The sequence below is a fragment of the Aedes aegypti genome, chromosome 2 (assembly GCF_002204515.2).
Source record: "Aedes aegypti strain LVP_AGWG chromosome 2, AaegL5.0 Primary Assembly, whole genome shotgun sequence".
In the NCBI taxonomy this organism is placed as follows: Eukaryota; Metazoa; Arthropoda; class Insecta; order Diptera; family Culicidae; genus Aedes; species Aedes aegypti.
Window position 1 is genome coordinate 200030722 of NC_035108.1, and position 55487 is coordinate 200086208.

At 37.6% G+C, this 55487-nt stretch overlaps 1 protein-coding gene across 1 annotated transcript; it reads left to right on the forward strand.

The window, feature by feature from the left end:
• The first annotated feature begins 6714 nt into the window (after positions 1–6714).
• On the forward strand, positions 6715–41715 carry LOC5579431. The gene is made up of 6 exons (XM_021843698.1): positions 6715–7103; positions 28797–29157; positions 29268–29353; positions 29425–29731; positions 40184–40473; positions 40538–41715. Exons 2-6 carry the CDS (start codon positions 28908–28910, stop codon positions 40628–40630), a joined length of 1026 nt encoding a protein of 341 aa, XP_021699390.1. The 5' UTR covers positions 6715–7103; positions 28797–28907; the 3' UTR covers positions 40631–41715.
• Positions 41716–55487: the final 13772 nt, after the last annotated feature.

Sequence of the window (55487 nt, forward strand, 5' to 3'; positions counted from 1 at the left end):
AAGAAGTTGAATATTCCAAAAATTTTGACCTCATAGTTCTGCAAAATAACCAATTTTCTGATTCCTTTTGTAGATGTTATTCAATCGGTTCTCTAGAACATTTCGCCAGAAACTTTTCAAAAAAGCTTCACGCCAAAAGATCCGTAAGAAAACTTTATGACATGTTTTAAGCCCAACATCTGACAGACTTGCTAAATAAATAACTAGTGAACTTTTTGAAGTAATCTGCTGCTATAGAAAGAATCCTCAGGTATACCAGAGATAATAACTGAAAAAAAAGAGTTAGCACACAACTTGACCAGTACTTAAAAAGCAAGTTTGCTATTAATCATTTCAGAAATTCTATTAGAAATTCCAACAAATAAGCTTTACACTTTTTCCCACTGATTAACCCTTATTACTATTTTTACACGGCTTTAATCAACTATTTCTATACAAAAAACACGTTCCTGTAATGAATGGAGAGATCGCAGTAGGCAGCGCGCGCGAACGGATGTGTTGGAAATTGATCTGTCACGTTTTCATCGTTTCCTCAAAATATTAGATTCGATTGGTAAAACGGCTGGTGCAGTTTTTGAAAAATGTATCTATAGCGGAATTAAAACGATTTATTCTGCACGCGTTCTACTGGGCAGTGCTAAGTTAAAACCCAAGCAGCAAGTGCAGCATCGAAGCCAAACCTCAAATTTTCAGGAGCGCGGCTTGATCGATTGGTCACTCGCTGGTGGTAACCAACCGATCAGGTTTTCAGCTTGAGCCGCTATCTGGTTCTCAAGATGCCGGAGTTTTTATTCTCGTTTTACACACGTTCTGAGTGCAATCGAGTTCAAGTTTTCGCGTCGCTGGTGTGATGTTTTGCTGTTGTGAAAATGAGCATGCTGATTAAAGTAGCTACAGTTGTTCAATCAAGGATGGATGATCAATTTTGTAAGCTCATTTCATGCTTTTTTAAATGTACAATATCACACTCATTCTTGTTTACGGCGAATCCAACTTTCGATCAAATCTTATTCATTCGAATCCACGACCCATTTGATTTTGTGGCGTAAACGGGAATGCAAAACGGTTTACGCCCGAAAGAGCATTCAAACGTGAACAAGAATAGGGGTGTATATTATGAAACGGATTTTTGTCATGACAACGGTAGGATTATTACTTGATGATTTGATTAAAAAAAATGAACTGTTCGTCACTGTAAATGTCGACATACACTCTTGTACATTAACATTGAAAACCTTATACCTTTCCTTTTACCTGATTTTTATCATTATAAAAAATAACTTTTAAAAAATTCGAAGCAAAAAGTGTCGACTTACCGTATATTCACGTTATCTTTAGAGTACTGATAGGTGATTTTTTAAACTGAGGTTGCGTGAATCGCATCACTTCCCAAGGTGAATCCTGACCATGCAGCTATGATCCCTCCCCACTTACAAAACTCCTTCCCATGACAACCATGGAGATGCAGAGGTGATCTAGGTCTCTAGTAGCAATGGATGTCACACTAACATTCCTTCCCTTCGCCGATAACCGTAAGGACGTGGCCGGCGCCGTTATTGACTTTTTATGTTTGGAGTTCTTGAAAGTGTACATTGATGATGGCAATAAGCATGATTTGAATAATAATGATAAGCAATCAAAAAAAGAGGAGATATTATGTCATTCTCGGCTATACACATGTTGGCAAAAATGCTGAGGACGGTAAAACTCGAAAAAGAACCGCCAATTACCTAAATAAAAAGGGTGCATGTTAGATGGCCAGTTCGTTCACCACTCTGTCGCATAAATACAATTTCATAATACATAGCTTTCTTGCCATTACTAAAAATAACCTTTGAATGGTTCGACATTTTGAATGTCGATGTATTTTCTTAATATTAAATCTCTTATCACCTCGGCTGCTGGAAAAGACGAGCTCCCGGCCGAACTTTTCAAGCACGGTAGTGAGCAGCTGTACGAAATACTGCACCGTACTCTGTTAAGGATATGGGAGGAGGAAGAATTGCCTGCTAGCTGGCTGTAGGGCCTCATCTGCCCTCTGTATAAGAAGGGCCACAGGTTGGAGTGCGCCAATTACCGAGGAATAACGCTCTTCAATTCGGCGTACAAAATAATGTCGCGTGTTCTGTTCAACAGATTGAGACCGCTGGAGGAGTCCTTCGTCGGCGAATACCAAGCTGGTTTTCGTGAGGGCCGATCAACGATGGATCAAATGTTTACCTTGCGACAAATCCTTGATAAGTTCCGGGAATACAACTTGCAGACTCATCATCTGTTCATTGATTTCAAGGCGGCGCACAGTGCTTCGTCCTTTGGAAAAAAGTCAAAAAATCAACTTTCATATTCGAAAGAATCAAGTAGGCCATGATGTTGACATATGTTTTGAGCGTGTAATACAGATACTAGAAAGTTCGTGCGCTTATCAAAACAAACCAAAACACCATTTGTTGACAAGTTATTTCATCGTTATATATAATTCATTGTTTTTGTGTCAATCAAATCCCTTTTTAATTCGCTTTATTCCCATACCAATCACATTTTCAAAGTGAAAGCCGTTAATGATCGTGTTGAAACTAGTAAGTAGGAGTCATTCCGTTTAATTTTCGGTGATATATTTTAAAAATTGTAGAAAAAGATGCTTCTGAACAATAAGCTCTTTGATACAGAAAGAATTAAAACTCCTATCTTCTTCTAGCCCATACTAAAAAGTACTTCAAAGTACCTTTCTGAAATCCAATTTAAGATAAAATTTAAAGTATTTTTCAAATTCTGAAAGTGATTCCAGCTGCATATGTTTGCCGATTGTATGTAATTTTATGATTTTTAGGTTATGCTGCCACAATCATCAATAAAGATTGTTTCAAGCAATGGTATTCTGCCAATCCACGTATTCGAAAAAATCATGTTGTGGATTTCATGTACGGTTGTTATAGCACTGATTCTTTCTCCCAGATATTTGAAAACAAGCTAAATACGTTTAGCAAATTTTATTGCTGCAAAATACACCAAAAATGGGCTAAATATAGAAGATCATACGATTTTTTGTGAAGCAAAACTCCGACTGATTAGCAAAGCCAGTTTTGCTTCCACGCAAACAGAAAATTGACGATGCAGAGTTTTCCAATTCGGCTGTAAAGGCTGGCATGGGAAGGCCATTCATACCGTTCCATGAATGTTCATGAAAAACCTATATATATCTTATCAACAATAATGAACCTGAAGAGCTCACGTTCGTAGCCTATGTATCAAATTGTTTCTAATAATCATCAAACAGAAACCCATGACATTTCAACTTTCTTTGTAGAAAAGAAGATAATGATTCGATTGATATGTTTTTGGATGATTAATAGCTGGTAAATGAATTGTATTGCTAATAAAAATAAATTTTATATAACCTTTTTTATTGGGTTTGATTTTAGTCGTTGGAATAATCCGTGCTTTAATATGTTTGTAAAAATTTGGTTATTGAGACACTTTTACATTTACGCATACCACATACATCGTTTATGCAAACGACTCAAGTACTTTTTCATGCGTTTTTAATTTAAACATTTATTCAAAATCGAGCACTGTTCTATGGTGTCAAATGTAAAACGTGGCGTATAAGCCACTTATGCCATTACTGATGTAATATGTGTCATTCATGGCAATAATGAGATTTTTTGTGTATAACGACTTTCTCCTCAACTTCGTAGGACAAAACCGCATAAAACATCCAGTTCAGGACTTTTGTCCCCAAGCGCCATACGTTCGAAGCACTGTGCGGCGTACGATTCAGTAAAGAGAAATGAGTTATGGCAGATAATGGTAGAACACGGTTTTACGGCGAAACTGATTAGACTGATCCGTGCAACGTTGAAATCAAGTGTGCGGGTTGCGGATGAGACTTCAACCTCCTTCGTAACCTTAGATGGATTGAAGCAAGGAGATGCGCTTTCGAACCTTTTGTTCAACATTGATCTCGAAGGAGCTATAAGGAGAGCGGGCGTGCAAAGAAGCGGTACCATCGTCACCCGGTCGCATATGCTCCTGGGTTTTGCGGACGATATCGATATAATCGGAATTGATCGTCGAGCCGTAGAAGAGGCATTCGTGCCTTTTCAAAGGGAGACAGCGAGGATTGGACTTACCGTCAACACTCGCAAAACTAAGTACATGATCGCTGGTAGACAGCGTGGTTCCAATCGTGACGTTGGTAGTGAAGCGGTGCTAGGTGGTGAAAAATTTGAAGTAGTGGAAGAATTTGTGAATCTTGATACTTTAGTGACTTGCGATAATGATGTTACCCGCGAGGTGAAAAGGCATCTTGCAGCTGCAAATAGGGCTTTTTACGGGCTCCGTAACCAGCTTAAGTCCCGTAGCCTGCAGACGAAAACAAAATTCGCGCTATATAAGACTCTTATCCTTCCGGTTGCTCTATACGGCCATGAATCCTGGGCGTTAAAAGAGGTCGACCGGAAAGCGTTTGGAGTTTTTGAGCGTAAAGTGCTGCGAACAATACTCGGCGGTAAACAAGAAAATGACATCTGGCGGCGTCGCATGAATCATGAGTTGTACCAAGTATATAAAGAAGTGGATATTATCAAGCTCATAAAACACGGCAGGCTGCGTTGGGCTGGTCACGTGGTACGAATGCCGGAAGAACGACAAGCAAAAATAATATTCAGTAGAGAACCCGGACGAGGCCGTCGGCTTCGTGGTAGGCCGCGCACACGTTGGCTTTTTGCAGTTGAAGAGGACTTAAGGGCATTTAACGTTCAGGGCGACTGGAAGGGATTGGCTCAGGACCGAGCCCAGTGGAGGCGTAGATTCAACGTAGCGGATTGTAGCCAGTGGTGGAAAGAATCATGCCGTTTACGCAAAATGAACCAATATTAAGCAGGATCCACGCTCACACGCTCACGAACCAACAGCGACCGATTTGGTCACAGATTCTTGCATCGGAGAACCAGAACAAAACAAATGTAAAAAGAGCGTGATTGCTGGATGAGCAGAGTCTGCTCACAGCTGTTCTATTTTTCCGTTCATAGTTATTTTTGTGAATAATTGGATGGATTATGATTATAATAGATACATTACAAACTAATGTACGACAGTATTGAGAAAATTGATCGATATGTGGTGTTATTGTAGAAATATCACAGGGAATCGGACGCGTGATTGCATGTCAAAATAAAATGATGCGATGCCCTTTACAGTATATGTGTTCGGGCGATCGTGAGCAAAGAAAGCAAGAACGCAATCTCACAAAATGAGCCACCGATGCGGTGGCATTTTTCTGGTGTGCATGAACAGACTCTGTTCACCGTTTTACAGCACTGATTGTAGCCCATCAAGTATCAAGTAAGTATCACCTCGCGACAAAATGCAAAAATAGTTTTGAGTAAAAGTCGTATTTTTCCTACTTATCCATGTATCGCATCACCGACCAAAGGTTACTCCTAGATCTTTTTCCTTCCTCACTAATAAACACCCTTCCCGTGGTAATTGTGGAGATGCAGAGGTATTCTCGGTCTCTATAAGCAACATGTGGGTGGGTGTGATGATACCCTAACATTCCTTCGCCATCCAAACTGACTGTTAGGACTCGGCCGGCGCCGTTATTGATGCATAATATGAGAACTGCTAAAATTTCACTTCAAGAATAAGTGGGAAATCCCAACCCTTATTCATTTGGATCGAAGTGCAATTCTTACCAGTTCCGAACAATTACGAAGTAGCAATCATTGACATGTACAGTCAGTCTATGCTGCTATGCTATGCTAAGTCAATTTGACGACATATAATTCGTAGCAGTTTCAATTTTTTTAGTGCAATTTCAATCAAAAATCATATAAGGTATATTTCAAAATTGGTTGAATAAAGCTATTGAGTGTCTACTCTGTACGCCCTTAGCTGTCCATGCTCGCATGATCGACGTAACCACTAGCACTATCATTGTTGGGAAAATGCGTTTTTGTGTTCCCGGCTATATTATTGCATCTGTTTCAATTTCAATCAAGTAATCTGTCCATTTATGCAAGAGAATGAAAGTTGTGGGCTTCGTGGCCGTGCGGTTAATGTTACCAAGCATTTAGCCGCATCAAGTCAAGGAGGGTGGGTGCGATTCCGAAAAACTTTTCGTCAGGAACGTACTCCGTTGTCAAGTGTGGTGCTTCCTTCAAAGGGCAAATCGTCCAAAGCAAAAGCAAAACGGGCTTTTGATTCGCTATTGGACTGCATCGCCGAAAATACCACTCTGCTATAATATTTTCATTACTGCAAAAAAACACGTTTCATGTTTAACGCCATCAATACAAAACACTATACACCATACAATATCAAAGTTATTTTATTAGCGAACATGTGTGCTTTCAGAGATCAAACTCATGGAGGAGCTTGTTGACTGCCATATCGCTTTCCATGAATAAAAGTAGAATTAATTGTACCACATCATAGAGAGTAGCCGGTATCTCGCGTCATGCTTTCAGATAGTATTTAATAGTTAACACTTGCAAAATTATGTGTCAAAATTATTGGTCTGCATGACATATATACATAAACCAAAAAATACATAAATACAAATTCAAAGTTCAACATTCAAACTATTTCGTCCTTTGAATTTTCCCGCCCAAATGAAAGTTCCCCCCATTGCGCATGTCCCACCAAGCCATCTGAATGTGAACAAGTGGAAACCAGGATCCTGTCAGAGAGTCCTGTCATCAGCGATTCTTCTTCTCTTTGAAGGACACTATTGTGAAAAATATCCTGCGATACTAGTTAAGTCGTATGCTGCTGATATCATTTTATATCGGAGCGAGAACGGAATCACCCATATTTTCCTCATCCCGTTTGAGAAATTGAATTAAATTTGTGGTGCAAAAATCCAAGTGATTTGTCACAACGTGCATAAAAGAATGCAAATCAAGTGATTGGTACTGTTACAATTAGAAGGAAATAGATTTCAATCAGCATCAAAAAGTGTGAAAAACTATGATCCACCGTGCTTATCATAATATTGGAATAAATTTGGAGACTACATGTTTAGGAAAATTTCCCCATCTGTTTTGTGCCACCGATAGCGAAGTTAAGAAAACAAGGTCAAACATTTAAATATCGAAAAGGTAGGTAAACTCCTATGCGAATAATGTGAATAATTTATAAACTTGTTTTGCTTTTTCTAAATGGTGGTGACGAAGTTTGATAGAATAATTTTCCTTGCGTAGATAGTTTTGGTATCGAACCTGTGCCCTAATAAAAAAAATAAAACAGGTGTATCATTTCCTCTTCCTTCCGCACGCTTCTTTTACCCGGCCTTGCTAGATACAACGAAGTGAATTTCTTTCGTTCACAGAATTGACTCTTCATGTTTTGCGATGCAACCTGATGGGGCTAGCAAGTGTTTGCTTCATGTTTTAATCAGGATATGAAATTTATCATTCCCACTTCACCGTGTGTGGAAAATATTTGTTCTGTACTAGGTGTGCATTACTACATGAATCGTATTTGTAAAATGGTATCAAATTATGAGAATGTAATTCTTCTGAACCAACAAATAACGGCATGTGAATTATCGGAGAAAACTCGATATCTAATAAAGATTAATGAAAAATACATGTGAGCTTTAAAATTAAAGACTTATTCGTAAATAAAACAAAACAACAACATCGGACATGTCTTAGTAAAAATATCACTTTAATAATGCACCATAAATCCAACAAATCTGTTCAAAAATTCCACCAGGTTTTTTTTATGATTCCTCATGATTTCCTAGAGAACTTTCTAAGGATACCTCCGGACATTATTCATCTATGACACTCAGAAATTTTATTCCCGGATTTTCTTCAAGTATTGCTGTATGAATTCTGCGATTCTTTCAGAAACTCTTTCAATTATTTCAGGTAAACTCTTAGAATTCCTTAGAAAATTGGGAATATATTTTGCATTCGTTCTTGAATTTTCAAGACATCGCTTCTTGATTTTTTCCAGAACATACTCCAGACATTACTGTAAATAGTTCTTCCGGTAATACGTGTAAAAAATATAAAGAAATGTTTAAGTGAGACTCTTAGATTGTTTTTCGAGGAATTCCTATTTTAAACAGTTTTTTAGGCATAACAAGAACCCAACAAAACATTAACTTATTTAACAAACACCGTTATGGCAGTTTTATTCAGCATAGTTTAATAACATTTTAATAATTTTCATGGCTAACCTTTGTTCAGGCGCTGTTCACTCAAATTTGGAGAAACTATAAAGCATGTCGTTGAATACCAACTTTATTCTTCAGCTTTGATAACGTTCTACAAGCATTTTGGTCAGCTTCTATTCGGTTGGAGAAAAAATAATTAAAAACAAATAGAAAGCAAAATTTTACTTCTTACCGCAATTTAAGCTCTTCAAGTAATTCAGAATATCTAATTTCCCGACCAGTGGTTTACAACAGAGTTGTAATAGATTTTCTAACTTAGTGAGAATGTTTTTTCTAACATTTTTTTTTGATAATTTTGGTTGGTTAGTAGTTTAAATAACAAAAATTAGAACGAAATTTCCTCTACATTAAACAAAATAAATACAAAATATATTATAATTTAAACAAAATATGATGTAATTCAAACAAGCATGTAACTCTTTATGTTATTTCTCATACCTGAATTGTAACAAAATATATTATTTTAACTTAATTTCAATTTGCTTTTTGATAACTTATAACAAACTGTGTTACAATTGCATTTTTAACTTCACACATCTCTCTCTTGTTCGATATTCTGTATCTCAATATCGAGTAAGAGAACCAAAGTGAAAATAGGTTTTCATTTCCACCTTGATGTTCCCTTGGATCGCATTTGCACTGGTTTTGTGTTTATGACGACAAAACTGAACGTTTGTTCAAAGTTGTCTTGAAAGGTCTCTCAAGTGACTATAAGTCACTTGAAGAGATCAAAAATGGAATAAATGATTTACTTGGATTTTCCCCAGTCCAAGTAATCATTATGAAAAAGAGAACCCAATCTGGCGTTGTTCGGAAAGAGCTTTTTTAAGAATATTATTTAGTTCACTTTAACAAAAAAGAACTAAATAATATTAGAGATTTAGAAAAAGCAAAACTTTTGTTCGATGTCCGTGTGACATGGGAACATTTTCAGAAACCTGGAGGAAATTACCAGAACCCCACTCAGTGCCGTCGGTGCCAAAAGTGGGGTCATGGTACAAAAAATAGTCGCATGGATGCTACATGCATGATTTGCGGAGGTTCTTCTCACGCTAAGGACGTCTACCCAGTGAAGGAAGATACCACCAAGTTTATATGCTCTAATTGCAGGGCCAATCATAAGTCAAATTTTTGGAATTGCCCTTCACGCAAGAGATTCATTGAGGCTCGTGCCAGGCAGATGAAAGATAATATCCGTTACGATAACGGTCGTTTCCGGAATTTCCCTGGTAGAGTATCAAACAATACTCATTTATCAGTTAACGATCGCTTGATTAGGAATCATACCCATCAGGAAGATCATAATCATGCTCATTCACAAACTAATTTTAATCCGTCGGGTAGCCGTTCAAATCTTTCAATTTCGAATGTATCTACCCACGGAAAATCCTTTGCCGATATCGTAGCAGGTAATTTGAACTCCTCCCCTGTTCGTACTATGAGTACCCATTCTACTTGTTTCAAATCAAATGGAAAAAAACCCTACCGCCACAGGTAACTCCTACTCCGCCGAAAATTCTAATGGGAAATCATCAAATAATGTACCCACTTCAAGTGATATGTCTGCCTCTGATTTTAATTTTCTAACTGAACAATTGAATCTAATGATTGATGCAATGTTCAAATCCACCACTATGACTGAAGCAGTCCAATCATTATATTATTAATTATTAATTTTTATTGGATTATATTCTTCTAATGGATCCAAATAATAATTTAAATATTTTAAATTGGAATGCTCGTTCTCTGAATGGTAAAGAGGACGAGCTGTTTATTTTTCTTTCAGCTAATAACGTGCATATAGCAGTTATTACTGAAACGTATTAGAAACCTGAATCTAAACTCAAAAGAGATCCTAACTTTTTTGTTTATCGTCATGATCGACTTAATGGGGCATGTGCGGAGTTGCAATCATCATTCATAGGAGTATAAAACATCAATTGTTTTCCTCATTTGAAACGAAAGTTTTTGAAACTTTAGGTGTTTCAGTTGAAACACAACTTGGTAAATATACTTTCATAGCTGCATATTTGCCTTTTCAATGCTCTGAACAGCAAGTTAATTTGCAGACTTGCAAAAAATGACTCGCAATAAGTCGAAATTTTTTGTCATTGGTGACTTTAATGCCAAACATCGGTCATGGAATAATTCTCAAAGTAATTCCAACGGCAGAATTTTATTTGATGAGTGTTCTTCAGGATATTTCTCAATTCAATACCCTGATGGCCCTACATGTTTTTCCTCTTCTAGAAATCCATCTACGATTGATTTGGTCTTAACCGACTCTAGTCTTCTTTGTAGTCAATTAGTTACTCATGCTGATTTCGATTCTGATCATGTCATTGTTACATTTCAAATATCCCATGAAGCGATTCTCAATCCTATCAGTGCCACTTTCAATTATTTTCGAGCTGACTGAAATATATATGAAACGTATGTTGACTCTAATCTTGATGTTAATATTCCTTTCCAAACAAAACTTGATGTTGACAATGCTCTTGAAACTTTAACAAATTCTATTGTTGAAGCCAGGAGCATTGCAATTCCAAAATGTGAAGTAAAATATGAATCCGTGATTAAAGATGATGATCTTAAACTCTTGATCCGTCATAAAAACGTGAGGAGAAGGCAATTTCAACGCACTCGTGATCCTGCTAAAAACGTTTTGCACAATTAATGAACAATTTTGAAAATAAGATTTCTCAATTGGATCCTGGCTCTAAGCCCTTTTGGAAATTATCTAAAATCTTGAAAAAACCTCAGAAGCCAATACCGGCATTGGAAGAGGAAAACAAATTATTACTAACTAATTGCAAAAATGCTCAAAAACTTGCTTCTTCTTCTTGGCATTTACGTCCTCATTGGGACAGAGCCTGCTTCTCAGCGTAGTGTTCTTATGAGCACTTCCACAGTTATTAACTGAGAGCTTTCTTTGCCAAAGTTGCCATTTTTGCATTTGTATATCGTGTGGCAGGTACGATGATACTCTATGCCCTGGGAAGTCAAGGAAATTTCCTTTACGAAAAGATCCTGGACCAACCGGGATTCGAACCCAGACACCTTCAGCATGGCTTTGCTTTGTAGCCGCGGACTCTAACCACTCGGCTAAGGAAGGCCCCAAACTTGCTATGCAGTTTGAAAGCGCGCAAAATTTTAATTTAGGAATTACTACTCCAATTGAAATCCGACTACTCCAATTGAAAATCAAATTATTCAGGACTTCGAAAATATTCTCAATCAAGAGAACGTTTTTGAAAATGCCTGGGAGACTGATTTGGAAGAAATGAGAACTATTATTCAAAAATCAAAAATATGAAAGCTACTGGCGATGTTGGAATTTTCTACATCCTCATCAAGAAACTTCCAGAAAGAAGCTTATCATTTTTAGTTGATATATTCAACAAATGTTTTCAATTAGCATATTTTCCTGACGAATGGAAAAATGCTAAGGTTGTTCCAATTTTAAAACCAGATAAAAATCCAGCAGAAGCTTCTAGCTATCGTCCAATCAGTTTGCTTTCCTCCATCAGTAAACTTTTTGAAAAGATTATTTTGAACAGAATGATGGTCCACATCAACGAAAATTCAATTTTTGCCAATGAACAGTTCGGATTCCGCCATGGACATTCGACCACTCATCAACTTTTACGTGTAACAAATTTGATCCGTTCCAACAAATCTGAAGGCTTTTCTACTGGTCTTGCTCTTCTAGACATAGAAAAAGCATTCGAAAGTGTTTGGCATGAAGGTTTGATAGTAAAATTGAAAAACCTTAATTTCCAACATACATTGTTAGAATAATTCAAAGTTATCTGTCAAATCGTACACTTCAGGTTAATTATCAGAACTCCAGGTCTGAAAGACTTCCTGTAAGAGCTGGTGTTCCCCAAGGCAGCATTTTGGGACCAATATTATACAATATTTTCACATCTGGCTTACCTGAGTTACCTCAGGGATATAAAAAATCCTTGTTTGCGGATGACACAGGCCTCTCCGCCAAAGGACAAAGCCTGCGTGTCATCTGTAGTCGATTGCAAAAAAGTTATTTTTTCTTCATACTTGCAGAAATGGAAGATTTTTCCTAATGCTTCCAAAACTCCACTAATAATATTCCCACATAAATCAAAAGCTCTTTATTTGAAACCTTCAAGTAGACATGTTGTCACGATGAGAGGGGTTCCAATAAATTGGTCAGATGAAGTTAAGTATCTAGGGCTCATGCTAGATAAGAATTTAACTTTTAAAAATCACATTGAGGGCATTTAAGCTAAATGTAACATATATGTAAAATGTCTCTATCCCCTTATTAATAGAAAATCAAAACTTTGTCTTAAGAACAAGCTTTTGATATTCAAACAAATTTTCAGGCCAGCCATGTTGTATGCTGTACCAATATGGAATATGTTGTATGCTGTACCGGGAAGAAAGCACTGCAGAGGATGCAAAATAGAATTTTGGAAATTAATCTGAAGCTCCCTTCCTGGTATAGTACCAATGAGTTACATAAAATTTCCAATGTTGAAACATTGGAACAAATGGCAAATAAAATAATGAATAATTTTAGACAAAAAATGTTGCAATCTTCTATTGCCACGATTAATGCGTTATATATTTAGGTTAAGTAAATTGAAAGCGTTTTTTGCTGTTATGCAGGTGAAATCAACTCACCTGAAAAAATTCTGAACTTCTACGACAAATGAATTGTAATATGTTGTTAACATAAAGTTAATAAATGCTTTAATAAGTTTTACCGAATTTGGATGATAGTGTTTTGTAACATAGAACACCTAGATATAAAAAATGAATGAAATGTTTGGAATGATACTAATAAAGAATAAGAAACAAAGTCCTGAATCATTTGAATGTGAAATGAATCAGACCTTAATCACTTGAACATAAGTAAATCAAACTTGAAACACTTGAATATGAAGTTAGTCAGACATGAATCACTTGAACATTAAGGTGAAACATCTCGGAATCCAAAGATGGCCGGCACAATGGCCGATTTGTGCCCCTCCTCACGTTTTCAAAGGCACTAAACTGGCGAAATAGTTGGCAAACGTTTCTGATCTTCTTATTTTCAGCTTTCTGCTAGTGCACAAAGCCAAAATAAAAAGTGCACTGCTGTTGGATGCTTTCTTCGCGAGATTTGTGCCTTTGAAGTTCTAGTGCAATCTTAGAAGTTGATTCCAAACTGTTTCACCTTAAGTAAATCAGATGTTTATGAAGTGAATCAGATATGAATAGCACAAATCACTTGTGTATAAAGTGAATAAATGATCTATGGAACGAACCAAACTTGAATTGAACTTTCTGGATGTCCTAGACTTTCTGAACAACTTTGCCGAAGGCTCGAAATTTCTATCTTATCTGGTTCATATAGAATTTGTTTTATATGTTTGATTAAATATGCTTACTAGTGCCACCTAGCGGCAAAATATAATAAGAGTAAGGTGGGGCAAAAGTTCGTCCTAAGTGGTATCATCAAAGTTTCCAGACAAACAATAGCAGTTGAAACAAAATAAATACCATACAGTGAACCTTCAACATCTTGACTATATTTTTGCTGAACAAACTAGTGTCAAAATATTTACCCATTTTTAGTTATAACAGTTTCAAAATTGATTGACTGAATCGAACTTTTGCCCCACCGATGTTGAACAAAAGGTTCGAAATCGCATCTCCTTGCTTCAATCCATCTAAGGTTACGAAGGAGGTTGAAGTCTCATCCGCAACCCGCACACTTGATTTCGATCCATCCAACGTTGCACGAATCAGTCTGATCAGTTTTGCCGGAAAACCGTATGTTGTCAAGCATCAGGCGCATTATGCTATGGGGTGTGCGTTCAATCCCTACTCCATACTTTAAAGCTTTTCGATTGGGAGGAGAGTCCGTCGTTTTGAGTGACGCTTTCTTTACAAGGAAAATTTCAAATATTTAAACGAAAAATTCCTTGAAATACACTTTATTCACAAGGAAGCACTACACAGCCATTCCATGAAAAACCGATCTGGTGGGTCACCAAATTTCGTGAAAATTTGCTATTTTGTTCCTTATCCGAAATAAGGATGCATGTGTTTTTGGAGTTTTTGATTAGGGTGACCATTTCCGAAATATAGTGACCAAAAAAATCGCAACTTTGCAAAACTTTTATTATTTATTTAAATTATAACTTTTGAACCGCTGAATCGATATTCAAATTCAATTTAAAATCAAACATCACTGAAAATTTGACAGTATGTTCCTGGCCACCCGGCAATCGAAAACCTACATGAAGTTGGCATACGCCATGATACGACAAACGGGCAACCATGAAATACCAACCCTGTTATCCAATCCCAACCAAGCCCTTCTTAAAAATATTTGTGTCCACTATTGTAAACGAGTACAAAAAATTCGGCTCCGTAGAACGTTAAACGCGAATGAACCTTAAGCAAATGATTTGGTGAAAAAAAAAGAAAATTTGACAGTAAACGTAAATTTTTCTGAACATTCAAGAAAAAATTAGAACAGCAATAGCCCCTTTGGTCCCAAGGCCTTCGAAACACGATGAACCGAAATTTGTGTTTTTTTTTATGTAAAAACATTTTTTTTGTGAAATTTTATATTTTTCTTGAAAAGTCGAAATCTTTAGCTTTCATTTCGTCCAAGAAAATTGAAAATCGGTCAATTACGCCTATATGCCCCCAAGATATCAGAAGCATACAACATGGCCGATTTGAAAACTTGTTTGATGATACTACAATTAATATATTTGTTACATTTGGCTTGAGCGCCCTCAATGTGATTTTGGAAAGTTTAATTTTCATCTAGCATGAGACCTTTTAGGTGAAGATGAATCGAAGCCAAATCTCAAACTTTCAAGAGCACAAATCTGGAGAACCAAGCATCCGTTTAAGCTAAAAACATAAAACTAAATAACTGATGGTGAACAATTGATTAAGTTTTCAGCTCATTCTGATGTTCCGTTCTCTAGATTTGTGCTTTTGAATATTTGAAGTTTGGCTTTGTTCTATCACCTTAACTTCAACTGTACATTTTATTGGAAACTCTCTCAGCGTAACAACATGTCTGCATGAAAGTTTTAAATAAATAGGTTCTGGTGAATGTTATAAGCTGTGTTTTTGGAAGTATTGGAGTAACTTTTGCTGAAACCAGGCCGCTATCGTCACACTTAAAAGACACTACACGTTAAATGCTCCCAGTGGGCTATTTGCCCTTTGAAGGAAGCACCACACTAGACAACGGACTAGCATGCAACGCCCAGTGGCACAGTCGGAAAACATTCCTGTCGAAAAGTTTTACGGCCTGAGGTGGGAATCGAACCCACACTCCTTAGCACGATGCGGCTAATTGCCTTGGTGACACTAACCGCACGGCTACGAAGCCCACGAATCAAAATTCCAATTTTATATCACTGATCACTAGTATAAGCTAAAACTGGAGGAGGTTTACTCAAATTGGAGGACCCTTGTACGCCAGCTAACTAAAAAGTTTGCAAAATGTCTCAATGATTTAGCTTTTATTTGAAGCTGAAACAAATTCAACGACCTTCTTAAATTAGACCGCTTTCTTGAATTTTGTCAGAAAAATCTTTTTTTCCCATTAGAGCACCGCTCGTTTTGAATTCTAAAGTCACTATAAGAAAGTTGAGAAAAACGAAGTAAGAATAGCTAATAAAAACTAGGTTAGCAAAGGTATTTACCTCATGTTCTACAATTTTGACGTATATTGATTATATTTCATTCAATTCATAGATATTATCTTCATCCATTTTGATGGCACGGTTCAAGCCAAATCTATCAATTGCTAGACCAATTTTTTAGCTGCCGAGAGATGAATTTTGTACTTTTAGAAGATTTGTGGCAAGCAGTACATTGTTTTTTTGCTGTCAGTATTTTATGCATAAAAATATCGACACAACGTAGGAATATCAAATTGTTTGGAAGCCAACGGCGTCCGAAATAACTCCTCTTGCTTTCCTACCCTAGTATTTCATCGTTTTCCACCAATATTTCCTCAAAATGAAAAACGTTAATAGTTGGAAGTTAGCGGTGAACGGTTCTTCGGAAGAATCTGTACTCACTACGCAAGTTTGAGTAGTATTATGCGGCTATATGCAATGCTGGATTGAACTTGAATGAATGACATGCTTCAATCGAAGTGGAAATGCAGCAAAGAACAGTTGAAAAACCACTTGGCCTATAACGTTTCATGATGACTGCAGCCTCTATAGTGAAAACTTTAAACAAACGATGACTGCAGTGTTCTGTCGTTAAAAGCACTTTCAACTGCTTATGAAAATCTTAACGATTCAAGATAATTCAACTAATTTTCTCAATATATTTCAAAATATTCATTCATTCAGTGAGATATCTGTTGTGTATTTAGACATAACCAAACAGCGACAGGTACACGTTTCTGTCCATGGAGTAGAACGCAAGAAAGATAGTTCCCAGAGCTATTTTTACGTCGGCAAAATAAATAAAAGTTTAATCCTAGTTAGAACCTGGCAATCATGTGGCAGTTTCATTGCATCGACACCGTGGAAAATCGATTTCTCCAATAGACGAAACCATGACGGTGAGCTCGGATTCTTCGCTGGAAATGGGACACACTGCCGCTGGTTGGTATCTTTGACTGTTGGTCATCTGATTTCAACCTACAGCACAGAATGAGAAAGTGGGTGGATTGGATGGATGGATGAGTATGGGTTGCAACCCCGGATGTTGGGTCGGGAAATTGGATCATATCACAGTGCCAACAATAGCAACTAGAAGCGACACTGGAAGTATAATGCGAAGAATTTCCCACCCCAGCACTATGGGCTGGAAATCAAAGTTTCGCGACAAAATTCCACTTATAAATAACCAATATTTCTCGAAACAGCCAGTCATATAAGTATCGATATGTTATAGTAGTCTCTTACTTGTCCAGTATTCGAACCACTGACATTTATAACATTTGTTTTGAATTGAGCTAGAAATCTGTAATATAAACTTTTGCTCCACTCGAAGTTTCGCCCAACTTTGCTCTAATTATGCTTACAATTTTTAAGTATAAAGTATTTTACTGAAAAATGCTGAAAATGAAGCAGTTTTGTTTAAACTTAATTGAACTCCATAGAGTGCAATTAATAAATGGAATTTAATCGTCGGTATACAAACACACATGATCCTTATAATATTAAATTCTCATAAATTTATTTCATTGGAAAAGTTGTTTCGACTTTTGTCGCGAAATTGTAACATCTGGCCCATAGTTCCCAGCAAACGCGGCCGCTATCAGAGTCGCATTCGTGACGGTTCATCCATCACATGGTGAAATTTTGGTGTATATGTATTCTATTTTCTGCTCCGTACCCAATCTGATCTATTTGTTTGATGAGATTCACGTTTCGTGCCGAAATCGAACCGCAATTACAAATAGTTTTAGTGAGTTCCGTTTCTGGCAATGAAGCACGCAGAATCATTCATATTAGATGAGTTTTTGGAGCAAGGACAGGTTCAATTTTCTGTTGCCCTCCCGGGTAGATGATAATTGCAAGAGAATATCAAATTCTACCACGAAAACAAAATTTTCGAATGTCAAGATTTGTTATGCGTTTGTTTGAAGTGAAAGTCCCAATTTATTTAAATTATATGGCAAAAAAACTTGAAACTACCATAGGAAATTTAAGTAATAACTAATAAGCACATATAGCATTAAAAATCTTTAAGTGTTTGCATACAACTATATTCTAGAAAAAAAGATTCTAATCCTCAACATCGATTTAAATATTATTTGAGTATTGTTTAAATGTAGTGTAATTTTTTGAAATTGACATCGATATAGTATAAGTATGAAATCGCATTACCGAATATTGCGACAGCCGATTTCAATATTGCAACATCCCATAAATTTTAGAATCACCGATAGGCACAAGCTGCTGTTATTGTTACTCTAAACTTTTAGTTGATAACCTCTTCAATATTTTTGAAACCACTATTTGCTAAATAATTAGTAATTCATGTCAAACTCCACTTATGATGAGAGCTCACTTCGCCAGTGACATTTTTCTAAAGCCCACGTACGCCTAGTGTTCTAGTGATTATAACTATTATTTTGACTAATTCTCGAATAACTTTAACGTTCTGTTAAGTTTCTTTTTAATTACATTTGATATTAACTTGGCTAACTCTTGTTTAACTTAAACCCACTCTGTATTTTTTGCATGACTCTCAACTTCTCCATAACCTTGTCTCAAATTATTTTTTAATAACACTTGACCTAATCTGGATGAACCCTTGATTTTAATTTATTTGGTATTTTCATTTACACATAACATTGAATTTTATTTTGTTCAAATCTTGTTGCAAACGATTGGTTTGTTTCGGCCGAGGTGTATGGATTTTAATAATCATGGGCTGTATCTGTCGTTATGTAAAATTTATCGTTTAGAATAAAATGGACACCTATCGGATAGATAGAGAACTATCACTCATAACCAGAGATCCGATGGTTGCATAACAAAGGGTACATTATCGATAATTTTTTTTTGTGATTTTTTCTGCTTTTTCGATGATGATTTAAACGTAGCTAAAAAATAATGTAGATTTATATGGAAATTATTATGGATAAATTTTGTAAAATGTTCCAAACACGTAAGTATTGTAATGTGAGTACAAACTTACCGTCTCATAGTGGAAACCAAACCTTTTGGAGCTAATTTTGTTTGCCGGGCTATAATCCAATATGGAGCTAAATAATAACAAACAAGTTCATGAACATCTCCCATCCGTCGGATTGAATTGCTCTCTTTAGCAACTTTCTTTATTATGGTTTGAAGAATTCATCATGGGATGATAAGTTTAGGGGGAGATCCCCCAGAACCGGACAGCACCCAATACCGGACAATGTCGAAAACTTGAGAAATCATGATCCAATCAAAATGGCGTATATGAAGCAAAGAAAGCTATTAAGGAGAGTAATGCTTGCGTAGAATAGCACAACCTTGAGATATGCATGCTTTTTTAAAAAAGTAGAGATGTTTGGAAATTGTTGAAAATTTGACGTATGGCTCTAAATATGAGCCTAACTAGTAATTATTTTGAAAATGGCAAAACAATTTAGATCAAGTGATCGAATATAATTATTATTTGAAAGTATGAATGTATGTTGTATCATATTTAAACTAAATATGGTCAAACTACAATTTAGGTCTAGTACCTCCTGTCCCCAGTTTCGAGCAACTTGATTTGATACATGCTATCTTGGTAATTTTTGCACCAGTATCTCTAAATATGTATATGCAATTTTCATGGATTCAATCGCTCATGATATCAAAAATGCAATAAAAATAAGAAGAATGAAAATTCGGAACAATTCGTAAAATTCGAGGCATTTACAGATCGTGTCCGGTATTGGGAGCCACCTTTTATGAAAGGTCAATTTGGTACTAAAATACACCCTTTACTTAAATTCCAGAGCCAACGTGTTTGGAGTTCTACATAGTATTTTCCATATAAACCTACATCGTCTTTAGGTCACCTTTAAATCACCACCAAAAAAGCTGAAAATTTCACAAAATACCATTATTTTTCTTTCCACAGAACACTAATGGAAAGGATGATAATAAAGATATGGGAGATTGGATTTTCAAACTTTTTTTTATTTTTGAATCTCCCAAATGTCCTTGTCAACCTGTCTACAAAACGAGTACTCTGGTGAATTCCATTTTCATCTATCGTTTACATCAATTGATCAGCATTTAAGAACTGTAATGCCCATAAATGAATAACAGTGAGTTTTCGTCATTTTTTGTGAATTACGTTTCCCGTCACAAAATTGCATCCATTTTCATGGTATTATAAGAAAACAATACTTTTGTTCAAGAAATGTTAAAAACAACATCAAACTTCAAGCGTGTGCTAGAATAAGGGCGTAAGTCGCATGATCGATTTCTCTTCATCGATCCTCTCTTCTGTGTATAAAGGCGACAAGATGCAAGTTTGTCAGCATGTTTTCACCTCAGGACGCAAGATTGCATCGCTGCCTAGCGTCCAGAGGTGAAAGAATACTAAAAAAACCCGCATCTTGTCATTTTTATTCACAGAATGATGAAGAGAAATCGATCATGCGACTTACACCCTTATTCTAGCACACGCTTGACTTGGTCTATTCCACGTTACTAATAAATGCATATCAGTCTCGCAAATCAAGCTGTATATTTAATACAAGTAAAAAAAAAAAATTGCTAGGGAATAATTTTGCAGTTCACAAACAAAGAAATTTAAAGAAAGTTTCATTGAATTAGGTACATCAATTTTATTCTACAACAGTCCGAAAAATTTTGTCGTCAATTACTGGTAGATTTGCCTTCAGCAGAGCTGTTTTCCGTTCTGGCTCAATTCCTTGGGGTTGTTGCTTAAATTTTAGACCAGTAATCAGATCGAAATAAAGCAATATTATCATTTTAAGCTGTTTGTTTCGAGAACAGCATGTCACTATGCTATAAGGCATTTACGAGACGTTCGAATGACGTTTTCTGGCGGGCCGCTCATTGTTGTTGTTCAAAAAACTAGCATGATATCTGAATGGCGCTGGTCACATTTTTGTTGACGATGACGTCCCCGTTTCTTTCAGCGCATATTTCTCAGGTTAACATGTTTTACAGGTAACGTAGATGAAAAATATCTTTCCTGCCTACTGATTTAAATTTTACAGGCGAAAATTTAAAACTGTGTTGCACTGCCACCAGCGCCATAGGCTAATATTTTAAAAGCTGAACGATCACTTCGGCATCTGGTGGCTAGTAGGAGAACCGTCATAAAAGAGGTTGAGTTGAGAACGCACCGTGTGCAGCATAGGAAGGAGCACACAATTTACTCTTTTTCTCGGAATAGTTAGGTTGTAGACGATCAGAGAGCATTGAAAAACATGATAAACTTTTTTTCCTTCGATAATGTACAGATCCGGTCAGTGCTCATGTACGATTAGTGGGATAAAATTGGAAAATTGGTGTTTGGCAACATAAGGTTATAAACTTCCGGATTCTTTGTTTGTGGTTAAATTTGTTGTGAAATTACACGTATCGCAGGAATAAAGGGTCAAAATGATTATGCCAATGAAAAATAGTTTAATAATTAATTGATTATGAGCTAATTTTTGGGCCGAAAAATTGAATTTTGGATCTAAACAAACATTTTCAATGACATTTCTCTCCTTCCCTAGAGACCTCTATGATGGTGGCGCATTAAATTTGCCTATTGATGAATATGCTCTTTCCAAATGTAGCGCTAGAAGAAACGTAAATAAATCGGCCCGCCAGAAACCTTCGAAGCTGGTAAACAAACGGAAAACATCTGATTCGAAACGTCTCATACAATTGCTTATACTGCATCCGAGTCCAACGATTTAGTGTAGTTCGACACGAAGCTTCCTTTTCGAATCACAACCTTTTCATTTTTATTTTTTTATTTTTTTATTAGTATCATTTCAAACATTACATTAATTTTTTATATCTAGGTGCTCTGTGTTATTAGACAACACTATCATCCTAATTTGGTAAAACAAATTTAAGATTTTATTAACATTTTGTTAGCAACATATTACATTTCATTTGCCGTAGCAGTTCAGATTTTTTTACAGGTAAGTTGATTTTACCTACTTATAAGAGAAAAAAAACACGTTTTCAATTTACATAACCTAACTTAACCTAAACATACAACGCATTAATCGTGGCAATAGAAGATTCTAACGATTTTTGCCTGAAATTATGAATTATTTTATTTAACATTTGTTCCAATGTTTCAACATTGGATATTCTATGTAACTCATTGGTACTATACCAGGGAGGAAGCTTCAGAATCATTTTCAAAATATTATTTTGAATTCTCTGCAGAGCTTTCTTCCTGGTATTACAACAACTAGTCCATATTGGTACAGCATACATGGCTGGCCTGAAAATTTGTTTGAATATCAAAAGCTTGTTCTTAGGACAAAGTTTTGATTTTCTATTAATAAGGGGATAGAGACATTTTACATATATGTTACATTTAGCTTAAATGCCCTCAATGTGATTTTTGAAAGTTAAATTCTTATCTAGCATGAGCCCTAGATACTTCATCTGACCAATTTATTGGAACCCCTCTTATCGTGACAACATGTCTACTTAATGGTTTTAAATAAAGAGCTTTTGGTTTATGTATAAATATTGTATAATATCGGTCCCAAAATGCTGGCTTGAGGAACACCAGCTCTTACAACCTTTTCAATTTTTTCCATGTATGGCCGGCGAATCCAATGCCCAGGACACCATGTTAAGACGAATACGGTCTTCTTTTGAGTTTTTAAGCCCGCATCAGTCCCCGTCGCATGTTCAGTATCCTCCAATGATTTCAAATAGCTTACCCAACGCTCAGAAAACGTCTTCGGTGGAAATTAAAAGCTGCCGTCCCCGTCAACATTGCCGTCATAGCTGTCCTTATCGTCGAAGCCAGCTAAGTTGTTTTCAGTGCCCGCGTCATTGCCGTCGGGTCGCCTTCAGCCAAATTCCTGCACTCATCCTCGGAACCATCAGAAGTACCATAACTATTCGAATAATCGAGGATATACATTTTCGCGACTTTGAATGCGTACACTGAACTATCAAAACAACACTAATTCGCATGTGAAGACCGATGCATCATAGTAAGCACTGATACTGTTATGCGTTTATTCTCGTACGTTCAAGAGTAAATAAACGCATATCAGTCATGCGTACATTTTCCCGTCCATTAAGGCCGCACGGGACGTCATCATAATCACCCTATCCATTTCAAGAAGCAAATCCCAAGAACCACTCCATATATCGATGCGAAAATGTATCACTATGATTTTATATATGTAGTGCACAACCCGATAAATTTTCAGCTTCATCGGTTCACTAAAACTCGAGATTTGCTTCCACAAAGTTTTGATGATTATTGTTAGAGTGAGACGAAAGATAGGGAAAATAACACGGTCTCCCGTGTCCCCTTAACTAATTAGGTATTTGAAAAAAATATTATGGCTCAAGAATCCATCATTCAATCATCAGAAATCATCAAAAATTGGAAACCCGTTTTTTTGTTCAAATGTCAATCAACCCTTATGAAAATCTATATACGTATTTTAGATAGCAAGTGCAATGCAATAATATATTTTTGACTGAAATTATTATTGATGTTATTTGACATTTGTTCCAATGTTTCAACATTGGATATTCTATGTAACTCATTGGTACTATACCAGGGAGGAAGCTTCAGAACCAGTTTCAAAATTTTATTTTGAATTGTCTACAGAGCTTTCTTGCTGGTATTACAACAACTAGTCTATATTGGTACAGCATACAACATGGCTGGCCTGAATTTTTTTTTGAATATCAAAAGCTTGTTCTTAAGACAAAGTTTTTATTTTCCATTAATAAGGGGATAGAGACATTTTACATATTTATTAGGTTTTAATTTTCCGATCAAACCTTCATGCCAAACACTGTCGAATGCTTTTTCTATGTCTAGAAGAGCAAGACCAGTAGAATAGCCTTCAGATTTGTTGGAACGGATCAAATTTGTTACACGTAAAAGTTGATAAATGGTCGAATATCCATGGCGGAATCCGAACTGTTCATTGGCAAAAATTGAATTTTCGTTGATGTGGGCCATCATTCTGTTCAAAATAACCTTTTCAAAAAGTTTACTGATGATGGAAAGCAAACTGATTGGACGATAGCTAGAAGCTTCTGCAGGATTTTTGTCTGGTTTTAAAATTGGAACAACCTTAGCATTTTTCCATTTGTCAGGAAAATATGCTAACTGAAAACATTTGTTGAATATATCAACTAAAAATGATAAGCTAATTTCTGGAAGTTTCTTGATGAGGATGTAGAAAATTTCATCATCGACAGGAGCTTTCATATTTTTGATTTTTTTAATAATAGCTAATTTGTAAGAAGTGCAAATCAGCCTCACAGGCATTTTCAAAAATCCTTCTTCTTCTTCTTTCTGGCGTTACGTCCCAACTGGGACAGAGCCTGCTTCTCAGCTTAGTGTTCTTATGAGCACTTCCACAGTTATTAACTGAGAGCTTACTGTGCCAATGACCATTTTTGCATGCGTATATCGTGTGGCAGGTACGAAGATATTCTATGCCCTGGGAATCAAGAAAACCCTTTGCGAAGAGATCCTCGACAAGCGGGATTCGAACCCACGACCCTCAGCATGGTCATGCTGAATAGCTGCGCGTTTACCGCTACGGCTATCTGGGCCCCAATTTTCGCAATTAGTTAGTAATAATTTGTTTTCCTCTTTCAATGTCGGTATTGGCTACTGAGGTTTTTTTTTCAAAATTTTAGATAATTTCCAAAAGGGCTTAGAGCCAGGGTCCAAATGAGAAATCTTATTTTCAAAATTTTTGTTTCTTAATTGTACAAAACGTTTCTTGAATTCTTTCTGCAAATCCTGCCATATAATTTTCATAGCAGGATCGCGAATGCGTTGAAATTGCCTTCTCCTCACGTTTTTAAGACGGATCAAAAGTTTAAGATCATCGTCTATAATCACGGATTCAAATTTTACTTCACATTCCGGAATTGCAATGCTCCTGGCTTCAACAATGGAATTTGTTAAAGTTTCAAGAGCATTGTCAATATCAAGTTTTGTTTGTAAAGGAATATTGATATCAAGATTAGAATCAACATACGTTTCATATATATGATATTCCAGTCGGCTCGAAAATAATTGGACCTGATAGGATTGAGAATCGCTTCATGGGATATTTGAAATGTAACAGGGACATGATTAGAATCAAAATCAGCATGAGTAACTAATTGGCTACAAAGATCACTAGAGTCGGTTAAGACCAAGTCAATCGTAGATGGATTTCTAGAAGAGGAAAAACATGTGGGGCTATCAGGGTATTTAATTGAGAAATATCCTGAAGAGCACTCATCAAATAAAATTCTGCCGTTGGAATTACTTTGAGAATTATTCCATGACCGATGTTTGGCATTAAAGTCACCAATGACAAAAAATTTTGACTTATTGCGAGTCAATTTTCGCAAGACATTTTGGAGCAAATTAACTTGCTTCCAGAGCATTGAAAAGGCAAATAGGCAGCTATGAAAGTATATTTACCAAGTTGTGTTTCAACTGAAACACCTAAAGTTTCAAATACTTTAGTTTCAAATGACGAAAATAGTTGATGTTGTATACGCCTATGAATAATGATTGCAACTCCCCACATGCCCCATCAAGTCGATCATTACGATAAACAAAAAAGTTGGGATCTCTTTTGATTTTGATCCAGGTTTCAAATAAGTTTCAGTAATAACTGCTATATGCACGTTATAAGCTGTAAGAAAATTAAACAGCCCGCCCTTTTTACCATTCAGAGAACGAGCATTCCAATTTAAAATATTTAAATTATTATTTAAAATATTTAAATATTTTAATTATTATTATATTAAAAATTTTATACATTAGAAAAACGTAATCCAATAACAATTTCGTTTGTAAATTTTACACCTACTTGGACTGCTTCCGTCATAGTGATGGCTTTGAACATTGCATCAATCATTAGATTCAATTGTTCAGATAGAAAATTAAAATCAGAGGCAGACATGTCACTTGCAGTGGGTACATTATCTGATGATTTCCCATTAGAATTTTTGGTAGACGAAGAAGCGGAGTAGGAGTTACCTGTGGCGGTAGGGTTTTTTTTCCATTTGATTTGAAACAAGTAGAATGGGTACTCATAGTACAAACAGGGGAGGAGTTCAAATTACCTGCTACAATATCGGCAAAGGATTTACCGTGGGTAGATACATTCGAAATTAAAAGCTTCGAACGGCTACCCGATGGATTAAAATTAGTTTGTGAATGAGCATGATTATGATCTTCCTGATTGGTATGATTCCTAATCAAGCGATCGTTAACTGAAAAATGAGTATTGTTCGATACTCTACTAGGGAAATTCCGGAAACGACCGTTATCGTATCGGATATTATCTTTCATCTGCCTGGCACGAGCCTCAATGACTCTCCTTCGCGAAGGGCAATCGCAAAAATTGGATTTATGATTGTTATCGCAATTTGAGCATATAAACTTGGTGGTATCTTCCTTCACTGGACAGACGTCCTTAGCGTGAGAAGATCCTCCGCAAATCATGCATTTAGCATCCATGCGACATTTTTTTGTACCATGACCCCACTTTTGGCACCGACGGCACTGAGTGGGGTTCTGGTAATTTCCTCAAGGTTTCTGGAAATGTTCCCATGTCACACGGACATCAAACAAAAGTTTTGCTTTTTCTAAAGCTTTAATATTATTTAGTTCTTTTTTGTTAAAGTGAACTAAATAAAATTCTTGAGAAATCCCTTTCCGAACAATGCCAGATTGGGTTCTCTTCTTCATAATGATTACTTGGACTGGGAAAATCCAAGTAAATCATTTATTCCATTTTTGATCTCTTCAGGTGACTTATAGTCACTTGAGAGACCTTTCAAGACAACTTTGAACAAACGTTCAGTTTTGTCGTCATAAGTAAAAAATTGTGCTTCTTCTCTTCAAGATGTTTGAGAAGAAGTTCGCGATCTTTAAGAGTTTCCGGCAAAACGCGACAGTCTCCTTTCTTTGCGATTTGGAAGGAAACCTTGATTCCCCTAATGGAGTTCAAGATCTCCTGCCTAAATCCCGCAAATTCGGAACAACTGACCACGATAGGCGGCACTCTTTGCTTCCTCACTTGAATCAAAGAGCCTGGGCTAGAGGCTGCTTCGATTTGGTGTTCGGAAAATTTGTCTAGAGCATCGAACTGATTGCTCATTTCAATACAATTATTCATTTCACCCTTGGAAGAAAGTTCGCATTCCGGAGAAACGTCCTTTCTTCCATGCTTGCCACGTCTAGTGACAGTTTTAAATCCCTCTTTTTTGGAAGGAAGTAGTGAATTTAGAGATTCACCCTTCCTTTTATTATTATTAGCTTTATTAGGGAGATTTTACCCTTCCTTTTGTTAGTTGTTGATACCATGTTTAGTTACTAAACGAAAGAAGACGTGACCTTCGAGAGGTTTTTTCCCAAGACGGTGTCCAAGAAGGATTACCACCGCTAGCTTTCACCAACGGGTCCAACGAAAAATCGAAGGCACGGATCCAAACAAGGATCGTAAAGGGATCAATAGCAGAAAAAATAGTACTGAAAAGTACCGATTTTAATTTTAGCACTGAAAAGTACTGTTTATGTAGCACTGAAAAGTACTGTTTTATTGCTTTAGGTAGTTTTTTAAGAAAACTTCCAAGAGCAGAGACAATTCGTGTACGCACAGCACGAAGGTACGATGCGCACTGAGCAATTGGTTTCATTTTTCTACTTTGACCTGTCACGTCTTGCCTTAGATACTAACAAACGTCCTCACTGGGACAGAGCCTGCTTCTCATCGTAGTGTTCTTATGAGCACTTCCACAGTTATTAACTGAGAGCTTTTTCGGCCAAAGTTGCCATTTACGCATTCGTATATCGTGTGGCAGGTACGATGATACTCTATGCTCAGGGTAGTCAAGGAAATTTCCATTACGAAAAGATTCTGGACCAACCGGGAATCGAACCCAGACACAGGCTGCTTTATAGCCGTGGATTCTAACCACTTAGCTAAGGAAGGGGTGTAATACATAGAACAAAAAAATAATTTAATAACGATTCAATCTTCAATAAGTCAAGAAATCTACTTTCGCTGTCTTTTGTCCTAGTGGTCGTTCCCTTTTGCGCTAGTGGTCAACAATTCCCCATCAAAAGCTAAAATTATGATTTCTTACACTTTTTCAAAACACCATATATCCAACATGAACAAGCTAGTTGCTAGTTGTTCAATTTGATTTCCTCCTAAACATACCAGTTGAAAATTGGTTCATTTTTTGCAATTTATATTCCGGAATCAAAACTTGTTAAAGAACTCTCCACTTTCCACTACGTATATTTCCTGTCTTAAAACCAGTAATATGCTCGAAAACTGCTTTATTCTGACATTAAACTTCTTCCGCGGACTATCAGCTTTAAATTGTTTCTTAAACTCTTTACAGCATGCTTTATTTTTTATGCACGAAATATTGAAGATATGTAGCCATGTTTAAAATGAATATAAAACATTAAATTAGATTTTAAGTAACTTTTCCCACCAATTTTGCATTTATTCATGCCTTGTAGTACTAGATCAGAACCATTTGGAACTAAAACCCTTGCTATGTTGGTTTATACTTATGACACACTTGTGGTATACGTACCATGGTACAATTATCTTGAAATGAGTTCCATACTGATAATTGTCTTCACTTAAGATAGTCTTGGAATAATTTTTATGACAACTTGTACCATGGTATATGTACCAGATATCTGTCCAAGGTATTATCATTATTATGTTTTTACCTTTCATTTTCATATATTTTCAAGTAGAATTTTAACATTAAGATTAGTTCTGATTTTAGTATGCTAATGCTTTTTGAATAAATTGGCGGTTAATAAAATGATTATATTTCTCCATAAGTTCAATGCTATAAGTTTTCTCAAGTGTTTTCTATCACTGGTTTCTTTCTCTATCTTCTTCTAATTTCAGTCCTTAATCGTATTAAACTAAATCAAACTAAATTAAACAATTACTCTAAAATCCAAACTCGGTCTGCCAGCCCGTTGGCTTCGCGCCAAAATTGTTTCCGTTCGCGGGACAATGGCCCCATTCAAGCTCAAATTCCGCATGGGTAGTGGTTCGTCCCGTAGCGCTTCCCAGGAGCAGGATGTCGTAGTTGACAATCAGGCCAATCAAATTGTTTCCAACTATTTGAACAGTAACAATTTGGGTGCTGGTTACGGTAGTAGCACTACCCTCGATTCCGAACAAAATAACGATAGCTTAGTTTCGATGAACAACGACCAGCGGGCCCTCATCCGGGACCGAGACTCAACCGATGATAGACTAGGTAAATTTCTCACGGGGTCTTATCAAACTGACTTACAAATTATCCTGGAAATCGCCCTCAATAAATTTTGATTTTCTAGAAGCGTAGTAATGTTCTTGTTTAAATTCTAGGATATATAAATCCATCTTTAACTCACACTGAAACCAATACGATACCTTTGAGCCCACCGCCATCTTACGAGCATGTATTAGAAGAAGTATGCATATCGTTGCGACTTCAGAATCAAACTAAGACCCTAGACTAAATTGTCCACATTTTCCACCACAGAACCGCCTCGCAGCTCTAGATAAGGAGAACAACAAGACATCGACGCTGAATCTGTCTTCATCCGGTTACGAAATGTTGCGAAACAGTCAGCAATCGTTGGACACTTCGTGTCATGAGCAGCAACAACAACAGTACTGTGACCATCAACAGACAACGCCCAATGCCACACGAAAGCAGGAATCCATAGATTCGTCAATGTATTCTTGCAGCTCGGCTACGTCTCCATCGCAGGAAAATCTTCTCGGGTGCACCGGTTCGTGCGATCCACTGTACAACATGGCCAACCAGGAACCGATGGGAGAACTGAGTAAGTGATTTTTTGCATGCTGTAAGGTAGGTGTATTGGTATTCGCCATCAGAATTTACCGCCCCTAATTTTAAACCGACACAAGTGGACAAAAATCGTTTAATGTTCGTCAAATCACTTTAAAATGATACGGAAACATTCTTAGAAACCCTCAAAATATGATCAGAAAATAATAGAATAAAATCATTATCCTTAAAATGTTTGTTCCATTGCAGCTTTTTCACCATATTGTACCTGCATTCGCCATTCTCTATAAGAAATCAACGTAGGTGGCGAATTCAGGAACCGAAATTAAAAACATGGTGAGTACTGGTGCAAGTGGTCCAGTATTCGCCACCCCAGTTTTCAATCCAAAATCAAAGTTTATGGCCAGTTCTGACATTTTTCATACCAAACATGGATTGAATGCTTTTGTTTAGCGTATTAACAGTAATCAAAGGTCTGATTGATTTATAAAATATAATTTTCTTAAGGAGGCAAATACTACTGCACCAACCCCAGTTTAGCCAAACTTAAACAGAATAGAAGCGGAAGAATTAAATTGAGGGAAAAGTACTCTAAATTAGGTCGATTTGTGGCTCCATGTAAGCTCTTGACAGGCTTAGCTCTATGGGGCCGTCCATAAATGACGTAGCATTTTTTCACTGACTTTTTACACCCCCCTCCCCCCTCGTAGCATTTCGTCACAAATGCTGATACCCCCCCCCCCCTTGGAAAATACGTAGCATATCAAGCAACCCCCCCCCCTCTCTTTTTTTATTTGTTTTTCTTAGCAATTGCAATGGAATTCAGAAGTTCAATACAAAGTTTGGTATTAATTATTGTCTGAAACGTAAGGATAATGTAACGATTAAAAGTTTGGTATGCAGTAGCGTTCAAAACTATTATGAAAAACAGTTTGAATAAACTTTTTCCTGTTTAAGTTGTTGGCAAAATTGTATTACTTTTGCTGTTGTTAGATTTTATAATAGGTTGAAAAGAAAATTCTTTATATTAGAGGATTTTTTTTTTAATAATTCGTTGTTAGAGAATATATTTCAATAAAACTGATCAACAGCATATCTTAATTTGAAATGGCTATTCGTCATTATAATCCAATTTCAAATCCATTTAGCAATCAGTGGCCAGATGTAGAAAAGATTACACTTGTAATATTTGAAATGTTCAGAAGATCTTAGCGATTATTATACAAATTATTCATCTTTATTAAAAATTCATCTTAACATCATTATCGTTCCCCATACTGAAATAATCTTACACAGCCTATAACAAAACAATTAAAGACTAAGAATAATCTTTCTTCAAATTACCGAGTTATTAAGAAAATTGAATGATAGAACAATTTCGATATCACTCGAATCTGTTGACCAGTCTTTTCCATCAAGTTGTATTCAGGCTATTCCATCAAGATTATTGATATATCAAAACAAATCGATGAAATTGGGTGGAGATCTTCTGCAACATTGAAAGCATAATCCACGGAATAAATATCTTGTTTCAATGTAATATGTGCCAAAACGAACATATGTTTTTTTTTTTTTTTCAAGAAATAAGCTCTAACAGAAAATATGAATAGAACTAGAATAATGTTTTCGAAATCGTTAAAACGTTGTTTTTGGATAATTTTTTTTAACTTTGTTTTAGACATGAATAAAATTTTCACATAGTTATTTACAGCATTAAAAAAATCCGTTTGAATGCACTTATCAAGAAAATCTAAAATTTCTTAGAATTTTTCCAATCTTTTCATATGAATGTTTTGAAGCTGAATCATCATTTTATAATTCAACTTTCTAAATCAAGCTAAGAAAAAAGAAGTTTGATAAAAATAATTGTATGTTATTTTTATCAGCGCCTCTCATTTTACCGATGTGATTCAAAATGCTACGTCCACTAGCTAGGACCCCTCCCTCCCCCTCGTCACACATCGTCACAAATTCGTGAAGTCCCCCCTCCCCCCTAAAAAGCAACGTCATTTATGGACGACCCTTATCCAAACTGAAGTATGGAATGCCAGTCTGGTCAAACGCGCCTAGAACAGGGCTGCCCAACGGCTCTCTATTTTGTGCAACCCGCGAGGCGTTTAAAGATTCTTCTCATATAGAAGAATCTTTAAAATATGACTTGTTTACTATATTATCAACAATTTAGTTTAATGCTAATATTGCAACTAGTCAATTATTTAAATTATGTTTGTGGATCTTCTTTCATACTTGATTATATGAATTATCAAAAGTCTTTATTTAAAATAAAAAATAGAATAGTTTGTAATATCAGCTAAATTCTTCTTCACATAACTCAAGATGTTCCATGTGAGGTCCTTTATAAAAAAAACATACCGTCGTGCGGGGTGATATTGGTCCATAAGGGTGTCTTTGGGCCAATATTTTTACAGCAAGCTTATGTCAGAATAATGAAAACAATGTGTCAAGCTTCAAGAATACATTATAGATAGCCAATAAATGCACATAGATTAGTTCGACGACGTTCCTACTAACCATAAGATGCATTGAAAGAGGCGGTCAAAGTCACCCCCTAGGTTAATGTCACCCCGCACGGCGGTGCTTATAAGATTAATCTTGATATACAGCCAGTCCATAAAAAAAACAATCTAGTGGGTCACCGAATTCCGTTAAAATTTGCTATTTTGTTCCTTATCCGAAATAAGGATACACGTGTTTTTTAATTTTTTGATTGGGGTGAACATTTCCAAAATAGGGTGACAAGAATATGTTTTATTGCGATCTCTAGTTGGGGCGCGTTACCACTACGCCATGAGAGGACTTTTAATTTCCCCAACTAGAGATCGGGGAGTCGTGAGTTCGATTCTCACTGAGAAGACGTGTAACTTTTTCGCAAATCTTCACATCAATTTGTCCATTTAATCCAATTGCAAATTATATGTAATGTTTAGCTTTTCGGAAGTTGTTAAACTTCCACTCGGCTGGTTGGCCGTAAACCACGATTCATAATTAAAAACAAGTATTGAAAATCGGTCGAACGGTTCAAAAGTTATCATTTTTTTTAAATAAAAATTAACCAAAATCGCGATTTATCTGGTCACCCTATTTCGGAAATGGTCACCCTAATAAAAAAAAAATCCAAAAACACATGTATCCTTATTTCGGATAAGGAACATAATAGCAAATTTTTACAGAATTCGGTGACCCACTAGATCGGTTTTTCATGGAATGGCTGTATAATTACAACAACAATTTTTCTAATATATTGATGTGTGCGTTTGAAATTCAAATTTCAAATAGCGGTAAGATTTTCAATAAGGAAGATTGATTTTCATTGCTAGGTTGGCGGTGATATGGACTATGGTTGCTAAGTACCTTTTGGTTCCTTTGTATTACTGCATTTGAAGCCCAGTTAGAATTTATTTGCACGTCAAACACAAACAGCAACAACTACATTCAACCTTCGATAAACGAAACGTCTAAACGAATCCAGAAAATTGATTCTAACAACTCCTTACGCAGAACCTTTAGCAAAACTATAGAAAATACTGGGTTCCTCCATCAATGAACTTTTTGAAAAGGTCATTTTGAACAGAATGATGGTCCACATTTGATTTGGACAAATTTGATTCGTTCTAAAAAAAATTTAAGGCTATTCTACTGGTCTTGCTCTTCTAGACATAGAAAAAGCATTCGACAGTGTTTGACAGTGAAGGTTTGATTGTAAAATTTGAAAACTTTAATTTTCCGACATACATTGTTAGAATAATCCAAAGTTATCTGTCAAATCGTACACTTCAGGTTAATTATCAGAACTCCAAGTCTGAAAAACTTCCTATAAGAGCTTAAATTTGATAATAAATCTTCGAGCTGTTCTGTGGAATACCTATGAGTAGATGAAAACCGAATTTAGTACTATTCAGCTTTTTACGCTGGCTATAAAACACCGGGGGTGACTTGGGTTTGACATTCGTTGTCCCTATATTTTATAGTTAGGTCTTAGTAGGCAGTGAAATGCGTTTGTTGATTTATGTGTAAAAGATTTTCACTTCACTGTTATGATATTTTTCGTATATCAACTTTCATACAATTGGTATATTTAAAGGTTTAATTTTTGTTTTATCTCATATAGGTACCTTAATCACCCTTCTTAGGTCCGCTATAATTAAAAATGTAACGAATTTTTTGCTCATCCTTGTAATATGAATCTAAGAACGATGCTGGTGATAAAATTTCATCTGAAAGCCGGAATTATAGACGTGTGACAAATATCGATTTCTTTAGAACTTTGAACATGAACCTAGCGCATCCCTGAGAGGTATTCACACAGGGTACTTGCAAAATTTCCTTTAAGTCTTGAGAAGTATAATCCACAAGTCTCGACACAGTTATAGGCGAGATCCAGGACATAACTTTACTTGAATCTTGGGCGGGACTCTTTCATAATGCTAGATTAGGCGTAAAACGAAACAGTTTGAATTAGCAGTATTGCTAATGCAGTAACATTTTTGACCACACGACAATATTCTTCTGAACATTCGCTCACGACTCGAAAATGTTTGACAGACTTATTCTAGGTCAAATGACCTTCTTACTAAATTGGCTATCGCAAAGCCGAATGACGTCTTTATTCAAAACCAATTATTTCGTAGCCAATAATTGTATCATCAATCACCATCGATAAGGCCCTTATCACTGCTACATATAAACCTAAAATAGATAGTAAAGCACATTAGAAGAAATAAGAAAATCAAATATCTATGCTAGTTTGGATTTTCAGATACCAAGAGCGGTAAACTCGTTGAACTCTGACATTACATCGTCAACATTAGAAATTTCTATCTCCTCAAAGCTTGCTTCGATTAAGCTATAGAAAAATTATAGTGTTCGCACTAAATGTCAAATGCGGGTGGTTCAAATATTATAGCAATTTAGCGTAAAAAGCTCGATACCATTTAATTCCACTAAAGTCTGTATATTTTGACAGATACGCGTATTTCGACCTCAACTTCTTCAATGTCGTGTAGTAGACGGCTATGCAGTTGAGGTCGAAAACGCGTATCTGTCAAAAGATACAAATCCTATTGGAATTAAATGGTATAGCTAAGTATGCTGTTTCGCTCAAGAAAAGTAAAGAAATTCCTTGACTGAATGGGTCAAGAAATTTCCTACATTCCCTTTGAAGTGACATTTGAACTCAACTGCGTACTGCGATCAGAAAAATGTGATTTTCTTGACCATTTCTTGGAAGAAATTTTCCACGCATCGAGATAGGCGATTCCTTTTCTTGTCAGTAACAAACCAGCCTTATAGCAGTAAATTCGGTTTTTCATGTCCATAATTATGACGTTGCATAAAAGTTGTCGAAAAAAGAAAAGTGCCGGGGATTCGAATCATCCGGACAGTACGAATCAACACGGTATTATTCAGTTGCTATTCAGTGCTGATCCAAGATGAATTCAGTTAGCTATTTTAGTGCATAGTAAGAAAGTAACCGTCAATGTTATTCCAAAATAATGATTATTCATACAAATTCTGAAATGATTAATCAAATATCATGATAAATTTTATATTGTTCGTAATTTAAATTTAATTGATTCATTACCTTCCTTTAAGGGGACGGACCTGGTGTAGTGGTTAGAACACACGGTTCTCACGCCGAGGACCTGGGATCGAATCCTATCCCCGAGATAGTCACTAAAAAATTCAGTGACGACTTCCTTCGAAAGGGAAGTAAAGCCGTTGGTCCCGAGATGAACTAGCCCAGGGCTAAAAATCTCGTTAATAAAGATAGAAAAAAAAAACTTCCTTTAAATTTATATATTTGTATACTATATATTTAATAAGTTCAATATTTTAATGTTTTGTATTTTTATCCGCCTATTATGCATCAAAGAAATAGTCCTCTGGGTGTTACCGCAATCCGGGGTATCATTGATCAGCAGGGTAACATTGATCGGAATGACTCATCTCGTAAAATGTTCGTATCATCATTTATTGATGAAACATTTCCAAATCATGAATGGTGTTTCTCTTTCTCATATTCATAAGCTAATGAAAGTAAAGATTTTTGCGAAAATTGCGTTTACCTTTTCGAAACAATGATTTCAATGGGTAAGGATGACACTACCGAAGATTCATATCTCACATAAGTTCTGCAAACGATATGAGAATGGTAAATGCAGTTCTTACCAAAAATGGCATCGCTGAAAACGATTTCGTTGTCAAAACTTTCATCTTCTTCTTTCTGGCGTTACGTCCCAACTGGGACAAAGCCTGCTTCTCAGATTAGTGTTCTTATGAGCACTTCCACAGTTGTTAACTGAGAGCTTTCTTTGCCGATTGACCATTTTTTCATGTGTATATCGTGTGGCAGGTACGAAGATACTTCTATGCCCTGGGAATCGAGAAAATTTCCTTTACGAAAAGATCCTCTACCAGTGGGATTCGAACCCACGACCCTCAGCATGGTCATGCTGAATAGCTGCGCGTTTACCGCTACGGCTATCTGGGCCCCAAAACTTTCATAAGTATGCTCAATTAGGCAACATTAACGAATTACTGAAAAGAACATATAATTCCCTTAGGAAATTGCCTACCTTTAGGCGTATTCCGTGGTTCGAGATGTTTTTCATTTTAAAATAACTCAAAAAGTAAATGACTTGTAAGCGTTCGGCTTCAGGGGTCATGATTTAAGTTAGTAACGGCATTTTCAATATTACCGAACGTTGTCTACATAAATGATCAATGTTACCCCATCAGTTAAATCAAAAAATCACTTAAAACATTTTTTTAAACATGTTTAAATCTTTCAAAAAAGAAAATGCAGTAAATAGTCACGAGCAGTGGTTGGCAGTACTTGTTTTAAAAATATAAAATTTGCAACATTTGCATTTTCAAACGAAATATTTGTGAAATATTCAAAAAAATGATCAATGTTACCCCGGATTGCGGTACCTAACATTGTATTAATTTTATTTTATATTTTGATAAATTGACTGAAAAATAAATAACGGGCACATAAATTTTATAAAGGGGAATGTCGGTCCTCCAAGGAACACCGGAGTATTTTCAAAACCAGATGAATCAATGCAAATTCTGAAAAAGAAGAGTTTTTAATAGCTTGTAAAAAGTGTTGCAAAATTATTGAAAAATAAAAAGTTATAGCGATTTTAATACTTACTTATTTGGCTTTACATCAATTATCTTGATAAAGCCTCGCCAACAATATTTCGCCAATTCCCTCGGTTCATGGCCGCTTCTCTCCATCCTCGACTGTGACCCACGCTCTCCAGGTCCTGGTGTACCTGGTCAATCCACCTAGCTCGCTGCGCCCCACGCCATCTTGTTCCGACCGGATTCGTGGCGAACACCATCTTTACAGGGTTGTTGTCCGGCATTCTTGCAACATGCCCTGCCCAGCGTATCCTTCCAGCTTTAGCTACCTTCACGATACTGGGTTCGCCGTAGAGTTGAGCGAGCTCGTGGTTCATCCTTCGCCGCCACACGCCGTTCTCCTGCACGCCGCCGAAGATTGTCCTTAGCACTCGGCGTTCGAAAACCCCAAGAGCTTGCAAGTCCTCCTCGAGCATAGTCCACGCCTCATGCCCATACAGGACTACCGGTCTTATGAGCGTTTTGTACATCGTGCATTTGGTGCGGGGGTGAATCTTTCTTGACCGCAGTTTCTTCTGGAGCCCATAGTAGGCACGACTTCCGCTGATGATGCGCCTTCGTATTTCCTGACTAACATTGTTGTCAACCGTCAACAAGGATCCAAGGTAGACGAACTCGTCCACCACCTCGAAGGTATCCCCGTCTATCGTAACACTGCTTCCTAGGCGGACCCTGTCGCGCTCAGTTCCGCCAACCAGCATGTACTTTGTTTTCGACGCATTCACCATTAGCCCGACTCTTGTTGCTTCGCGTTTCAGGCGGGTGAACAAATCTGCCACCGTTTCAAATTGTCTCCCTATAATATCCATGTCGTCCGCGAAGCAAACAAATTGTCCGGATCTCGTGAAAATCGTGCCTCGACTGTTAAGTCCGGCTCTCCGCATGACACCTTCAAGCGCAATATTGAACAACAGGCACGAAAGTCCGTCGCCCTGTCGTAGTTCCCGCCGAGACTCGAACGAACTGGAGTGTTCGCCCGAGATCTTCACGCAGTTTTGCACACCGTCCATCGTTGCTCTGATCAATCTTGTGAGCTTCCCGGGAAAGCTGTTCTCGTCCATGATTTTCCATAGCTCTATGCGGTCGATACTATCGTATGCCGCCTTGAAATCGATGAACAAATGGTGCGTAGGGACCTGGTACTCACGGCATTTTTGGAGGATTTGCCGCACGGAAAAGATCTGGTCCGTTGTCGAGCGGCCGTCGATAAAACCTGCTTGAATACATTTTATGGTAAAAAATTAAGCTGCTGGTAGAGGGGTTGAACATTTCAAAGCTGAAGTGTGAAGGAAGTAAAACGTTGGTTCGTCTTCTGAATATCCATTTATACACTCATTTGTTTGGTGGAATACTGGCTTTTTATTATAACGAAACATGTTTTGTTTAGCTCATTAGTAAAACAATCTTGACTCGTCAAATGAGATGTTTTAGACACGTTTAATGAGTGGTGATACAACTTTATTCCTTCCAATGCATAAAACTGCGCATTGACTTCATTTTGTATTTGAAGAGCATCTTTTCAGCTCTTTATAAGTAATATTTTTATTCAGCTGTCATTACCATTATTAAAATGCTCTGAATTGTTAGATGGGATTGCTTATTTCCGTTTATTTTATTTACAGTTTATTTTCGCTAATTTCACATATGAAGAATCTCTAACCAGAAACATGATTTCGCGTAGGGTAACTAGCGGTTAAAAAAAATATAACATTGATTTACTTACAGAATGTATCATCTATTTTGGTTTGGATATTTTTGTAGTCGTTTCAGGAACATGGCCATCGGATTGCGGATTCGGAAGAAGCCCGACATGTCCCCATAATATCATGCATTGATTCCTTTCGACGGCTCAAAATTCATGATTATCTACCGAGAATTGAATGATTGCCAAGTCATGAACTATAAAGTGATTTTTATCCTTTTTGGACATTCGGTGATAGGTTCCGATAGGGCTTCAAATGGCCACTTTTGGGACCTTGTGCAGTTGTCCTATAAAGGCTTAAATAACATATAAATATTCTCAAATGCTTCCTGTTGTGTTTCGCCTTACAACCTAATCGGAGTAGAGCCTTCTTCTATTGTAAAGTCATCAAACTGAAATTTTAGCTTTGATTTAGAAACAGGGTACTGTGCACAGATGTGCTGTTTCTATCTTTACAGAAATTATTGGAATTTCTTATTAACAACTTTGTTGTTTTGTATCTTTGCCTTCAATCTTTACAGTTTACGGCATATTTTCTTCTGTTTTTGTTTTTTACAAGGGGGAAATCTGCAAACAGTTCCCCTGAGAAGGTAACTCAGGGAATGCGGGATGACGCACCAACGACGACCCGCTAAAACAAGCATATGCACTGTGCTTGAGCAATTCTTTTAGAATTGCTCAAGTGGTGAACAGTGCTTCGACATGAAACTTGGACTCAGACCCTTATCTCCCCGGAACCACCTTACGGTATTTCTTCGGGGAGGGACCAGTGCATATAGCACAACACGTGTAGCAGAAGTAGCCTAGGCAAACTGCTTTTCCTAGCCGACTTAAACAATGTTACAAGGGACCAGCCTCGGCAAGGCTAATCCTCTGCAGCCAACTCTGGTATTGTACAAAAATATTGCAATTTCAGGGAAAACTTTCCGTTTTACGGTGCAACGAAAAGCTACCGCAATCATCAGTATGCTTCAATGATACCTTGGATGCCGTCTTGATGATCGTTGTTTGTTGGTATTTTTCATAGCGTTTTCTCTTTCAAACATACTATGATAGAATTGTTTGCTTCAATGAAGGAATGATTTCGAAGCCTGCGGTAGAACTTTGACAGCTGCGGTAGAACTCTGTGGCTACCGCAAACCGGAAAATTTTCTTAACAACCGTAGTATTTGGCTCTAAGAAGGTGACGGGATTGACTCTAAGAGCCCCCGTGAGTACGCCACTTCTTCTTCTTCTTCTTGGCATTAACGTCCTCACGGGGACAGAGCCTGCTTCTCAACTTGTTCTCAACTCAACAACTTGTTATTATGAGCACTTCCACAGTTATTAACTGAGAGCTTTCTTTGCCAAAGTTTCCATTTTCGCATTCGTATATCTTGTGGCAGGTACGATTATACTCTATGCCCAGGGTAGTCAAGGAAATTTCCAAAGATCCTGGACCGACCGGGAATCGAACCCAGATACCTTCAGCATGGCTTTGCTTTGTAGCCGTGGACTCTTACCACTCGGCTAAGGAAGGCCCCATGTATTACGCAATTATATTCAAATAAAATATGGTTATACAACACTGTTGAAACGTACTACATATGTATATTTCTTTTTGTGTTTTAGCCGAGGAAATGGAAAATATGAACATCGAGGAAACATGCCTATCAACGGAAAATTATGACAACAACTCAATAGGCGACGACTGCCATTCATACGACAACCAGGATTATGAGGCATCGTCAGCCGCAGCTCTGATGGCTGCCCAGGAGATCAAAGGCCCCGAGATCCTCTACAAATCCAGCAAACAACTGTACAAAGCTGTCGCCAAGGAGTGCGGCATCACCTGCAAAATGTCCGACCAGTGTCGATGCTTGGACTGCCAAAGTCGATACTTTGATTGTGAATACGATCAGGTAGAAGTTGCTTATTAGTATGAACGTAAAATGACTTGAATTAATGATTATTATTCCATTCCAGAACGAAAATGAGAAAACGGATGGCGGATTGGGCGCGGGCACGCCCATGTTCATCAGTGAGGTCATGCACGGCTCGGCCTGCGCTATCCTTTAAGACACTCCAAGCAAGATTTTCAACCAAAAAGAAGACCCTACAATTCCTACTAACAAAGTAAATAGCAAACAATCATTAGGCCACACACCTCACATTAAACACACACTTGCACAAAACTAACAGTATAACCATTGCATACTAAAGTATTTGAGAGAAAATGAAAGCCTTTTGAAACGTTTTTTACCTTAAACGAAGTATGACATTTAAGATGCATTGATTTGAAGATTTCAACGACGACTGTGTAGCTGTTAGTAAAATCACATTATGCGAAACTACTGGTTAACATACCGTTGAATTACTTCGACTAGCTATGACTACGCAACTAAACTGAATGTATTATTATGATAAACAAAACAAGATAGGACAACATCTAATTAATGTTACTGAAGAAGAAAAAAAATCCCATTATAAATTGGAAATTGTCGATTTCCTTTGAAGATAAATGGCCTTTACAGTAATGACTAAATGATTACAGCAGACAGCCTACACGAGTAGTGGTTCCAATGATTTCGGACTAATTTAAGCAGTTGATAGTCAGAATAGAATACATCTGTAAATGAAGTAAATGGTGATTATAAATTAAAAAATCTGAAATACCTTTGGCAGGACTGACTTCTATTTACACTTATTTAGAATATACAATTGTTCTTACTTTATCTCCTATTGATGTAATAATAATAATTCCTATTAGTACAATTTATGGATAAGCTCTATGGATATGTTGTTTCTACATATAGTACATTTTAAAAACGTGATAGTATCAATTTTGTCCTATCTTGCGACAACACTATTACTTTTATAAGTAAATACAGGCAAAATTGTTCTCAAATTCAACTCTACTACGTAGCATACATTTATACGTCTATGCTTTTCGAGTTGGTAACGATAAATGAACAAGTATCACATAACCGTGTAAAAAGTTGTGCAAAAACGGAATTCGGTACATAGTGCAGAAAAGTATTAGGCATTGGCACTTCTAAAACCTTCTAAAGCTGAAACCGGTTGAACATTTTTGCACCTAAGAGTTTGCTAATTTTTCTTTATTCGAGTAGCTTGTCACCCTTGCCGAGTTCGCCACTATTTTATAAGCAAGAAAATAGCTTACTTTAGTTATTGAGTTGATTATGATTGATGTTTTGAAAACGGATGTTAGATTGATTGAAAATTGAAAGCGATAAAAAATAATCCAAATAAAATTGACTTATATTTAAATTATTTCATTTTTCAAAATATACAGTCTAAGCTCGTCCACCCCACTGAAAGCAGCGAAAACTGGGTCCACAAGGTTACATAGATAGAAGTTCCCCTTACGAAAGTAAGGTTCTTGAACTAGCGCTACTTGGGCTGTACCATTTTGCATGAGTCTGCAAAGATTGATCGTTGCTCTTCTTTTATGCTGAAGATTGTTCTGAGCTATCCTAACCTTTAGCTACTACCCAAACTAGGCAGGATTAAGCTTTTTGCAATCTTAGCAAGAAAAAGACCAGCAACGAAAAAACAGATTGGTATCTATTGAAAGTCGCCAAAGGCTAAAGAGCACAGAATACACTGTGTAAAACGTATAATGCGAATCCATATAGGTGATAATTTAAATTAATCGACAACATATTCATAATCCCACCCTTATTAAGCCTCAGCATAGAGACTAAAGAAGGGCAGCCGATTAGGAAGGGCACAATACTGCATAGGGCGCCCTGGTACTACACAGGCTCCGTTAGCGGTTAGGTTTTATTAGGAATTGTATTGTATTAGGGTATTGACGACTAGTCGGTTGAGATCGCACCATCCAGCGAAGACGTTTATCTGGTCCTGGAGATAACGGCAATCGGAAATTGCGCATATTCGCAAAAAATATATTTAGGTCGTCTGCGAACGTCATCCGACGCCCATCCACAAAAAAGTGCACGTCGTTAGAATACAGAATGAAAATCAACGGACCCAGACTGCCTTGCGATATGCACGATGACGCGTAAAAGCAGGGTGATTGCAATCATTCTCGTAAAGCTACCACTAATTATCGATCAGTGAGGTAAAAGTGGAACCCTCCCAAAAGCCTACCTCCAACTCCAAGCCTATCGAGCTTGGCGATTGCGATATCGTGGTTTAGCTTATCGCATGTCGCAGATAGATCGGTGTAAACCACGTCCGTCTGGGCCCGAACATTCATGCTCTCAGTAATGTACGACGTACGGCATAGCAGGTTGGTAGTAGTAGAGCGGCCGATAGTGAATCCATGTTGATCAGCACTCAAATACTGTCTGCAGTGTGCCTTTAGAGAATCCATGACCACCAGCTGCTACAGCGTTCAACGATGTGATCCCACGATATTTGATAACGTCGCGCTTGCTTCCTTTCTTCTACACGGGAAACATTTCGGCTGTTTTCCAACGAGTCGAAAATGTACCGCTGGTTGGCGAAAGCTGAAATATCTTGAGAAGCGGTTCCAACAAGCTGCCGATCATTCTTTTCACAAAAGCAGCTGGAACACCGTCTGGCCCAGGCTTGAACGAAGTTTTGAGCTGTGATGCCGCTTTCGAGATCGTTTCTGGAGTAAGTTGAATACTGCTAAGCGTTTGATTAACCGAAGGCACACGTAATTCCAGAAAGATTTGGGATGAAATTTTAGTAGGCGTTGTATTTCGCTATGACGATAATGAAAACAGATACGACTCAAACGCTTGTATTCATAGTTGAGTCTAACGTAGTAGCATTTTGATGGCCATGTGCGAAATTTGGTAAACCGTCTGAGCGCTGCTTTTTTCTTCCTCTTCAGCAAAAGAGGATCGTTGGTCATCCACGGAACATGTGAGTCGTTCCGAATGACTTTTTTAGGACTTTTTTCAATGACATAGGGAGACTTACGGCTTCGGCACCATTCGACTATTATCGGCAACCAAATTTCAAACGCCAAATACTCAGTATTTTTCAATCAAATCACATCAATGAAAACATTCAGATGATTCTTTGTTCTGCCCGCTTCCCGCTGACGATATTTCCGAGACTGAACAAACAATATCGCCAGAGATGTTATCAATTCAAATGAACACGGCTCAAGATGCGACTGATTTGGAGCTGCCGAAGAGATTCACCAGCAGTTCTTATGAGAATGTTGCCGAAGAGATTGAGGCTGCCGACAATAGTCACACTGACAAGAGATGTTCGCAGCGTTGCAGAAACATTTCCAAAAGCATGTTGACAAGTCTGTCGGTGTGAATCGATAGAGAATTTAGCAACGCGTAAATGTAAACAGACAAACACAGAATTTGTTTGCTGATGGGCGAGAAAATTACAAAAGAAGCGCGGCATCGGCTTAGACTGCCGAGAATACGTAAGTTCCCTTATGCCAGGACGTGAGAGAAGGTTAGTGCTGCATTATTGACATCCGTTATGTCTAGAATGGAATCCCATTCTGTCTCGGACAGCAATTCAGCTATACTACGGAAATCAGCTCTGCGAAAGTCATATGCAACAACCAATGGACTAGAGATGAAATCACGAACATCATTGTTTTCGATGGCGACTACTAGCGGCGGATGATGAGGTTGTTATCTTGACCAAATGTGCTAGTGCCGTCGATTTGAAAGGAGCAGTATCACGACCACTCACGAAACAGAGATCTAGGTAGCGGCCATTTTCGTTCATCACGTGGTTGATCTGAGCCAGAGTAGCAGCATTGTAACAATCAAGAAGATTGACAGCAACAACGTGAAGCAAAGTGCGTTGATGATCGATACACAGAAAATCACTGTGAGTTGGAGTCCATGCAATGTCTGGCAAGTTTAAATAGCCAAGAACGATCATTTCGTCACTAGGGGTGGCATATTCAGAGACGACGGCGATTGATTGACAGTGCGTGTTGATGTAATCCATATCACGAGTCCGGTCCGGAGGGATGTATACCACGCATAGATAGAGTTTGCGGTTACTGTGTTGGGAGGATCAGGGGCTTCCTTAGTGCCGACGATGATTTTGTGCCCGGTGATGAATTATCTCCATTAGAAGATAGGAGTTGAACGGAAAGGTGGAGCGAATGTTGCGTGGAAGTAACTACATTCCATGGAAAAAGCGTTCAAGTTGGCTGGAAACCGAAAAGCTATCAGGCGATACAGAACTCTTTCCTCAGAGCTTTCGGCATTTGTGCGTCTCGGTGATGAAATGGAGAAAGCCAAGAAAGGTGGCGTTGGAGTTGAACGCAATGACTGCCAACCGAAATGCTTTCAGGCGGCGTTGTTAGCTGAATATGCATGCCGGTTCCTGGAAGACCCCATCTCATTCTCTAAACACAGGACTAGCACGACTGCAGGTCGCTAGCTGGAAATTCTCGACTGGGTTTGGGGAGGATATGGGGCTTCCTCGAGACTGGCGGTAATTGTGCGTCCCGGAGATGAACTAGTTGGAGACTTTGTGACTCGAAGCAAAGGTGATGTATTTGAAGGCTGAGTGGAAACCAAAATGCTTTCAGGCGATGCCAAATTCATTTTTTGTTTGTACTTGCCATTACTGGGAGTTTGGAAGACCCCGTCTCCAGACTCACACGCAAGACCGGAACGGCTGATGGTCGCTGGCAGGGGGGCTCGACTGCGGTGAGTAAGCTAGAGGCTTCCTCAGTGCAGGTAGCAAGATTGCGTCTAGGTGACAGAAAATTAGAGATGAATCGAGACTGGCCTAAAGATGATCGAGTGTCAGTATTCATACTCCCAGCTAGCACATTGGTACTACTCCTGTTGTAGGAGTTGAGTACTGTGAAGGTCCGGCTGCAGGAGAAATTGTCACGGTTTCCGCTTCCGAATACTCGAAACACCACTTCGAACTTGTCATCACCTAGCCCCATTTCGCTACCACAAACACTTCTGGGCTCACTTTAACCACCAGCTATCATGTACTTCGTTTTGATTGTGAGTCACGAAAGCCCATTCAACTGCCCGAAGGTCAATCCCGATGTTGTCGATATCATCCGCAAAGCTAATAAGCATATTGGAACGTGTGATATTGTTACCCCTTCTCTGCACACCGGCTCATCTTCTTGTTAAACAGCAAGTTAGAAGGAGCATCACCCTGTTTCAGTCTCGTCCACCACCCGCACACATGATTTCGTTTCTTTAGCCGTTGCACGAATCAGTCTTATCAGCTTCGGCGGAATGCCATATTTGGAAATAATCTGCCTAACTCGTTTCTCTTCTCTGAATCATACGCTGCTTTGAAACTTTCAAACAAATGATTAATCTGCAACTTGTACTCCCGGAGATTCGTGCCTATTCTGCACGGCGTGAGGTTACACGAATCGAATGAAGTAACAATTGTCGACTCGCCTCCATTTTATTACCATTAGTCGTCTCACGTCACTCGCGGTGAGAGCGATTCATCTCGACTCACACGCCGCGCAGTGGAAGCGTGAGGTGGAAACTTGTGAGGAACTTAGCTGTGTTGATCGCTCCTTCCTGATTTTTGACTCCGCAGCCCATTGAGAGGAGAGAGGATCCAAAATCCGGGTTCACGTGGTATACAGACAGCCCCTTTTAAAGTATAGTTATAATCCTAACATGTTTTTCAAAGGCCTTCAAAATGTCGCTGTAAAGAGCTTTCGTTGATATAAGAGTGTATAACAAAGGAAAAAATGTATGACTAAGTCTCAAAATAGAGATTCGATAAATATCATTTTTATAGTTTTTCACCACTGCTCTAAACGAATTACCCATACTCTATTCTGACTAGAAACTGCAAATTTTTCGACATAAAATGCTTCAAATGCCATAGCACGACTAAATCTAAGCTGAACTCGCACAAATGTATAAGAATTTCTGGTGGCATCCATAATTATTGAAGCAGTCGACAAAATTGGTAACTGACATAAAATATATGGACTATATATATATTTGATAAACAACTGTAAGAAAAGAAAGCATATATTTACAACAATATTTGCGATGTTAATTATAGCGTAAAATAGGGTGTACAATGCGTCCCATGTATTGTAGATCTAATTGAACAAGTCGAGGCACGCCAGACGGGTCATTATTTGCGATAATAATAGGTGATTTGAAAAAGAAAATGGAAGATTTTAACCCAAGAAGTAAGAAGACTTTGACAAGTATGGTTTAGTTTGGTGATTGATGTTAATTTCTAAATTCCACATATAATACATACAATATTCCAAAACTACAACTAAAACTTCAAAAGGAAGAAAATACACGTTTAGTGCACACCAGTCTTGATCAATTAGCGTGTCGAAAGGATCACGTGGATTGACCAACACAACACTAGTCAATCCAACATGGACAGGATATTAACCATAAAATATTGTGTTATTTGGAGCTACAGTTTACCACTACCTACATGGAACGGAGCGCCCAAAAGCGCTCGATTTGCTTGTAGTAAAATGGAAATAAATTTCACTGGAAACTGGAACTGTGTAGTTTTGTTTGAAGACCATCCACAAAAAAAATCAACCGCGCCTGTGCTACAATGTTCCCATAATTCACCTGGTTCAAGGCTGCTTGCCTCCAGCTTGTCCGCTGGATTCGAGGCAAACATCATTTTTGCTCCGCACATTGTACCCTTCCAGCCTTGGCGACTTTCTGGATATGCCGGTTGTGCTACTTTTCCCCAAATTCTGATATGAACTCTTCTTTATTTGATTCAGTCGAGAATCTACACAAACCTCCTTTTTTGATTGCTTATCGTTCTTTCTAGCTTACCATCCTAACTCACCACTGAAGACTAAATATTCTTTAACTTTTTTAAACGCCATCACATTTCAGGGAAACGGGCCATTCAGGAGAATTAGCATTCGGGAAATAACATTGGGGGAAAATATATTCGGAAAAGCTCAATCGGGAACGCGTAAGAGTTGCGCCAGCACGTGATTCACATACTGGGTATCCACACGTTTACTGCGGTGAAATTCCTTGATATTTTCAGGTTTAGTAAATTCTCTAATTTCAGACAGACGAAATTTAATGAAAGAATAATTTTGATTGAACAGTGTTTCAAGAGAAAAAACTACTTATTGAACTTTAACACTTCACTTTTGAAAAAAAACTAAAATCACTAGTAAGGCGAGCAAATACCTTTAAACTCTAATATGTTGCATATCTTGACAGATAGGCCTATTTCGTCTGCGACTTACAGATTTCTTCAGTGTCGAGCACTCGACCAGGTAGAAACAAATTATCAAATAGGATTTTTCAACGCTATCTGAAAATAGAGGTAGAAAACTATAAAGAACGAATGTCGCTGCTGTTCCCTATGTTCTTGCTCAGAAACATGTTGGGTACATAAGTGTCAAACTGCATACATTTTCGCGTTGACATTTATAGCCCCGCCTATCTCCACCAGCAAAAGATGTTTCGACAGCGACGCCAGCGACATCCTTCTTCTATGGTTTATTACTTCTATTCTATCTGAATGATTCTTCTGCATATCTTCGAGTTGAGGAATAGCTTTAATTCTTTGGAATATTTATTTGGTCTAAAACCATTGATAGAAATGAACAATTAGTCGAACAACTGAGATAAGATAAGAAAGAAAGAATCTAATTGTTGTATTTTTAACGAAGGCTCATAATTCAACATGATGAGCGCTGAGATGATCAAAATTCATTGAACTGCTAAAAACCAAGATGGTGTCTAAATCCAATATGGCCGCCAGATTTTTCAACCTCAAAATGATACACCTGCGTTTCGACATTACGTCCACATTAGACCAAAGCCTGCTTCTCATCTTTCAATTACGCTATTTTTCACATGTTGGGCGGTAGTAAACACGATACTTTATGGCTCAGAAAATTAAGGATTTATTTTGCTCGAAAACTTAAGATTTCCATTCTAAGTTAATGCACTTTTGACATTGTTTTACGTTGAAACTATAGATGTTACCACAAGACTTACTAACGTCCCAACGCGCAATCTATAAACTTCATTTAATGAACAACAATGGATATGGTTAAAAAAAAGTGTTTGTTTATTTCAATCAATGTTTTTGGACGGTTTTCATTTATTAAATTTATCTATTCATTATTCCTGTTATCAAAAATCGCATAAAAAAGGAAATTTCTATTCAATAACTTGTATTTATAACTAATAAAGCTGAGTAGCAGGCTCGGTTTCGATAGGGATGTAACGGCAGGAAAATTAAGAATAATAAGAAGAAGAATATACGTAAACTTGTTTTTCTTGGTAGCCTCTTAATTTTTTGAGTGCTATCAAGGTGAATAATTCATTCTATTACATAAAATCAAGATGGCGCCAAAATCCAAGATGGCCGCCAGATTTTTTTCACTCAAAATAATACTCTTATTCTTCACTCGACTCGAATAAAACACCAACGATTGAAAACTTGTTTCTTTGTTGTACAAAAAATATTGTTTGCATTGATTGTATTCGCCATATACATCAAAATCGTAGAACATGATTTAGAAAATCGTTCATTTCATAGGGTATCAGGTATCAGAAAGCCGGCTCCAGAGGCACGTTCCCCGCCATTTGGGAGATTTGTGCCATCGCCATATTTGAGCCTATTTCATCATCTACCCGAAGGGATAGGAAAGGGAAGGGAAAGATGGGAGGAAATAGGAGTGGGGTCCCTTGAAGAGGGAAAATCGCATAAGCGAATTGAGAGCATGTAGCTCCATACCACAATGGGTTCGAACAGCGCCCTAAAAAGGACACTGCAAAAACGCATGAGCGTAAAGAGAGCCTATAGCTCATTACCACAGCGGGTTAAGAATAACAGAATCTCCTAAAGATTCAGGTTTCTGAAATCAGTTTCACTTAATAAGTGTTAACCAAGTAATTGGAATCGCAATTACGCGAAGATTGGATAGTTACATATCAGATGATAAGAAGTTCCATAATCGGAATCACAACTATCACACAAAAAATGTATCAGCACACTGAATATTTGCCATGTGATAGTTGAGTCGGCAGTGGCCAATCAAGGTTGTTACCAAGAGACTGCAATTCTGCTTTGACAGATTTGTTAAATACTTAGCCACCTTTGGGATGGCTCAGTAATGTACAATTTTGTTTGACGACATGACTCAAAATTATTCCAATATTGCTTGTGCTGAGTTGCCGCCCAAGAATTTCTGAAGCTTCACCCAGCACATCGAAATTGGAATAGCTGCCTGAGAGCCAATGAAGTCATGCGATGCTCCATTGCGAGCTAATTCATAAGCCAATTCATTCCCAGCAATGGAAGAATAGCAAGGACCCATATAAGTTTTACAGAGTTCACTGAATTGAGTTCCTCAAATTGAGTTCGACGTGCGATAACAAGCTTAGACCTTGAGTTGGCCTAAGCAAGAGCTTTAAAAGCAGCCTGACTATCTGACATATTCCTTTACAAATAGCCAGACGTCAACTAGTCCCGCAAAGGGAGTTGTGAGTATCAAAGTGACAAGCAATTGTGGGTTTCACTCGAATCAAGGACAATTGTGTCCCAATTCACCGGAATAGAAACATTCAAATCACTAGGATTTCCAATGGACGGAGAGAATTCATAGAATTTGGTCACAACCAATTTCCAGTTTGTGGAGTATAACAAATGCAAAGTCTGCAAATTTACATTCATATGTTCATATAGAAATGTAGCGATGATCAGATAATGATTCATCATCTGATACATGACAATTCGTCAACTCGTGACTGATTCTGTTCAAGCAGAGCTTATGTCTAACACTTCTTCTCTAGCAGATACCATGAAGGTTGGACGATTCCCTAAAATAAGTAATCCAAGATTTGAACTACTTGAGCATTCCATCAGACTGGAGCTTCTCAAATTAATATCTGAGCTGCTCCAGATGATGTGATGAGTTTCAGCATCACTACCCACAAATCAGCAGAAGGCCTTTTCATAGGCAGTGAACGACAACTCGTTTAAAATCATCCATTGGGGATGGTTCATCATGTGGTAAATACACCACAAAACGAAAGACGTATTTCCTACTGAGGTCACCAACAGAAATATCAATTGTGACAGCACATACATCTCTGGTTGTTAACTCAGAATTGAGTGTAGCAACGTCAGCCCTATTTACGAGCACGCATGCACGAGGTATGGCACGCGAGTTTGCCATTTCATGTTTATGAAAGTAACAAAAACTGGATCCACAAGGTTACCTAGAAAAAATTTCACAAAAGTAAGGTTTTTGCGCCATTTGAACTGTACCATTTGCAGTAGTCTACAAAGATTAATCGTTGCTGATATTTTATGCTGAAGATTGGTCTGACTAAGCTATCCTAACCGTAGCCACTACCCAAACTAGGCAGGATTAGGCTTTTCGCAATCTCAGAATGAAAAAAAAACAGCAGCGAGAAAACCAGATCGGTATCTCTTAAAAGTCGCCAAAGGCGAAAAGCACAGACTACACTGTGTAATACGCATAATGCGAAACCATAGAGGTGGAAATTTTAAACTAACTTACAACGTATTAATAATCCCACCCTTATTTAGCCTCAGGCTTGAGACTGAAGAAGGGCAGCCGATTATCTCGGAGAAACACAAGGTCACCTGCACCATTGCTCCGGGTAGCACAGGAAGGGCATACTACTGTAGAGGGCGCCCTGGTACTCCACAGGCTCCGTTTGCGGTTAGGTTTTATTTAGACCCCCCTAACCATTCATTCTTAGGCACGGTAAGCTTAAAGCCGCATGAATTAGAGGTCACCTGTGAGGTGGACTTTTACCACCGGAACAGGCAGTCCGTAGTGTTAATTCTTAGCCAGTTGAAACAACCGCTACCGACACTACACGGCTATCTAGGCTGATCGGGAAAAGGAAGTTAACATTGATGATTAACTCCTGACGTGCCCAAACAGCCGGATAAGTACAAAAAATATTGTTTGCATTGATTGTATTCGCCATATACATCAAAATCGTAGAACATGATTTAGAAAATCGTTCATTTCATAGGGTAAAAACCATTGCTCACCTAGTTTTTATAGCCTATCTTACGCAGTTTTTTCTCAGCTTTCTGATGGTGATCTCAGAATTCAAAACGATGCGCTAATGGGTAAAAAAAACGTTTTTTCTAACAATATTCAAGATGGCGGCTAAATTTCAAATGACCGCCCAAATTTTTTGAACTTCAAATGAAAGCTATATCTTTTCTCTATAGGATGCCACTAAGTTTGCTATGTGTTCCAAGGGAAATATACGACATATCACGCGAAGAAACACCCAATATTTATCGTACGAGGCGTACGAGGGGTCCACCAATTTAAGAAAACCGAAAGGACCACCCTAAAATTTTATCGAAAAATAGCGATCAGTGACATAAAATTGGAATTCTAACGATGGGTGCCGATGGCGGCCTGGTTTTAGCGGGAATTGCTCCACTATTAGTTGTAGTTTCATGAGTAATGAAGTAGTAAGAAAGTACACATTTGGAGTATTGTTGACAAAGTTATTCCAGAACATCTATGGGTCAGGAAGGGTAAAAATCACATGAGCTTCCCTTTAGAACTCATCAATCATTTGGAAACGAAATGTTTTCATACAAAAACTGTACAGACCACTTATTTGCAATAAGTTACGATGCACCAAGGAATTTAGAAATGTATAATTGACTTATGTGTTTGAAGTTGTTGAAGAATTTGTTTACCTTGGAACACTTGTGACATGTGACAACGACGTTTCCCGCGAAGTGAAAAGACGTATTGCGGCTGCGAATAGAGCCTTTTACGGACTACGTAACCAGCTTAGGTCCCGCAGCTTGCAAACGGAAACAAAATTCGACCTGTTTAAAACATCGATTCTTCCGGTGGCTCTCTACGGGCACGAAGCGTGGACGTTGAAAGAGTCAGGCCGGAAAGCTGTGTGGCGCAGACGCATGAATCACGAGTTGTAACAAGTGTACAAAGATGCGAATATTATCAAGCGTGTAAAATACGGCAGATTTCAGTGGACTGGTCACTTAGTGCGAATGTCGGAAGAATTGCGAAAATAATATTCAGCAGGGAACCAGGTTGATGTCGGCGGCTTCGGGGAAGACCACGAATGCGCCGGCTGTACGCAGTGACAGAGGACCTGGCGACCCTTAAAGTTCGGGGCAACTGGAGAAGTTTCGCCCAAGACCGACGAAGATGGAGCTATAGCATCTCATCAAAAGTAGTAAAAATCGAATTAGAATCAGTTCATGCACATTCAAAAGCAACGTCACGAGAGCACCGTTTTTGTCTAAATGAATGTAACGTATTGGAATGAGGCTCTTTTTACTGTTTTCATTAAAACTGAAAATTAAACGCATAGAAAATTGTGGCCCTTTTTCAATGTTTGTCCAGAAAGATTGAAGGTACACAACAAATGAAAACTAGCGATTTTCACTAAGCCTGCCTTGATTGTCGTTGGCGAACTGGAGTTATCTTGCAATTTGGAAAACAATTGTATCCAATTTTGTGTGTAGTATCGGTGCCTCCCTCCCAGGGTTTCACGTTGTTTTTTTTGGGTAAAAAAAATTTCGAGTGTAATCAAAAATTTGTATTACTTCTCCAACAAGTTTATCTTCACTTCTGAAATTATTTTTATGCTGGAAAAAATGACATATAATCGATTGGAATTTTGATTTACAAGCATATATGTTTATTAAACAGGGTTTTACGTAGTTTCTTGGGTAAAATTAATTTTGAGTGTAATCAGAAACTTCTATTACTACTAAAACATGTTCATCTAACTTATTCTTCTTCTTCTTGTTGGCATTGACGTCCTCACTGGGACGGAGCCGGCTACTCAGCGTAGTGTTCTAAGAGCAGTTCCACAGTTATTAACTGAGAGCTTTCTTTGCCTAAAATGCCATTTTTGCATTCGTATATCGTGTGGCAGGTACGATAATACTTCATGCCCAGAGAAGTCAAGGAAATTTCCATTTCGAAAAGATACTGGACCGACCGGGAATCGAACCCAGACACCTTCGGCATGGCTTTGCTTTGTAGCCGCGGACTCTAACCACTCGGCTAAGGAAGGCCCCTAACTTATTTAAGCTAATTTATTCCGAAAAATCTACGTGTCATCGCTTTGAATTTTGATGTTCAGACTAACATGTTCATGAGGTAGGGTTTCTCGTAGTTTCTTAGGTGAAATATATTTGAAGTGTTATAAGAAAATGTCTATTTCTGCTCAAATCTATTCACTTAAATTCTATAAGCAATTTCACGCCCAAAAAACTACTTGTCATTGCTTTGAATTTCGATTACACACAATTTCATCAGTGTAATCAGAAGTTTCTTTTCTTATTCAAACAGCTTCATTTGGCTTCTAAAATTTAACAACTACCGAAAAGCTAAACATTACATATAATTTGCAATTGGATTAGATGGACAAATTGATGTGAAGATTTGCGAAAAAGTTACACGTCTTCTCAGTGAGAATCGAACTCACGACTCCCCGATCTCTAGTTGGGGCGCGTTTACCACTACGCCATGAGAGGACTCATGAACGCAGAAGTTAACCTGAATTCGATTTCAGCATTGGAAGCCCACACAAAAGAAACCTCAGCCAGCGTAGTTGCTGGCTAGTGTAGTGTGCTATTCCTATACATAAAAAACAATGCGCTCTCGGGCTAGGCATTGGATATAAATAGAAAGCGTTGTGTTTGGATGGGCATCTAATTCTTCCGAAAGAGGTGCACTTTGCGAAAAAGGACCACGTGATTATTGAGCTGTTTTTCCTAGTTACGACCATGCTTAGTATTGTTCTATTGAAGATCTGCACTAGATGTGTCGAAGCGTGAATGAAAATCAAAAATTGATTACATAGCGGCACCGAAATATTTGTTTATAGGTTTGGTAAACATTCCAAATGGGAACCCCCCCATTCTCCATTTGCCTTGCTACGACTCTGTTTGATATTTTTCCCTGCAATGCTGGTCTTGAATGATTCCAACGGTGAAATAAAATTATAATATTTTTGTCTGATGGCTAAGATATGAGCTCTGAACCATTGTAACGCTGTTTTTTCTGAGGTTGACCATCTTTGCTCAGCCCCCTACCGTCTACCTTGCTACGACCCTGTGTGTTATTTTTCTATAAGCGTTTGACCACCATGTTTTCGTTAGTGAAAAACTTTCAGCATTTGGACAAATATTTGTAAAGTTATGATTTTTTGAAAAACCCGTGTAACGCTGTTTTGGGGTCACCGTCGTCTACGGGTTTTTTTTTCTCACAGTAGCGTGACAGTTAATATGTTTGAAAAAAAAAAATGTCAAGAAAACCCTGCGAGATACTCTCGCGAGATGCTACCCAAGGAACAATTGTTGTCTCGCGAGACACCGTAGAATGTACCATTTCCAGCTTTCTGCTGATGGCACGATGTGTGCGAAAAATTTCTTTGCGCCGCTGCTGTTATTCCGACTCTATCTTCACAACGATTGGACATCTGCTAGTGATACTTAAACACATTGAACAAATTACAGTCGACTCTCCATAACTCGATATTTAAGAAACAATCGACTTATTGAGTTATGGAATACGACACAAAAATTCCTAAAATTAATTAAACAAATTTCTGTATTTTTAATACTGTTTTGATCAGCTCTGTAGGAATGCAATATTATTATGACGAAATTATTTCAAAAACTATTATTTGTAAACTTTTTTCAAAATGCTCTAAAAAATATGTTACTCTTACTGACAATCAATATTTTTATTTTCATGTTGTTCAACCTTCAAGTTTTTATTCATATCAATTTTTGTAGAGAAATTTACCTCTCACGTGACATCGACTACTGGAGATATCGAATTAGGGAAATATCAACTTATGGAGAGCACGGTGTATGGAAATTTGAAAACACTGAAACATCCATCGAGTTATAGAATATCGAGTTGTAGAGTCGATTGTACACCCAAAATTTTAATAGAAAATAC

Coding starts and splice junctions, on each gene's coding strand:
- LOC5579431 (XM_021843698.1), top strand. CDS start 28,908: ATGGCCCCATTCAAGCTCAAATTCCGCATGGGTAGTGGTTCGTCCCGT. Junction 29,354..29,424: donor ACGAGCATGTATTAGAAGAA/GTATGCATATCG, acceptor TTTCCACCACAG/AACCGCCTCGCAGCTCTAGA. Junction 29,732..40,183: donor GGAACCGATGGGAGAACTGA/GTAAGTGATTTT, acceptor TTTGTGTTTTAG/CCGAGGAAATGGAAAATATG.